Source organism: Ranitomeya variabilis, chromosome 6 (genome assembly GCF_051348905.1).
Source record: "Ranitomeya variabilis isolate aRanVar5 chromosome 6, aRanVar5.hap1, whole genome shotgun sequence".
NCBI lineage: Eukaryota > Metazoa > Chordata > Amphibia > Anura > Dendrobatidae > Ranitomeya > Ranitomeya variabilis.
In genome coordinates, this window is record NC_135237.1 from 453562087 (window position 1) to 453634175 (window position 72089).

At 46.4% G+C, this 72089-nt stretch overlaps 1 protein-coding gene across 1 annotated transcript; it reads left to right on the forward strand.

Moving 5' to 3' along the window:
• Positions 1-29095: 29095 nt before the first annotated feature.
• Positions 29096-41367, forward strand: MRPL15 (mitochondrial ribosomal protein L15). The gene is made up of 5 exons (XM_077270502.1): positions 29096-29249; positions 30887-31044; positions 32664-32829; positions 38665-38788; positions 40835-41367. The coding sequence occupies exons 1-5, from the start codon at positions 29145-29147 to the stop codon at positions 41170-41172; spliced, it is 891 nt and encodes a 296-aa protein (XP_077126617.1). The 5' UTR covers positions 29096-29144; the 3' UTR covers positions 41173-41367.
• Positions 41368-72089: the final 30722 nt, after the last annotated feature.

Genomic DNA, 72089 nt, shown 5'->3' on the forward strand with positions numbered 1-72089 from the left:
AGCCTACCCGTCATACGGGTGGGTCCTAGCCATATCATCTGGGGGGACGAAGAAGAAGAACATCAGAATCGAGTTGTGAGGGAACACGAGAAACAGGCACAACAGTTGTGGGGACTATCCCGTAAGCGCAGCAGGGGAGGACCACAACACACAAGAGCTAGAAGGTAGGCACAGATTTCCACATGCAAAGGGAACTCTGGAGGTGCCATCGGTCCGGCCGGACTTGCGTAGCCTGGTTAACCGTACTTCGGACTGAGGACTGTGAGACCTTCAGTAAAGAGGTAAAGAGACTGCAACCTGGTGTCCTCGTTATTTACTGCGACCTGCACTGCACAGCACGATAACACCCTCCTACACCTCTACCTTCATTGTACGCCCCTCAGCAGGGTCACGGACCGGGTCTAGCCACCGTGACAACCCCAGAACAGAGACTCAGAGGCCCGGTACCGGGTACCCCTCCGCCCTGCGGCAGTGGGGGCGCTACACTAGCGATTTAAAAATTGGTCCGATTTTGATGCAGGAGAGTCGGACGAGTGCATTGCAATTGTCATGCGAGTGCCATGCGTTTTTTGTGTGATTACAATCCGATTTTTCACACCTAGCATCCAATTTACATCAATGCAGTACGATTGCTATCAGACTGCAATGCGATTTTTAACATGAGCTTTTACATAGAGAAATTCTTTAAATCATTTACACATCATTTTAAAACGAAATATTCATCAAAACATATATATACAATACAGACCAAAAGTTTGGACACACTCATTTAAAGATTTTTCTGTATTTTCATGACTATGAAAATTGTACATTCACACTGAAGGCATCAAAACTATGAATTAACACATGTGGAATTATATACTTAACAAAAAAGTGTGAAACAACTGAAATTATGTCTTATATTCTAGGTTCTTCAAAGTAGCCACCTTTTGCTTTGATGACTGCTTTGCACACTCTTGGCATTCTCTTGATGAGCTTCAAGAAGTAGTCACCGGGAATGGTCTTCCAACAATCTTGAAAGAGTTCCCAGAGATGCTCAGCACTTGTTGGCCCTTTTGCCTTCACTCAGCTCACCCCAAACCATCTCGATTGGGTTCAGGTCTGGTGACTGTGGAGGCCAGGTCATCTGGCGTAGCACCCCATCACTCTCATTCTTGGTCAAATAGCTCGTACACAGCCCAGAGGTGTGTTTGGGGTCATTGTCCTGTTGAAAAATATATGATGGTCCAACTAAATGCAAACCGGATGGAATAGCATGCTGCTGCAAGGTGCTGTGGTAGCCATGCTGGTTCAGTATACCTTCAATTTTGAATAAATCCCCAACAGTGTCACCAGAAAAGCACCCCCACACCATCACACCTCCTCCATGCTTCACAGTGGGAACCAGGCATTTAGATTCCATCCATTCATCTTTTCTGCGTCGCACAAAGACACGGTGGTTGGAACCAAAGATCTCAAATTTGGACTCATCAGACCAAAGCACAGATTTCCACTGGTCTAATGTCCATTCCCTGTGTTCTTTAGCCCAAACAAGTCTCTTCTGCTTGTTGCCTGTCCTTAGCAGTGGTTTCCTGGCAGCTATTTTACCGTGAAGGCCTGCTGCACAAAGTCTCCTCTTAACAGTTGTTGTAGAGATGTGTCTGCTGCTAGAACTCTGTGTGGCATTGACCTGGTCTCTAATCTGAGCTGCTGCTAACCTGCGATTTCTGAGGCTGGTGACTCAGATAAACTTATCCTTAGAAGCAGAGGTGACTCTTGGTCTTCCTTTCCTGGGGCGGTCCTCATGTGAGCAGGTTTCTTTGTAGCACTTGATGGTTTTTGCCACTGCACTTGGTGACACTTTCAAAGTTTGCCCAATTTTTCGGACTGACCTTCATTTCTTAAAGTAATGATGGCCACTCGTTTTTCTTAGCTGCTTTTTTCTTGCCATAATACAAATTCTAACAGTCTATTCAGTAGGACTATCAGCTGTGTATCCACCAGACTTCTGCACAACACAACTGATGGTCCCAACCACATTTATAAGGCAAGATATCCCACTTATTAAACCTGACAGGGCACAAGTGTGAATTGAAAACCATTCCCGGTGACTACCTCTTGAAGCTCATCAAGAGTGTGCAAAGCAGTCATTATAGTTTTGATGCCTTCAGTTTGAATGTACAATTTTCATAGTCATGAAAATACAGAAAAAATTTTAAAGGAGAAGGTGTGTCCAAACTTTTGGTCTGTACTGTACACTGTAAATATAATCCATATCTGGGGTATATACAGTTTACAAGCAGGAGCGCTGCTAATGCGACCGCTCCCGGCTGTAAACTACTGGGGAATGAATGAAATGCTGGGAATCGGATTGAATTTGTCCGATTTCATTGCAAGTGGGCATGAGCCCTTTTAGACTGAGTATTAGAAGAACAATCTGAGTGTATACTTAGTATATGCAATACTTATTGTCATGGTTGCCGCACCTCCATCTCTTTCGCAGCATACTTACCCGTCCCGGCGTGCTTCTTCCTCTGCCGCCGCTTCGGCTTGGTCCTCCTCCGGCTCCCGGCATGTCCATCTGCTCCTGCGCGCTCCTGGTCTGTCTGCTTGCGGCTGGGACTCCTCACTTCCGGTCTTCTCGCTGGCTCTTGGTTCCCGGATGCGGCGCATGCGCACTCCTTCCTCCTTTTCTTAATGTCGGTGACTTCCTGACCCAGAAGTTCTAGGTATGCTTCCTTTATTAGCTTGCCTCTCCCTCTGACCAATTTTCTGCTTGTCTTTTGTACTTCACGTTAGACTCGGGTCCCTCTCCTCTCTGAGCTTGTTAGGTTTTCCGCCAGTCTATTCTGTATACTTCCTGACTCCCTGCCCAGTGCTCTCCTTCCCAGTTTTCCTCTCCTTGGTCCCTTTTATTGCCCACGGTCCTTCCGTGTCTATTCCCACTTTATTCCATTTCTCCCAGCCTCTCCTTTGTGTTCTCCCTCCGTCTCCTCTTCCTGTGCCAGTTCAGTCTCCCCTGGTACCTCCTGCTTCCTCCACCTTTCTCCTCACCTTCCTCTTGTGCTTCTCCTTCACCCTGTCCCTGGGTATCAGCATCCACGGCGATAGTCTCCTTTGGGCCTGCCCCTGACACTCCCTGTATAGGGGGTGGTCTACCAGGTCAGCTCACCCTGAGGAGGTTCGTTGCCATGGTCTACCGGGTTCACCCTAGGAGTTCCGCTAATCCTTACACTTATCTTCACAGATCCAAATAACAACATTACAGCAATTGTTTGTCCAAAGCACCTTCATAAAATTCACCAATCCCATGAACCCATATGGTCCTGGCTACACGGCAATATGTCGCATTTCTGCATCGAACCCAATCATTTCCTATCATGACACAATGCAACCTCCAATATGTTGGATTTTCTGTTGGTGGCTGCAAGTCACACGTGACTCACTTGCTGTAGACTTTCACAGCTTTAAGGTTTAAAGAAAAACAAGTTTATCAAGTTCAACCTATAAACTAACATGTTCATCTAAAGGAAGGCAAAACCCCATGGGGCAGAGGCTAATTGCCCCATATTAGCGGAAAAATTTCTTCCAGACTTAACATATAACAATCAGACTAGTTCCCTGGTTCAGCGTCCTATCACATAATCTCATCTCCTTGACCTGTGATATTATAATTATCAAGTAAGCCATCCAGGCCCTCCTCGTACTTTTGTAGTGAATCAAATACTATAACATCTTACGGCAGAGAGTTCCATAGTCTCACTGCTCTTACAGTAAAGAATCTGCATCTCTGATTATGATTAAGCATTCTTTCCTCTAGATGTAGAGGATGCCCCCTTGTCTCTGTTGCAAATCTCTGTTCTGTTCCTTCATATATTTGTACTTTGTGATATCACCCCTAAGCCTTCATTTTTCCAAACTAAATAACCCCAAGTTTAATAACCTGTCTTAGTATTTCCAGGGTATAGCAGTCTACAAAAAAGCTGTCCTCGGGGAAAAAGGTACTGTTTCTTTACTCTCCACAGTACATATTCATATCCTGTCATACAGGTATTTACTGCTCTCTCCTGGTTCTTTTTTATAACGCTCCCTTGTGTTTAACTTTCACTATTGTTGACCTCAGCCTTAGATTCTTTCTTTTGTTCCAAATGTTATTATGGTATGACATTATTTTCTATTGGCCTTATATTGAGATTATTTGTATTTTCACAGTTTCCATATTTTCTTGGTATATGATGAAGATTCCACTTGATCTTGTCAAGTGGTATGTGATGTCTCATTTGTTTTTTTCTAGGATTAATTTTCCACAATTCTTATTTGACCAGTTGTTGATTAATTTGTGATGATATTTGTCATATATTTGGCATTTCTTATTTTATCTGCTATATTTTGTAGATAATTACCTTGACAAAGGCCATATGGCCAAAACGTTGGTACTGTTTGACTGGTCATATGAATAAACTTTTTTGGCATTGATATCTGTTTTATTGCCTCGGGTTCTTCTATATTACTGTCTTAGTATTTGTCACGCTGTGATGGTCTTCGGTAAAGAAGGGGGGCCTCAAACTGCCCTTAGAACTGGGACCCCAACTATCTGTCCAAGGGATACTCTTGCAGGTAGAGAGGCCTGAGTCTTCGACCTTGCTATGCTCCTGTTAAAGGGACTCTGTCACCCCCTCCAGCCGTTATAAACTAAAAGAGCCACCTTGTGCAGCAGTAATGCTGCATTCTAACAAGGTGGCTCTTTTAGTTTGTGGTGCAGTTATAGCCAAAATAAAGAGTTTTATAATTTCGCCCAAATACCTATCTTTAGCCCTGGAGGCAGGTCTTAACCCCTCTGCTGCAACCGCCACACTTCAGTCACTCAAATCTTCTTCGGCGCCGGGCGCCGCCTCCTCCGCGCTATTTTCCACTCAAATCCAGGATTAAGACCTGCCTCCAGGGCTAAAGAGAGGTATTTTGGCGAAATTATAAAACGCTTTATTTTGGCTATAACTGCACCACAAACTAAAAGAGCCACCTTGTTAGAATGCAGCATTACTGCTGCACAAGGTGGCTCTTTTAGTTTATAATGGCTGGAGGGGGTGACAGAGTCCCTTTAAACTCTGATCTGTCCTCTCCCCCACCCCACGAGGCCTGATACAGAAATATAAAGCAAACAAGACAAAAGACAAAACGGGGATAACCGAAAGCAACAAACATACAAACACTCACCACAGGTAAAGAGGTACAGGTGCTTCTCACAAAATTAGGATATCATCAAAAAGTTCATTTATTTCAGTTCTTCAATACAAAAAGTGAAACTTCTATATTATATAGAGTCATTACAAACAGAGTGATCTATTTCAAGTGTTTATTTCTGTTAATGTTGATGATTATGGCATACAGCCAATGAAAACCCAAAAGTCATTATCTCAGTAAATTAGAATACTTTATAACACCATCTTGAAAAAGGATTTTAAAATCCGAAATGTTGGCCCACTGAAATGTATTTTCAGTAAATGCTCTCGATACTTGGTTAGGGCTCCTTTTGCATCAATTACTGCATCAATGCGGCATGGCATGGAGGCGATCAGCCTGTGGAGCTGCTGAGGTGTTATGGAAGCCCAGGTTGCTTTCATAGCAGCCTGTAACAACTCTGCTGGCATCACGGCACGGCCTCTCATCTCTCACACTATCTTACCCACTGCTCCATGCCATGATGTGGTTTCTGTTTCTCGCCAGCTTCATATTCCGTGTCTCTGCTCTCTGCATGCTTCCTGGCTGTGTGCATAGGGGGGCGGCGCCTGAACTCTCTGGTTCTTATAGGAATCAGGTACATCTGTCTAATTTGTTCCTGACCAATTGCCAGGAGGCCTCCAGTATTTAGTGCAGCTCCACCCAGTGGACTGGGCCTGTGCAATGTGTTAGCTCAGTTTGTATTTTGCTTCTGAGTTTGCCAGGCCTTGCTCTGAGTTACTCCCTCTCTGGAGGCTTTTCTCTGTCTTATTGCCTTGATCTTGTTGTCAGCCCTCCAGGAGGCAATATATCCTGGTCCCTGTGTCTTTGTCCTTGTTTCTTGTCTTGTTCCATTTGCTTGTCTGAACTTAGTCTTATCTCGGTCTCCTTGTCTGTGGCTTCCTTCCCTGCTGTGTCTTTCCTCGTGTTCTCAGTCTGCTTACACTCCGCACTCTTGCGGCTCTGCCTGTTCTGTACCTTTCTGGCTTTACTTCTGCTCCGCACTCCTGCGGTTCTGCTCCTTTCTACTCTGCTTATCTTCTGCTGCTGCAGTAGGGTCTTGCTGCAGCTCCTCTCTGCATTCCTTGTGGCTCTGCTCTGCTTAGCTTCTGCAGTAATTTCTTGCTGCAGCTCCTCTCCACATTCCTTGTGGCTCCGCTCTGCTTAGCTTCTGCTGCTGCAGTACTCTTGCTGCAGCTCCTCTCCATATTCCTTGTGGTTCTGCTCTGCTTAGCTTTTATTGCTGCGCTATCTCTTGCTGCTCTACCGCTCCTATCCGCAGCCTTGCGGTTCTCTTCCTGTGTGAACAGGTCCCAATCTGTTCCTTCATTCTCCTTTTCTTCTGGCTTGTTTCCGTTCCTGCACCTCCTGTGTGAACAGGTCCCTACCTGTTCCGCCTTACTTCATATCCGTTCCTGCACCTCCTGTGTGAACAGGTCCCTACCTGTTCCTCCATACTACAGATCCGTACCTACACCTCCAGTGTGAACAGGTCCCTACCTGTTCCTTCATACACCACATCAACCAGCCTTGTGTTCTCTGTCGTGCCCGCCAGCCTTGTATTCTCTGCCGTGTCTCTGCCAGCCCTGTGTCTCAGCTGTGCCAACCTACTCGTCTGAGTTTCAGCTGTGCTCTTCTGCCAGTCCTGCCTGATGCCTCAACCAATCCTGGTGTTCCTGTCTCCCAAGTGGGATCAGCAGCCACAGCCAGACACCACCCTGGAGTAGCACCTGGCAGCTGCCTGCTGCACAAGCCTGACCTCACCAACAGAGGCTCCAGTGAAAACCCAGGCAGCTGTCATAGTCACGCCCCTTCCAGGGTAGTCTGGTTTATGGCTCAGTGGGGCCGCAAACCCCCCGAAGCTCATGCCCACCAGTCAGGGCATGAGCGTGACAGTTTGCACAGGCCATGGCCTCCGCTGTATCCCATGTCTTACCGCTCGCAGAGCATGATGAACTTTTTTCCTGCCCGTATGAGCAACCTGAAAAATTTGTTCCACCAAGGGTGGTTCACATTGAAGAGACTTCTGACCCAATTAGTCTCTAATGCTCTATTCAAGCAACTTCTGGCCTATGAGGAGGAGCACGACCCAGCAGACCCACCTAGGTTCTATGGGAATCCAGAAGAATGCCAAAGCTTCCTGGAACAGTGCTTGCGCTGCATCCTGCTGAATGCAGCTTGTTTCCCCTCTGACTGGGTTAAGGTGGGTTACATTATGTCCTACCTAGCAGGAGATGCTTTATTATGGATTTGTCCCCTCTGGGAAGCAGGGGATCCTATCGTCATGAACCTTGGGGCCTTCCGTAGAGTCTTTGACAAGCCTCGTCCTGCTGCTCCTGTGAAGTCTTCCCCATCTAGTTCCGAGAGGCGCTCCAGACGGGCGAAACCCGTGAAGAAACCCCCATGTCAAGCCATGACCGTCTGTGACCCTCCAGTTCCTCTACCCATTAAAGCAGCTACTCAAATAGAACCCAAAATAACTGTCAAGAGTGTACTGGCAAAGCACCAGTCTAAGACCAGTCGTAAAAAGGGCTTACTGTATTGCTGCGGTTGTGAGGAACACCTGGACTGTCTCTGTCCAAAGGATCTAAAGCTTCAGAACCTTGGGCCAGTAGGAGAGACTGCCCTCGGTGAGATTAACTCCCTTCCGTTAAAGTCTGTGTCTGTTCCGGTGCCTAGTGGGAGCTTTGGTCCTGCAGATGTATTCAAGCTGCTAACCAGACGAAGTCTAAGTGTGGTTCCTATTCCACTGCTCCAGAATCCTGTGAAGGTGTTTGTTGATGGTCGAGCCCTACTTATGAACAGTCCAGTGTCGAAGGGACAACTACAGCTCCAAATCGGAGCATTATATGCAAAGAAATTTGTTTTCCACTTGTTGACCAGTCCGCCCGTCGGTCGTTCTGAGCCGGATACTCTGCTGCCCGTTCTGGTCCGAAGACCCAGTGTGGTTCTGCATTTGGAACTGTCAAGTCTCCAGAGTTTTCTTGTTCCTGAACTGCAAGGTCAATCTACAGTGTTGACATTCTCTCCACCTGATCAGCTGGCTATTGAGTCACAGTGTGCTGACCTTACTGAAGTAAAGGAAGCAGTGGCACCCTCTCCGCACACCTCCAGAGACCAGTTCCCAGGAAAATCCCTGTTGCTTAAAAAATTTGCTCTGAACTTTGGGAAGAAGATGCTTCCTGTAATGATGCCTTCGGATTCCATGTGGCAGGTGGATGAAGAAGTTGAAGCTGAAGCTCTTGCATCTCTGTTCTTCACCAATCCGGAGGAAGAAATTGTCCAGTTTTGTCAGAGTAACTGGCTGATGGGGCTTCCTAAATGTATGTCTTCTGTTTCCAAGTGGCTACTTGCTGATAATACTAAGACAGAGACTTAAGGTACCTTCACACTAAACAATATCGCTAGCGATCCGTGACGTTGCAGCGTCCTGGCTAGCGATATCGTTGAGTTTGACAGACAGCAGCGATCAGGATCCTACTGTGATATCGCTGGTCGTTGGTTAAAGTTCAGAACTTTATTTGGTCGTCAGATCGCCGTGTATCGTTGTGTTTGACAGCAAAAGCAATGATACCAGCGATGTTTTACAATGGTAACCAGGGTAAATATCGGGTTACTAAGCGCAGGGCCGCGCTTAGTAACCCGATGTTTACCCTGGTTACCATCGTAAAAGTAAAAAAAACAAAGTACATACTCACATTCGCGTCCCCCGGCGTCCGCTTCCTGCACTGACTGAGTGCCGGCCGTAAAGTAAAAGCACAGCACAGCGGTGACGTCACCGCTCTGCTGTTAGGGCCGGCACTCACAGTCAGTGCAGGGAAGTGGACGCTGGGCACCGGAATGTGAGTATGTACTGTTTGTTTTTTTACATTTTACACTGGTAACCAGGGTAAACATCGGGTTACTAAGCGCGGCCCTGCGCTTAGCAACCCGATGTTTACCCTGGTTACCCGGGGACCTCGGCATCGTTGGTCGCTGGAGAGCTGTCTGTATGACAGCTCTCCAGCGACCACAGAGCGACGCTGCAGCGATCGGCATCGTTGTCTGTATCGCTGCAGCGTCGCTTAGTGTGAAGGTACCTTTACTCATTCTCTAATCTAGAAGAGGAGGTCCAGTTTTTTTCAGGGTACTAGGCTGAAGATGTTTCCTGTATGTATGCCTCCAGCTTCCATCTGGCTATTGGGTGAAGATCCCAAGATAGAAGTGATCTCATCTCTGCTTTCCACCAGTTAAAGGAGGAGGTTCAATTTTCTTGTGATGATGGGCTTAAGTTGGATCCAGTGAAGGTGTCTTCAGTTTCCAAAGAATCGGATTATGTTGAGGTCAAATCAGAAGCTTCCAAGTCCCTGCTTTCAGTCAACCAGGTGAAAGACGTCCTGTCCCTTGTATCTTCTGTGTGGGAAGCTGATCTTATTGGACTCAAAGAGACTGGGCAACCTGAGATCTCTAATGTCTCATCTACCTCATTCTACCAGAGGAATGTTGTGATGGTTCTGACTGTGTGCTCCTATCTTTCTTCTACAAGTTATTCTGGCGGGCTTGAAGAAGAGGGGCCGTAAAAGGGGGGGTACTGTAACAACTCTGCTGGCATCACGGCATGGCCTCTCATCTCTCACACTATCTTACCCACTGCTCCATGCCATAATGTGGTTTCTGTTTCTCGCCAGCTCCATATTCCGTGTCTCTGCTCTCTGCATGCTTCCTGGCTGTGTACATAGGGGGCGGCGCCTGAACTCTCTGGTTCTTATAGGAATCAGGTGCATCTGTCTAATCTGTTCCTGACCAATTGCCAGGAGGCCTCCAGTATTTAGTGCAGCTCCACCCAGTGGACAGGGCCTGTGCAATGTGTTAGCTCAGTTTGTGTTTTGCTTCTGAGTTTGCCAGGCCTTGCTCTGAGTTACTCCCTCTCTGGAGGCTTTTCTCTGTCTTATTGCCTTGATCTTGTCCGCCCTCCAGGAGGCAGTATATCCTGGTCCCTGTGTCTTTGTCCTTGTTTCTTGTCTTGTTCCATTTGCTTGTCTGAACTTAGTCTTATCTCGGTCTCCTTGTCTGTGGCTTCCCTCCCTGCTGTGTCTTTCCTCGTGTTCTCAGTCTGCTTACACTCCGTACTCTTGCGGCTCTGCCTGTTCTGTACCTTTGTGGCTTTACTTCTGCTCCGCACTCCTGCGGTTCTGCTCCTGTCTACTCTGCTTATCTTCTGCTGCTGCAGTAATGTCTTGCTGCAGCTCCTCTCCACATTCCTTGTGGCTCCGCTCTGCTTAGCTTCTGCTGCTGCAGTACTGCTGCAGCTCCTCTCCATATTCCTTGTGGTTCTCTGCTTAGCTTTTATTGCTGCGCTATCTCTTGCTGCTCTACCACTCCTATCCGCAGCCTTGCGGTTCTCTTCCTGTGTGAACAGGTCCCAATCTGTTCCTTCATTCTCCTTTTCTTCTGGCTTGTTTCCGTACCTGCATCTCCTGTGTGAACAGGTCCCAACCTGTTCCTTCATACCTCATTCCTTTCTGCTTGTTTCCTTTCCTGCACCTCCTGTGTGAACAGGTCCCTACCTGTTCCTTCTTACTTCATATCCGTTCCTGCACCTCCTGTGTGAACAGGTCCCTACCTGTTCCTCCATACTACAGATCCATACCTACACCTCCAGTGTGAACAGGTCCCTACCTGTTCCTTCATACACCACATCAACCAGCCTTGTGTTCTCTGTTGTGCCCGCCAGCCCTGTGTTCTCTGCCGTGTCTCTGCCAGCCCTGTGTCTCAGCCGTGCCAGCCTACTCGTCTGAGTTTCAGCCGTGCTCTTCTGCCAGTCCTGCCTGATGCCTCAACCAATCCTGGTGTTCCTGTCTCCCAAGTGGGATCAGCAGCCACAGCCAGACACCACCCTGGAGTAGCACCTGGCAGCTGCCTGCTGCACAAGCCTGACCTCACCAACAGAGGCTCCAGTGAAAACCCAGGCAGCTGTCATAGTAACGCCCCTTCCAGGGTAGTCTGGTTTGTGGCACAGTGGGGCCACAAACCCCCCAGAGCTCACGCCCACCAGTCAGGGCGTGAGCGTGACACAGCCTTCACCTCATCTGCATTGTTGGGTCTGGTGTCTCTCATCTTCTTCTTCACAATACCCCATAACGGTTAAGGTCAGGCGAGTTTGCTGGTCAATCAAGCACAGTGATACTGTTGTTTTTAAACCAGGTATTGGTACTTTTGGCAGTGTGGACAGGTGCCAAATCCTACTGGAGAATGAAATTTCCATCTCCAAAAAGCTTGTGGGCAGAGGGAAGCATGAAGTGCTCAAAAATTTCCTGGTAGACGGCTGCGCTGACTTTGGTCTTGATAAAACACCGTGGACCTACACCAGCAGTTGATACGGCTCCCCAAACCATCACTGATTGTGAAAACTTCACATGAGACCTCAAGCAGCTTGGATTGTGTGCCTCTCCACTCTTCCTCCAGACTCTGGGAACTTGATTTCAAAATGAAATGCAACATTTACTTTAATCTGAAAACAACACCTTGGACCACTGAGTAATAGTCCAGGTCTTTTTCTCCTCAGCTCAAGTAAGACACTTCTGGCGTTATCTTTTGGTCATGAGTGGCTTAACACAAGGAATGCAACACTTGTAGCCCATGTCCTGGATACATCTGTTTGTGGTGGCTCTTGAAGCAATGACTCCAGGAGCAGTCCACACCTTGTGAATCTCCTCCAAATTTTTGAATGGCCTTTCTTAACATTCCTTTCAAAGCTGCAGTTATCCCAGTTTCTTGTGCATCTTTTTCTACCACACTTTTTCCTTCCACTCAACTTTCCATTAATATGCTTGGATACAGCACTCTGTGAACAGCCAGCTTCTTTAGCAATTACCTTTTGTGGCTTACCCTCCTTGTGGAGTGTGTCAATGGCTTCTTTCTGGACATCTGTCAAGTCAGGAGTCTTCCCTATTATTGTGGAACCTACTGAAACAGACTAAGGGACCTTTTAAAATGCTTAGGAAGCCTTTGCAGGAATTTATTGTTAATTATTCTAATCTAATGAGATAATGACCTGGGTTTTCATTGGCTGTAAGTCATAATCATCAACATTAGCAGAAATAAACACTTGAAATAGATCACTCTGTTTGTAATGACTCTATATGAGTTTGACTTTTTGTATTGAAGAACTGAAATAAATTAACTTTTTCATGATATTCTAATTTTGTGAGAAGCACCTGTATATAGGGAAGAATTGGAATGTAACAACCAAATGGGAATAAGACAATGAGGAGAGCATACACCCAAAACCAGCACGCAACAATCTCTAGTAACAACAACGATCTCCAATTCAGAACAGTGTCTCCAAGGAGCTAGGAATCAAAGCTTTCACTGGCCAAAAAGAGAAGGTCTGGCCAGGTTTTATAGTGAGAGGTAATGACCAGATCAGAAGCAGCTGAAAATGGAGCTGCAAGTTTCTGACCAGCATGAAAGGAAACCAAATCTATTTAATATGGGACATAAACACACAGGTTAAATGAAAGATCTTTGATTCAGAATATGTATCTTCTAAGCCCAGATCTCCCAGGAGGACATGACACACTTGTGACAGTATTGCAGTTCCCCCATTCCCCTAATAACCTTAGTCACTCTTTTCTGCAACTGCTCTAGTTCAGTTATGTCCTTGTTATGCACTGGAGACCAAAATTGTACATAGTCTTCTAAGTACGGCCGAACTTTTCTCGTCTTTTAACTCATCCAATTATTTTTATTTGCCTTTGCAGCAGCTGCCTGGCTCTGGTCATTAAAGTTCAGTTTACTGTCCATCCATATGCTTTTGTCTTTTTCAGTGATAGTTTTACCCATTGTTTTATGATTTAGTACTTAATTACCATATTTTCCGGCGTATAAGATGACTTTTTAACCCCTGAAAATCTTCTTAAAAGTCGGGTGTCATCTTGTACGCCGGGTGCAGACCAATGTGTATATGGTGGGTGGGGGGGGGAGTAGTCCCGATGATGGAGAGGGGGCGTCTCACAGGAAAGTGTGAGTGGAGTATCCCCCTATTACCTCATTGTGGCAGCGTGAGGTTTCTGTGCTGGTGAGCGGCGGCTCCTCTTTGTGCAGCGTCAGGGCTCTGTGCTGTGGGGCGGCGGTGGCGTATCTTAGTGCAGAGTCGGGGCTCCTCCGGCATCTCCTCAAAGCCCGGAGGCACCGGCAGCTCCATTGCTGCGATGCGGTGGCCTCCGGGAAAATGGCCGCTGGGGGCGGCGCATGCTCAGATTCAGATCTCGTCCGAGACAGTGTCCTGTCTTCCCGCTCAGACTGCTATTTGTTGGAGATCCCCCCATCAGTCAGGTGCCCTGAACTGCTCCGGTCAGAAACCTCTTCCCCCTGAAACAATGGTGAGAGCCGTGACAGTTCCGGCCCAGACATGCAAGGGGGGACCGTGAGCTTGGTTCTCCTCCCTACAGGTGTACAACAAACTGCAATTGCCATTCCTCAGCCCAAGCCTCCAGATTACATAAATTCTCTGTCATATTAAAGGGAACCTGTCACCCCCCAAAATAGACAGTGAGCTAAGCCCACCGGCATCAGGGGCTTATCTACAGCATTCTGTAAGAATTCGTAAGAAGATGGGAGGCGCTGGACCGGACCGCGACACCCATCGGACTGGACTGCAGCGGGAACACCCCTGGGTGAGCATACCTCCCAACTTTTGAAGATGGGAAAGAGGGACAAAGTTTGAGGCGCGCCGCGGTAAATTTTAGGCCACGCCTCTGACCAACACCCATTCATAATTAGTCACACCCATATCCACGTCCCAACCACACCCATTTAGCACTGCTGATCACACTGTTTCATATACAATAATTATAAACAAAAAAATATGGCCACACAGTGCTCCATACTGTATAATGGCCACACATGATGCCCCATACTGTATAATGGCCACACATGATGCTCAATACTGTATAATGGCCACACATGATGCTCCATACTGTATAATGAACACACATGACGCTCCATACTGTATAATGAACACACATGAAGCTCCATACTGTATAATAGCCGCACATGATGCTCCATACTGTATAATGGCCACACATGATGCTCCATACTGTATAATGACCGCACATGATGCTCCATACTGTATAATGGCCCCACATGATGCTCCATACTGTATAATGACTGCACATGATGCTCCATACTGTATAATGACCGCACATGATGCTCCATAATGCTAGGGCGGGAGGTGACCCAACTTTTATAAAAAAAAAATTAAAAAAACAGCCACAAACCTTGCTCAGGTGCCGCCCCCTGCATTGTCCCCGCCCTAGGCACGTAGTGCGGGACAATTAATGTCCCGCCCGGGATCACGGGGCTGACTGTCAAAATCAGGACAGTCCCGCGGGATCCGGGACGGTTGGGAGGTATGGGTGAGTATAATCTAACCTCTTTTTCTCATCTTTCAGGATACATCGGTACCAACCGCACATGATCCGCTTACTTCCCGCATGGTGGGCATAGCCCCATGCGGAAAGTAAGCGGATCAATGCATTCCTATGTGTGTGGAATTGCCACGATTCTGCAAAATTAATGAACATGCTGCATTTTTTTCCAAAATGCGTTTCCACCGTGGAAAAAAAACGCAGCATGTGCACAAAAATTTTGGATTGCATTCTAATGTATGCTTTTTTTAGTGGTTTTATTGTATTTTTATAGCGGAAAACCGCCGAAAAAACGTGAAAAATCCTGAACGTGTGCACACAGCCTAAATTAGCCTCCTCTGTGTTGATTACCTTGCAGAGTTTAGTTTCATTTGCAAATACTGACATTCTACAGACTTCAATACAAGTCACACGTGACTGTGACCTGCATGCGACTTATCTGCGATTTGGCCATTTTGTAACAGCAAAATCACAGCTCTAAAAAAAGTCATGAAACCGCAGGGTGAAAAGATGTTTGTGGTCGTTCGGCTTGTTAGGGAATTGCTGTTGCATGATACATGTTGTGTTTCCTCAGCTTATAGGTCACTTACATGCAAAACTAAAAAGTTATGACAGCATCCAGAGGTTCTTCAAAAAGTGGAACAATGTAATCTATCGGCAGCTTACAAACTGTGTGATGCTTTGACCAAATTTGTGTTCTACTTCTTTGTCAAGCCCAAATACCGTATATACTCTAGTATACAGTAAGTCGAGAATTTCAGCCCATTTTTTTAGGCTGAAATTGCCCCTCTCAGCTTATACTCGAGTCATTCCCAGGGGTCGGCAGGGGAGGGGGAGCGGCAGCTGTCTAATCATACTCACCTGCTCCTGGCACGGTCCCTGCAGTTCCCTGGTTCTCCGGGCGCTGACAGCTTCTTCCTGTATTGAGCGGTCACATGGTACCACTCATTACAGTAATGAATATGGACCCGACTCCACTCCCATAGGGGTGGAGCCGCATATTCATTACTGTAATGAGCGGTACCATGTGACCGCTCAATACAGGAAGAAGCTGCCAGGGATGTGCAGGGACCGCAACAGGAGCAGGTGAGTATGACTGGGGGCAGTGTGCGATAGTCACCTGTCCGCGTTCCACCGTCGGCGCCGCTGTGTCTTCTGCGTCCCCTGCAGTGACGCTCAGGTCAGAGGGCAGAAGCATCTCACTCAGGGCCCTCATCATCGTCTTCTTTGTCTTTTTTAGAGAAGAGGGGGGCCTTGGGATCGGATCCCCCGAAAGGGAAGGAGGACAACAAAAGCAAGAAGTAATAGAAAAGAATAAGATTATTAATCTCTCCTCTTATCCCCTAAATAATCTGGAAATGTCAGACTTGTCCAGGGGTCTCTCGTTTGTTCCTACAAATCAGTTTGACGAGTTTGGTTGGGTTAAGGATGTTAATTTGTTTGTCAGAAAAATTAGATGGAAAAAGTTCTTTAAAACCCATGATCGAGCTGATTGTGAATCCTTGGGGGTTAGTGAGGAAGACCTACCAAGTGTGAGGAACCTGACTGATTTTTTGAGGGAAAATGAGAGACCGCTGGACTTGGGCCCGTTCACTGATCTTAAACCTAAAAGCAAAAGGATGCCCCCTCAGGAAGGTCATGATAGTATTGAGATATTCCTAAGATTAGTGGTAGAAGATTTGGAGAGGATTGGCACTATGGGTGGCAAATACCATTCTAACTTAACAAAAGCATAAAGGGAGGTGCTGGATGGTCTGGCCACCAATAAGGACTGTGTGTTTAAACTGTCTGACAAAGGGGGGAATTTGGTGGTTTTGGATCTCAACCAATATCAGGTAATGTGTGAGAACATTCTTAAGGATACATCAACATATAAACCATTGAAAAAGGACCCTACGGGGGAGTTTATGGATGCACTTAAGGTATTATTGACTGAGGCAAAAAATGCTGGTCTAATTTAAAAAAAATGAGTACGATTTTATGTTTCCTGGCTTTCCAGTGGTGGCTGTATTTTATTCATTACCGAAGGTGCACAAAGGCCTAAAGGTGCCTTCACACTAAGCGACGCTGCAGCGATACAGACAACGATGCCGATCGCTGCAGCGTCGCTGTTTGGTCGCTGGAGAGCTGTCACACAGACCGCTCTCCAGCGACCAACGATGCCGAGGTCCCCGGGTAACCAGGGTAAACATCGGGTTGCTAAGCGCAGGGCCGCGCTTAGTAACCCGATGTTTACCCTGGTTACCAGTGTAAAATGTAAAAAAACAAACAGTACATACTCACCTTCGCGTCCCCCGGCGTCCGCTTCCTGCACTGACTGTGAGTGCCGGCCCTAACAGCAGAGCGGTGACGTCACCGCTGTGCTTTCACTTTACGGCCGGCGCTCAGTCAGTGCAGGAAGCGGACGGCGGGGGACGCGAAGGTGAGTATGTACTGTTTGTTTTTTTACATTTTACACTGGTAACCAGGGTAAACATCGGGTTACTAAGCGCGGCCCTGCGCTTAGTAACCCGATATTTACCCTGGTTACCATTGTAAAACATCGCTGGTATCATTGCTTTTGCTGTCAAACACAACGATACACGCCGGTCTGACAACCAAATAAAGTTCTGAACTTTAACCAACGACCAGCGATATCACAGCGGGATCCTGATCGCTGCTGCCTGTCATACTCAACGATATCGCTAGCCAGGACGCTGCAACGTCACGGATCGCTATCGTTATCGTTTAGTGTGAAGGTACCTTTAGTCCGTTAAAAGGTCACCCAATAGTGGCCGGAATTGATTCAATTACTCAGAAAGTAAGTGTTTATGTCGATGCAAACTTATTACTGGGCTGGTGGGAGGACCAGTCAGTCTTTGAAGAGGATGATGCCTACTGGTGGAAACCCCAGATATTATTCTGGGGTACGTACATAGACGATGTACTAATTCTATGGTCAGGTGATGTGGCATCATTGTAAATATCCAGAAGGACTTGTGTTCCATCTTCTTCTTCTTTCTTCTCCCCTCTACTTGATTATTTCTTCCTCTTTTTTCCTTTCTTTCCACCCAATGGAGTCATCCTAGGGAACTTGTGAATAAGAGTTCTTCATTAAGCCCGGTAGGTGAAAGACTCCGCAGATTGAAGATCCACCGAGATTCGATTTGAAGCAACACTACTCCAACAGGCTTATCTCTCTACCGCAGTGGTAGCTTTGCCTTTCCATAGGAGCTGTTTCTGGTATAAAACTCCATTTTTTTTTCTTTTTGAGGGATTTATGCTTATTTCCTTTGCTGCAATTTAGTAGGCTTATCGGGGCCCCCTAGCTAGCATTAGCCCCTTTACTTATATAGGGGCACTCTCGCACTATATGGTACTCTGGGGACGCCCAGAGTTTACCTGCTGCCTTGCTCTGTGTATATAAGCTATTGTGTACACAAGCCATTGTTCGTGCATATGTGTGGTGCTATTTGTGATACATCATTGTACCCTAGGTCGTCCTTCTATATATTTCATGATAGTACCAATAGTGTGTTGGTGGCGTGATTTACGATATACTATTGTACCTTAAGCTGTCTCTATATATTGACTTATTATAGGACCAGTGGTGTGTTGGTTGTATTTTAATATATGTTTTTACTTGTGTTTTCTGTCTTCCCTAATAAAAAATGTTGTATTTTTGGTATTTAATTGTATTTTGGGAGTGCGCCCTATATGCATAGTCTCTTTTCTTGTTTGTCTGATATATGCTGCTGCTGCTATGCATTGAGTTGCACCCCTCACTATACTTACCCTATAGGTTGTGATTGGCTCCTTGCCAATTGGTAGTGCTCCCTAGCTTTCCCCCTTTTTTGCCTGATGTGGCATCATTCTCCAGTTTTGTGGATGAACTAAAGGATGAGATTGGCCTTAGGCTTACTTATGAATTCCAATATGAATGTATTAATTTCTTGGACTTATAAATCTCTAGGAGCAGTACAGGTCGGATTGTTACTGAAACTTTCTATAAGGCCGGGATCACACACAGTGAGATACGGCCGAGTGTCTCAGGTTAAAACCAAGCTCTGGCACCGGCACTCCAGAGCGGAGCGTGTGGCCGCATAGCAATACATGGAGCCACACGCTCCGCTCCGGAGTGCCGGTGCCAGAGCTTTTTTTTAACCTGCGAGACTCGGCCGTATCTCGCTGTAGTGTGACTCCGGCCTTCGCCTACGGCTACTAATAATTTGTTACGCTGGGAGAGGCACCACCCGGAAAGCTTGAGGAGGGGTATACCGAGAGGCCAATACTTACGTATAAGAAGAAATTGTTCCACTGATTCTGTTTTTTTCCGTCAGGCGAGAGACTTAAGAGATAAATTTGTGGATGTGGATACCCACTAGGGGTCCTTAATGAGGGCTTCATATTTTCAGGTACTAAGGAGAGAACCTCATTACTTGTCAAAAAAACAAGAGAGGAAGATGTTAATGATCTCAGAATAATAGATACATTCGATGACCAAGCACACAAGGTTAAAAATGTGATTCAGAAATATTGGGGTATCCTTAAGATGGATCCAGACTTATGCGATATAATCCCTGATGTTCCATCGATCACATATAGGAGAGGGAGACCGATCCGTGACCAATTGGTTCATAGTGCCTTCTTTCCTCAGAAAAAGTCTCCTACTTGGTTGGAGAAAAGACAGAATGGCAGTTTCAAATGTGGAAAGTGCAAATTTTGGAAATATGTCTCCAGAAGTCGTACCTTTGTTAGCTCTTGCACAAAAAAGGTGTATGAGATGAGACATTTTGCCAACTGCAAGACAGAGGGAGTTGTTTACCTCTTCCAGTGCAGCTGCCCTATGGATTATGTGGGTAAAACAAAACGTGAACTGCGCAGAAGGGTAGGCAAACATATAGGGGACATATTAAATGGACGTGATACCCCCATTTCCAATCATGTTAGGGGTGTACATGGAGGGGACTTGAACTGTTGTAGTTTTTCCGTGATGGAAGTGGTGACACCATCAGTGATAGGTGGGGATTGGGATCGACTAATTCTTCAAAAAGAAGTGAAATGGATTTTTCGCATGAAAAGTATTGAACCACAGGGCCTGAATGATCAATTGCAATTTGGCTGCTTTGTGTGAGTGGTCTTTAGCTCATTACCCAGGAAAGTCTCTTATGGATGTAAATCCCTTGACCCATTGTCCCAAAATAGGGTTTGGTCATTATCATATATTGTCATTGTTATTATATGTTTACATTATGTTTATTTTCAGAATCTAAGTTCTATAAGGGGATGTGTGTGGTGTACTGGCGGTATGATGTACTGGCGGAGGTCTTTGCGCATTAATGTGCCTCATAGAATAAGTTATTTTGTAATTTCTAAGTGAATTGCCTCTAAGCGCCTGTGCATTGTGGAACTACACTGTGTTCCAAATTATTATGCAAATAACATTTCCTCATATTTTCTCTAAATTACCTATCTGAATTGCAGTCATTGTTATTTTCCAGTCATCTACTATTCTAGTATAATTGCAACTCTCTCGTCCATTGAATTTGTCCGTTTTTGGATGGTTTCTGCTTCAATTGTTTTGCATGTGGACAGAATACCCTCCCAGAGCTGTTGCTTAGATGTGAACTGCCTCCCGCCATCATAGACACTCCTTTTGATGATGCTCCAGAGGTTCTCAAAGGGGTTGAGGCCAGGGGAAGATGGTGGCCACACCATAAGTTTGTCCTCTTTTATGCCCATAGCAGCCAGAGATGCAGATATGTTTTTTGCAGCATGAGACGGTGCATTATCATGCATGAAAATGGTCTTGCTGCGGAAAGCACGGTTCTTCCTCTTGAACCATGGTAGGAAGTATTTTTAGAAACTCCACATAGATTATGGAGTTCATCTTTACCCCTTCAGGGATCATAAAGGGACCGACAATCTCCCCATGATTCCAGCCCAAAACATTACTCCACCTCCTCCTTGTTCGCGCCTTAGCCGTGTTTTCATGGGGTGTCCATCAACCAGCCATCCTCCACTCCATCCATGTGGACCATCGAGCATTGCACGGCACTCATCGGTGAACAAAACAGTTTGGAAGTCAGTCTTCATGTATTTTTTGGCCCACTGGAGCCGTTTCTGCTTCTGTGCAGTGGATAGAGGTGGTCGACAGGATGGCTTACGCACAGCTGCAAACCTCTGAAGGACCCTGCATCGTTGTTCTGGGGACGTTGGAGGCACCAGCTGCTTCAAAAACTTGTCTGCTGCTATGACAAGGCATTTTTGCAGCTGCTCTTTTAACCTTACGCAATTGCCTGTTGGAAAGAGTCCTCAATTTTTCCTTATCAGCACGCACACGTGTGTATTGGGAATCAGCTACATACTTCTTGATTGTGCGATGATCACGATGAAGTGTCTTGGCAATGTTGATTGTAGTCATACCTTGACCTAAATACTCCACAATTTGTTGCTTCTCAGCAGCCGACACATCCTTTTTCTTTCCCATTTTGGCAAAAAATGTAGGCTGCTTAATAATGTGGAACAGCCTTCTTAAGTAGTCTTGCCTTTATTTGGACACACCTGCCAAACTAATGTGCACAGGTATCTGCAATTGCTTTCAGTGATATAAAGAGCCCTGACACACATCACCATCTATGAGTTTAAATGACAAACCAAAAAATTCTATCCTTATCACTCCTGAACTCTATGTGCATAATAATTTGGAACACAGTGCACAGTGTAGACATGGGTATCTACTGTGGAGCATATTAGCGTTCCACAGACTAAAAGATCTCAATGATGCATAGCGGCGACTAGTGGAAAAGTATTATTCTGAAGGTGCGTGCGCGCTGTACAAATTACTCTGGTTGATCTAAATGATATGTGTTGAGGGCGCCTGCATACGGTGGAGCGCATTTGCGATCCACAAACTGGAAGTTGTCATCACGCAATATGAGGCGGTCATGTGACTCTGATCCGGAAGGAGTACGAGCCGGCGTGGGTCGCAATGCGCCGTCAGGGACCACGAGGAGGTTAGTGTGAGGATATATAAGGTCCAGAGAGGATAGTGAGTGCAAGGCTGATAGCAACCTGCGGATTTAGGATGGACATTGCTCCCCACTGCGGTCTAGAGCACACTACTCCAGTGTGATTCATCCCCTGATATTCTATTCAGATAAGTGGGGTATGAATTCTTATTTAAGTATGTCTCCTGATGAACCGATCTCGGGGAAACGCATCGAGATGAATATACTTAGTATTTAAGTATACTGGAGAGATGTTACTAAGAACATGCTTAATGTGGAATTGTATTGAATCGTCACTAATGTGTTTACTGTTTTTGCACTGGTTGCCTGGTACCCATATTTATACATATATGTATCTGTTTGTTAGGGTGTACTAGGGCCAGACGATGAGAGCGAGGGCGCCATTTGCGCATGATTGTAGGGTGCCAACCCCCGCAGGCAGGTAGGGTGTATCTAGGTACAGTGTATATTTCCCAACAATTATATGGAGTATGTGCAATAATCAATGAGAGTGCGATAACATTGATATTAATAAGCGCACTCGTTTGCACGGGCCATTGGGAATATGCGCAATAATCAATAAGTGTGCGAATTTTCAACATTAATAAGCACGCTATTTTGCATGGGCCAATGTGCAATATACAGGCACATTATCTATCGTGATGATTCTATGTATTTGTTTGAATTGTATGGTCTGCTGTTTGATCTTTTTTTCTGCACGACAGGGCCTACTAGGGTCAGTCAGGGAGAAACTACGTTGAGCGGGGGCGCCATTGCGCAGGACTTAGGGTGCCAACCTCTGCAGCAAGGTAGGGCACAGACAGTTGGTGTATCAGGGATTTCGTGCACCCTGTATCTTTGCAGCCAAAGGACGTCTTTTAGGTCGTGTGTGTGCTGTATTTTTATCTTAAATATTAGTAAATGGTAAGTTTTATTGTGGTCACCTGTCTGCGTTCCACCGTCGGCGCCGCTGTGTCTTCTGTGTCTTCTGCGTCCTCTGCAGTGACGCTCAGGTCAGAGAGCGCAATGATGCGATTAGTGTGCGCGCTGCCCTCTGCCTGAACAGTCAGTGCAGAGGACGCAGAAAACATAGCGGCGGCGACGGTGGAACGCGGACAGGTGATTATAGCAAGAGCCAGGGGCCTGAGCGACGAGAGGTGAGTATGTCATTATTATTATTATTTATTTTTTTTAATCGCAGCAACAGCATATGGGGCAACATAGTCTATGGAGCATCTTATGGGGCCATAATCAACATTTGTGGAGCATTATAGGAGGCAAATGTGTCTATGGAGCATCTTATGGGGCCATAATCACCATTTGTGCAGCATTATATGGGGCAAATATCTCTATGGAGCATCTTATGGAGCCATAATCAGCATTTGTGCAGCATTATACGGGGCAAAAATTTCTATGGAGCATCTTATGGGGCCATAATCAGCATTTGTGCAGCATTATACGGGGCAAAAATTTCTATGGAGCATCTTATGGGGCCATAATCACCATTTGTGCAGCACTATATGGGGCAAATATCTCTATGGAGCATCTTATGGAGCCCGTCATGAACTGTATGGAGCATTACATGGGGCTCCTGATTCAATATGGATATTCAAAAACACTTAGCCTACTGATGTTTCAATTAATTTTACTTTTATTGGTATCTATTTTTATTTTTGACATTTACCCGTAGCTGCTGCATTTTCCACCCTAGGCTTATACTCGAGTCATTAAGTTTTCCCCGTTTTTTGTGGCAAAATTAGGGGTCTCGGCTTATACTCGGGTCGGCTTATACTCGAGTATATACGGTAATACTGTAACTTTGTTAGCACCACACCAAATCTCTACTCTGACAGGCAGGGTCTCCGGCGTGTCACTTCACTCACCCGTGCTGTGGTCGGTTCCTTCCCCATGCTCCGCATGCTTCTAGCCGGGCTCCCAGCCATGTCATTGGGGCACGCGTGCTCCTGCCCTCTTAAAGGGCCAGCACGTGCACTTGCTATTTCCTCCCCAGCCAATAGCTGTGGTGCATTATGTATATATTGCTTCTGCCTCACTGGGGAGGTGCCTGAGCAACCTTCATTTTCTGCAGTCTAAGTTGCGTAAGGTTGCATACCAATTCCTGCTGCACTCTGGTGCAGATCCTGCCTGCTGCAGTCTGGTGCAGATCCTGCCTGCTGCAGTCTGGTGCAGATCCTGCCTGCTGCAGTCTGGTGCAGATCCTGCCTGCTGCACTCTTGTGCAGATGCTGTCTGCTGCACTCTGATGCAGATCCTGCTGCACTCTGGTGCAGATCCTTCCTGCTTCACTCTGATAGAACTCTGCCTGCTGCACTCTGATACCAACTCTGCCTGCTGCTCCATCCAGTCTGTCCTACTGGGTCCAGTTGCTGCACGTCCATTGGTCTGTCCTGGAGAGGCACCTGGCTTTCATCGGGAGCCAAGTCTATACTCACCATCAGAGGCTCTAGTGAACAGTCAGGTGTTAGCTTAGTCACATCCCTCCAGGCTCTCTGCAGTCCGAGGCACAGTGGTTCCACAAACCAAGTCCATGACAGACTTACAGGTTAGGATGGTCTACGTGGGAAGGAGGTGGGGGGTGCATGTACTTGGTCAGGCGCATTCCGGGTGGCCATCTTCCCTATTATTTTGCCTAATTCTCCCATAGAGTGAATGCAGTCTGGGATGAGAGAATATCCGGTCGTGTGACCCCAGCCTAATGGAACTAACGGTTCATTATTTAGCCCTGTATCTAATATCCTATGAGCTGATCGGAGCACACGTCTATTTATCTCTGTCACTTTGTGTTTTGAACGTGACATATTTGGTTAAAGCGTTGTATACTTTGGAAGCTGCTCATGGAATAAATTATTACTCTACATAACAATACGTTTTAGTTTTACAAATAAAATCATCCATTAAATAACATTTTTTTTTGTATTTCTTAAAGTGCATTTCCAGTTCATCTTGTGGTTTGAATGGTAAAGACCACGTGGAACATTGCACCCATTGTTTGCTAATGAGTCACATTGTGAACTGCAAGCATGACTGTTGTAGGAAAAAATACGACACTGATACATTTTTAATCCTCCGCACGGATGCGCCTCGTATGCCATCTGTTTCCACACGGACGCGTCTCATATGCCATCTGTTTCCACACGGATGCGCCTCGTATGCCATCTATTTCCACACGGACGCGTCTCGTATGCCATCTGTTTCCACACGGACGCGCCTCGTATGCCATCTGTTTCCACACGGTCGCATCTCATATGCCATCTGTTTCCACACGGACGCGCCTCGTATGCCATCTGTTTCCACAAGGACGCGCCTCGTATGCCTTGTTTCCACACGGACGCGCCTCGTATGCCATCTGTTTCCACACGGTCGCGTCTCGTATGCCATCTGTTTCCACACGGTCACGTCTTGTATGCCATTTGTTTCCACACGGACGCATCTCGTATGCCATCTGTTTCCACACGGTCACGTCTCGTATGCCATCTGTTTCCACATGGTTGCGTCTCGTATGCCATCTGTTTCCACGCGGACGCAACTCGTATGCCATCTGTTTCCACATGGTTACGTCTCGTATGCCATCTGTTTCCACACGGTCGCGTCTCGTATGCCATCTGTTTCCACACGGACGCGTCTCGTATGCCATCTGTTTCCACACGGACGCGTCTCGTATGCCATCTGTTTCCACACGGACGCGTCTCGTATGCCATCTGTTTCCACATGGACGCGTCTCGTATGCCATCTGTTTCCACACGGAAGCGTCTCGTATGCCGTTTCCACATGGTTACGTCTCGTATGCCATCTGTTTCCACACGGACGCGTCTCGTATGCCATCTGTTTCCACACGGACGCGTCTCATATGCCATCTGTTTCCACACGGACGCGTCTCATATGCCATCTGTTTCCACACGGATGCGCCTCGTATGCCATCTGTTTCCACGCGGACGCAACTCGTATGCCATCTGTTTCCACATGGTTACGTCTCGTATGCCATCTGTTTCCACACGGTCGCGTCTCGTATGCCATCTGTTTCCACACGGACGCGTCTCGTATGCCATCTGTTTCCACACGGACGCGTCTCGTATGCCATCTGTTTCCACATGGACGCGTCTCGTATGCCATCTGTTTCCACACGGAAGCGTCTCGTATGCCGTTTCCACATGGTTACGTCTCGTATGCCATCTGTTTCCACACGGACGCGTCTCGTATGCCATCTGTTTCCACACGGACGCGTCTCATATGCCATCTGTTTCCACACGGACGCGCCTCGTATGCCATCTATTTCCACACGGACGCGTCTCGTATGCCATCTGTTTCCACACGGACGCGCCTCGTATGCCATCTGTTTCCACACGGTCGCATCTCATATGCCATCTGTTTCCACACGGACGCGCCTCGTATGCCATCTGTTTCCACAAGGACGCGCCTCGTATGCCTTCTGTTTCCTCACGGACGCGCCTCGTATGCCATCTGTTTCCACACGGAGGCGCCTCGTATGCCTTCTGTTTCCACACGGACGCGCCTCGTATGCCATCTGTTTCCACACGGTCGCGTCTCGTATGCCATCTGTTTCCACACGGTCACGTCTTGTATGCCATTTGTTTCCACACGGACGCATCTCGTATGCCATCTGTTTCCACACGGTCACGTCTCGTATGCCATCTGTTTCCACATGGTTGCGTCTCGTATGCCATCTGTTTCCACGCGGACGCAACTCGTATGCCATCTGTTTCCACATGGTTACGTCTCGTATGCCATCTGTTTCCACACGGTCGCGTCTCGTATGCCATCTGTTTCCACACGGACGCGTCTCGTATGCCATCTGTTTCCACACGGACGCGTCTCGTATGCCATCTGTTTCCACACGGACGCGTCTCGTATGCCATCTGTTTCCACACGGACGCGTCTCGTATGCCATCTGTTTCCACACGGAAGCGTCTCGTATGCCGTTTCCACATGGTTACGTCTCGTATGCCATCTGTTTCCACACGGACGCGTCTCGTATGCCATCTGTTTCCACACGGTCGCGTCTCGTATGCCATCTGTTTCCACACGGTCACGTCTTGTATGCCATTTGTTTCCACACGGACGCGTCTCGTATGCCATCTGTTTCCACACGGTCATGTCTCGTATGCCATCTGTTTCCACACGGTTGCGTCTCGTATGCCATCTGTTTCCACACGGTTGCGTCTCGTATGCCATCTGTTTACACACGGACGCGTCTCGTATGCCATCTGTTTCCACACGGTCACGTCTCGTATGCCATCTGTTTCCACACGGTTGCGTCTCGTATGCCATCTGTTTCCACACGGACGCAACTCGTATGCCATCTGTTTCCACATGGTTACATCTCGTATGCCATCTGTTTCCACACGGTCGCGTCTCGTATGCCATCTGTTTCCACACGGAAGCATCTCGTATGCCGTTTCCACATGTTTACGTCTCGTATGCCATCTGTTTCCACACGGTCGCGTCTCGTATGCCATCTGTTTCCACACGGTCACGTCTTGTATGCCATTTGTTTCCACACGGACCCGTCTCGTATGCCATCTTTTTCCACACGGTCACGTCTCGTATGCCATCTGTTTCCACACGGTTGCGTCTCGTATGCCATCTGTTTCCACACGGACGCGTCTCGTATGCCATCTGTTTCCACACGGTCACGTCTCGTATGCCATCTGTTTCCACACGGTTGCGTCTCGTATGCCATCTGTTTCCACACGGACGCAACTCGTATGCCATCTGTTTCCACATGGTTACGTCTCGTATGCCATCTGTTTCCACACGGACACGCCTCGTATGCCATCTGTTTCCACACGGACGCGTCTCGTATGCCATCTGTTTCCACACGGACGCGCCTCGTATGCCATCTGTTTCCACACGGTCGCATCTCATATGCCATCTGTTTCCACACAGATGCGCCTCGTATGCCTTCTGTTTCCACACGGTCGCGTCTCGTATGCCATCTGTTTCCACACGGTCGCGTCTTGTATGCCATCTGTTTCCACACGGTCGCGTCTTGTATGCCATCTGTTTCCACACGGTCGCGTCTCGTATGCCATCTGTTTCCACACGGTCACGTCTTGTATGCCATTTGTTTCCACACGGACGCATCTCGTATGCCATCTGTTTCCACACGGTCACGTCTCCTATGCCATCTGTTTCCACACGGTCACGTCTCGTATGCCATCTGTTTCCACACGGTTGCGTCTCGTATGCCATCTGTTTCCACGCGGACGCAACTCGTATGCCATCTGTTTCCACATGGTTACGTCTTGTATGCCATCTGTTTCCACACGGTCGCGTCTCGTATGCCATCTGTTTCCACACGGTCGCGTCTCGTATGCCATCTGTTTCCACACGGACGCGTCTTGTATGCCATCTGTTTCCACACGGACGCGTCTCGTATGCCATCTGTTTCCACACGGAAGCGTCTCGTATGCCGTTTCCACATGGTTACGTCTCGTATGCCATCTGTTTCCACACGGACGCGTCTCGTATGCCATCTGTTTCCACACGGTCGCGTCTCTTTGCCATCTGTTTCCACACGGTCACGTCTTGTATGCCATTTGTTTCCACACGGACGCGTCTCGTATGCCATCTGTTTCCACACGGTCGCGTCTCGTATGCCATCTGTTTTCACACGGTTGCGTCTCGTATGCCATCTGTTTCCACACGGACGCAACTCGTATGCCATCTGTTTCCACACGGCCGCGTCTCGTATGCCATCTGTTTCCACACGGAAGCGTCTCGTATGCCGTTTCCACATGGTTACGTCTCGTATGCCATCTGTTTCCACACGGACGCGTCTCGTATGCCATCTGTTTCCACACGGTCGCGTCTCGTATGCCATCTGTTTCCACACGGTCACGTCTTGTATGCCATTTGTTTCCACACGGACGCGTCTCGTCTGCCGTTTGCTTTTTCTTTCCCGCAGATGACACGTGATGGCTGCCCTCCCTGCACCTTTTTTTTCATAGAGCCATTGACTTAAAGGGAACGGAGGACAGAGAATGATCTTCAATCCAATATTGCGGCCAGCATGCAGCCAGCGGGTAAGGAAAGGGTGAATCAAACACCCGAAAACCCCGCCCCTATGACCCAAAACTGGTCCTGCCAAATTCAGGTGACAGGTTCCCTTTAAATGGGCAGTTTTGATATGGTAATCTGCTCAATATTGTTCCTGAGACGCTATGAATCATATGTGGGTTGCATTATAGGGGTCCCAGAGCCTGGTCCCTGGAACAATCAGCTGCACGGAGCAGTGTGTGACGCTTCTATAACCACAGTTCTGTGTAAAACATGTTACTATGCTCATAGAATCACCGTCACCTCCTCTGATGTGGTGATTTTGTCCCACAATTGTAATACAGAAGTGACTCCAGGACAGCGGAGCGGGACTGCTGCCCTAAACAAACATGGCGGATTCCCAACGCGTCATTTTCACGTCAATGCAGTAAAGCGTTGACTACAAACAGCCTCATTCATAGGTCAGTGGACGTCACGTGGTTCTAACCTCCCCTGTCCTTCAGCATGTTGACATGGCGGCCTCCGGCAGCAGCGGCAAGAAAGCGGGGGAGCTGCTGAAAAGCCTCCCGCGGGTATCACTGGCCAATCTGAGGCCAAATCCTGGGGCCAGGCAGCGGGTAAGAGGGGTGCGGGTGTCAGAGGTGCGCGGCCGCCATTGTCGTGCTGCGGAGGGACTGTCACTGACACGTGTAAGCGCCGTGCTGGGATCCGGCGCCTGCTGCCTCCATAGCGATCACTGCTGATCAGCACATGTATGTAGTGAGGCGCAGAAGTATGTGACCCCCGAGCACACGTGACTGCATGGGGTCCTGAGCCATAGGGCAGTGAATAAGCCAGAAGTGTAACTGCCCTTTAAAGTCTGTCGTAGAGTCCAGGGGGCGGAGACTAAAACAAGGGCTGAGTGCTTCTCCTCATACTTGGCGCTCGCACCCTCGCTGATCAGTTCTGGTCTTTATGACCACAGAGACTTTGGGTTCATTGGGATCTGGGTGTCACTGTTGTTAACGGCAGCAGGTGTAGGCTGATGGGAGTAGTAGTCCCTTCAGCCGCTGCCTGCTGTCGCTGATATCATTTTGATATAACGCTTTATCATTCTCCCGCTGATCGCTGGCAGAGCAGGGGAGAATGATGAGAGCCAGGGAACAGCGCTCACTGTACCGCTGCTTCTCAGGTGCCGGTGCGTGTGGTACTGATGCCGCCACGGTTGCCACACGTATTACTCACATGGACGCTGACATCACCTCTTACACCCTTCACATGAAGGTCTTTAGACACAGACCGATGGTCCGCATGTAACAAATCTCAGCATCAGCTGCTCTGATCTGTATCACGGTGCAGTCAGTGGGTGCTCAGCCCCGCTCCAGAGGGTGTTTTTCTATTTCAGCACTGGAATGGGGCCAATAATCCAAGTCCCCGGCCCCAGTGTTAGGCTATGTGCACACGTTGTGGATTTGGCCCTGCGGATCTGCAGCAGTTTTCCATGCATTGTACAATGTAAACCTATGGAAAACCAAATCCACAGTGCACATGCTGCGGAAAACACCGCATGTGAATTCTTTGTGTGGATTCCGCAGCATTTTACACCTGCTCCATAATTGGAATCTGCAGGTGAAACCCACGGTAAATCCGCAGGTAAAACGCAGGGTGTTTTATCTGCGGATTTTTCAGAATCTGCGTGGAAAAACCCGCGGACCAATCCGCAGCGTGTGCACATAGCCTTACACTCTCCAGCCGCCATCTTCAGCTCTGATCTGCAGCTCCTGACGTCGGAGGTAACGGGCACAAGCTCCGTGTCGGTCTGAGACCCCGCTTCTGGCTCCCATACACTTCCATAGAGTTGTGGTTTCCAGATTGTCCGGCAAACACTGCTGCGCCAGAGACCGGGGGCGGGGAACTTGGTGACATCACTCCAGCACCGGCGTGGCACTTCACAAGCCTGTTACCATCAATATGCCAGGTGTATTTCATGGACTCCTTACAATGGAAACAGATGCTATAGTGATGTATAAACTGCCACGCGGCCGGCATATGGATGACAGCACGGCGCTCGCTCGTGTGAACCCGGCCTCGGTGTGCGCCTCAGGGGCTACTTCTCCGCGTTCCTGGGCTACATAGTGGCCGCTGTGCTGCGACGCTCCATCACATTGGATGAGACCCTGTACACCTGATACTGTGCACAATCTGCTGCAACCAAGTGCCCGCTGACTAGACAATAATGTCAGGGTTTTTTTTTTTTCATTTTATTCTATTGTAGGAAAAAAAACGAGGACGTGGCCAACATGGTGGAAACAGAAGTGGCAGAGGCCATAAGGGCGAGACACAGAGGGGTAACCGTCCGCGCTTAGGATTTGAAGGAGGTCAGACACCCTTTTACTTGGTCATCCCTAAGTATGGATTCAATGAGGGACACAGGTCAGTACAATCCTACAAGGTGCCACAATTGGGCATCCTTACAGCCTGTGCACATGTATGTATACACCTGACTGTGTGGTACTTGGGAGAGGCCGTATATTGGGGCTTCCTAGTGCCTATGGTGGGTTGTTTGCTGTTCCTCAAGGGGAAGGTTCCCCACCGGGAATGCCAGGAATATCCTCGATCTATAAGATTACAGCATAGCAGTTAACATCGCCGGGATGACTTGTACATCATGCTGTATCTCAGAATAGACCTTAGTGTCAGTGTCTCCTTAGGCGAGAACCCTTGAGTAACGTCGGCCATGTTTGCTGAATATCTTCTTTTTTTTTCTAGCAGTTAGGTTTGTTATAGAGTAAAAAACATGTTACTTTTTAATTTCTCCCACTTTCAAATGGTCTGTTCTTACTTTGTCTCTGCGATCATGTGTTACACATTCTGACCCGTGGCCTTGTGCCGTTTGTATATGTATCACCACTGAGGCCAGTGATTGGCTGCAGCGGTCTCATGGATGTGCAACACATGATTGAAACAGGTACACGTAGGACCAGGTGAAATCCTTTGGTGCGTAGACGATAAGACAGCCGACTATTTATATATTCCCTTCTCTAAAAGTAAATAGCTCCTGAACAACCTCTTTAAAGGGCTGTTCTGAAACTAATATAGACTATTTTTTTCTAATATGGTTTAGTGAAAAAGTCCATAAACTTTCTTCTCTATTTTACTATTTAAAAAGAAAAAAAAATTTATTACCCATTTCCGTTTTGATGATTCTTTCTTTGAGAATCCCTAGTGTATGTTGGAACACTCAAACAGGACGTCATCAGGTGGCAAAGGTTACGGTCACTTCCACAACTTCTGCCCCCTCTCTGAAATGAAGTATCATCAATAACATCTGTTTTCGGGGCTGAGCTAGTCCCTGCTCTACTTATCATGTGCCAGTATTTAATTCTCACATATGCTCAGTATGACCTCCTTATTGTGCAATATTCTTCTCTGTGCACAGTGACAGTGCGCTCACTTGCTGATTGGAAGTGAGGAGACGGCAACAGAGTGCACTGTCAGTGTGCATTGTAAGGAGCTAGCCTGGTGAACAGAGGGTAATCTTACAATGTGCACACTTGAGCCGACGAGAGAGCACACTTTGACTGTGCACTGAGAAGAATAGTGCACAGTAAGAATGGATCACGTAGTGAGCATACATCGGAATTGACGCATGCTCAAGTAGAGCAGCCCCTAAAATTTGCATCACTGATGATGCTTCGTTTCAGGGTGGCGACAGTCTGTGGCAGGGATTGCAGCCTCTGCATCCTGATGGCGACCCGTTTGAGAATCCCAGCATGCACTGGGGATTTTCAAACAAAGCGTCATCAAAACAGAAGAAACAGGTAAAAAAAATATATAAAACCGTTAGGTGAAAGAGGGAAGGATAGGGAATTTTTAATGACACTATATTAGAAAAACTATAATTATTTTTAAAATATAGAGACATTTAGGATGAAAGTCAATATTATTTTTGGACCACCCCTTTTTAAGGATGACCTTTTTTTGAGTGTGTCTTGGCAGGTTTATGTTATATTTTTTTTATATATATATATATATATATTTTTTTTTTTAAGTTTTCGGCGCCAGTATCAACCACTGAGTTTGAAGAGGTTACAGTACCTGATTGATCTCGGGAGGGTCGATCCTTCACATCCGATTGACGTGACCCAACTGGTGAATGCCCGAGGAGTTACCATCCAGCCACTAAAGAGGGATTACGGCGTCCAGCTTGTAGAGGAGGTAAAGTGAAATAGTATTGTACTTTCTAAATAAAAGAATTCTAGGATCTTGTGTTTGGCTGTAAGTGCGCTTGACCCCTACATCCCCAAGACTGAGGGCACCTGTGGTCTGCACAGTGTCAGCCATGAGCTGTAATGTCTGTGCTACTGTGTAATACAAAGTCTGATGTCGGACTCTGCGGGATTGTCAGAACAAAATGGCCGCCAAGATCCAGCACAATGGCGACCTGTGCAGCAGCCTCAGCACACGCCAGCCCGCTCCGACATGGGACTGTCCCCCTATATAGATTAGGCCCTACCTGATGATGGCCGCTTCACCTTCAACAACCAACGACCAACAAGCAGCTGTTGCCGCCTCCCCTCATGACATGTGGGTCCTCCAAAGCCACACTAGTTAACCCCTAAAGGACCGGACTTCCTTTTGTCTTTATGCTTTAGTTTGTTCATCCACTTCTCTAAAAGTCTGAACTTTTTTATTTTTCCATCGACACTATTTTTATTCTTTTTTGCGGTACACGTTGTACTTTTGAATGACACCATTAATGATATAAAAATGTACTGAAAGATATTGGGATGGGGAAGAACCAAGTGGGATGTAAAAAATGCAGCTATGTGATTGTTTTTTGGGTTTTGTTTTTACACTGGTCACTGTATGGTAAATTGTCCTGTCCCCATGATTCTCCGGGGGGAAACTTACGTAGTGTTTTGACTTCTACAAAATTCAGGGTTTTTTAAAGGCAATAAAATAGTAAAAAAAAAAAAAAAAAACATATAAATGTGTTTGGGATCCCCATAATCGCACTGACCTGCAGAATCCTAGTTTCATTTTACTGCACTCATAATCTCTTCACCGCCTTGGTATTTTCCATTTTTGGCTATTTTTATTTTTAAGTCAATATGGCCGTATGAGGGCTTGGTTTTTTTTTGCGGGATGCGTTGTACTTTTGAATGACACCATTGATTTTACCGCACCGGGCACTTGGAAACAGGGAAAATAATCCAATTGCAGTGAAATTGCAAAAAAAAGTGCAATTCCACAACTGTTTTTTTTATTTATTTATTTTTTTACTTTTTATACCATGCTTACTAAATGCAAAATCTGACCTGCCTTTGAGTCCCCAGGTCATTATGAACCCGCAGACACCAAACATTTTTAGCTTTGTTTTTTTTTTGTTTGTTTTTTATCAAAATGGTGACAAAAAATCCAAAGTTTGTATTTAAAAAAAAAAAAAAAAAAAAGCGCTGTTTTCCGAGACTTGTCGTTTTTCCATTTTTCATGATCTGTGGCTGAGTGAAGGTTTATTTTTTCTGCCCTGAGCTGACATTATCGATACCAATATTGGGGTAGATACAACCCATTATTGCATTTTATTACACTTCTTCGGCAAACAAAAAAATGTAATTTTGAGGTTTTGATTTTTTTGTTAGGGCGTTTCTGAATGCAGTCATACCAAATATGTGTAGATTTGGTTATTTTTTTATTCTCATGCCAAACCATCGGCACCCCGCGATCATGTGACGGGTGCCGACAGGTGGGGTTTGTGACTCACTTCCGTTGCCCGCTTGTGCCAGAGCTTGACAACGGCAATTGACATGTTAACAGCCGTGGGTGGATCTCTGATAACGGCACATGACAGCTGATCAGATCGGCTGTCATGTGCTGGGAAAGATGCGCTAAGCGCTGAATCCCGCATCAAAGGGGGAGGTGGCCTATGACAGATATGTAAGTCATAGGTCGTAAAGGGGTTAATGCTGTAAAAATAGAGCCCATAGATCAGTGGTGGAATTGCTCTCTTTTTTTTCCTTCACCATTTCTCTGCACTTGGAATTTTTTCAGCTATTTTCCCTTTACTCTATATGGTGAAATGAATGATTTCATTCAAGCCCACAAGCCCTCGCACGCCTGCCAGTGCAAAGACAATAAAACCCAAAACATTATGGCTATTTGGAAAAGGAGAGAGAAACTGAAAACACAAAAATTGGCTGCGTCCCTAAGGAGTTACTGGTTCTTGTGGTTAAGACGCTGTCTCCTCTGGATAATGAACCGGTCTTTATCCAAATGGAGGGAGCGCCCCCTGTGTCTTTTGAGGGGATTTTACACAAAATGGCTTTTGACCATAGAAAAATAAATACTGCCACTAGGTGGAGACATTTGCCAAGTGTATTTTGTACATTTATTTTTTTGTACAAGCCACGTGGGTCCTTCTGGTAAAATGTCATGTGCTGGTGCAGGATTGATCTGGCTGCCTTAGTATTATTATTATTAATAATTTATATAGCACCATTAATTCCATGGTGCTGTACATGAGAAGGGGTTACGTCAAAATACAAATATCACTTACAGTAAACAAAACTAACAATGACAGACTGGTACAGAGGGGCGAGGAGCCTGCCCCTGCGGGCTTACATTCTACAGGATTAAGGAGACAGTAGGTTGAGGGTTGCAGTAGTTCCGATGGTGTTGAGGTGGCTGTGTGGTCTTTACAGGCTGTAAGCTTCTTTGAAGAGACGGGTTTTCAGGTTTCTTTTGAAGGATCCAAAAGTAGTGGATAACCGGATGTGTTGGGGCACAGAATTCCAGAGGATGGGTGATATTCGGGAGAAGTCTTGGAGGCGATTCGGTGAGGAGCGAATAAGTGTGGAGGAGAGGAGGAGGTCTTGGGAGGACCGGAGATTACGTGAGGGAAGATATTGAGAGATTAGTGTGGAAATATACAGAGGAGAAAGGTGATGGATGGCTTTGTAGGTCAGTGTTAGTAATTTAAACTGGATACGCTGGGAAATTGGGAGCCAGTGAAGGGATTTACAAAGAGGGAAAGCAGGAGTCTAGCGAGAAGAGAGATTAATTAGTCGGGCAGCAGAGTTAAGGATGGACTGGAGGAGTGCGAGAGTGTTAGAAGGTAGGCCACAGAGGAGTATGCTGCAGTAGTCGAGGCGGGAGATGATTAGGGCATGCACGAGCATTTTGGTAGAGTGAGGGTTGAGGAAAGGACGGATTCTGGAAATATTTTTGAGCTGGAGGCGAAAGGAGGTGGCGAGAGCTTGGATGTGCGGTTTGAAGGACAGGGCAGAGTCAAGGGTTACTCCGAGGCAGCGGATTTTGGGGACAGGGGAAAGTGATTTCATTTATTTTGATAGATAGATCAGGTAGGGAAGATATGCGTGATGGAGGAAAGATAATGAGTTCAGATTTGTCCACATTGAGCTTGAGGAAGCAAGAGGAGAAGGAGGATATGGCTGATAGACACTCCAGGATTCTGGAGAGCAGAGAGGTGACATCTGGGCCCGAGAGGTAGATCTGAGTGTCATTGGCATATAGATGGTACTGGAAGCCATAGGACCTTATGAGTTGTCCTAGGCCGAGTGCATAGATTGAGAAGAGTAAGGGCCCAAGGACAGAGCCTTGGGGGACTCCAACAGAGAGGGGGTGAGATGAAGAGGTAGTATGGGAGTAGGAAACACTAAATGTGCGGTTGGCAAGGTATGAGGAGATCCAAGATAGGGCAAGATCTGTAGTAGGAGGCAGTGGTCAACTGTGTCGAAGGCAGAGGACAGGTCTAAGAGGAGGAGAGAATTGTCTGTTAGCTTTGGCTGTAAGTAAGTCGTTAGTAATTTTGGTCAGGGCAGTCTCAGTGGAATGGTGGGGACGGAAGCCAGATTGTAGGTTGTCAAAGAGAGAGTTAGAGGCAAAGTGAGAGGAAAGTTCAGCATGGACGTGCTGCTCAAGGAGTTTGGAAGCACATGGGAGCAAAGATATGGGGCGATAGGTTGACATAGCGCTTGGGTCAAGGGATGGCTTTTTGAGCATAGGTGTGATTGTGGCATGTTTGAAGGCAGAGGGGAAGGTACCAGAAGTTAGTGAAAGGTTGAAGAGATGGGTTAGGGATGGGATTAGTGTGGTGGTGAGGTTGGGGAGGAGGTGGGGTGGGGTGGGATGGGGTCAAGTGCACAAGTGGTGAGGTGTGATTTGGAGAGAAGATGAGCAAGCTCCCCTTCAGAGATTTTGGAGAGTGAAGTTATGGGGTTTGGGCATTGGTCTCTCATACAAAGGGGGTGTGGTGGTTGGACAACAAAGACTTGCCTTGTTTGGTCTATATTATTTTTGAAATGCGTGGCAAAGTCCTCGGCAACGATTAGGGAACTCGGAGGGGGCAGCGGTGGGCGGAGGAGGGAGTTAAAAGTGATGAACAACTGTTTGGGGTTGTGGGATAAGGAAGATACGAGGGTTGTGAAGTAGGCCTGTTTAGCAGAGGTGAGAGCTGATTTGAATGCCAGTGTTGCTTGTTTGAGTGCAGTGAAATCATCTTGTGAATGCGTTTTGTTCCAACGCCGTTCTGCAATTCTGGACACTTGCTGAAGCTTTTTAGTGATGTTATTGTGCCAGGGTTGTCTATTGGTTCGTCGCACTCTGCTATGCATGACAGGGGTGACCGTGTCAATAGCTGATGCGAGAGTGGCATTGTAGAAAGCAGTGTCTGTGTCGTGGAGTGAGGATATGGATGCTAGTGGTAGGATAGAGGCAGAGAGTGTGTGGGTGTCTAGGTGTGCGAGGTTCCTGCGTGGGTGCACATGGTGCTGGACATGGGTGGCAGGAGAGGAGGACAGGGATGAGAAAGTGAGTAGATGGTGGTCAGAGGGAGAGGGGAGGTTGTGAAGTTAGATAGGGAGCATAAACGGGTGAAGAACAGGTCTAATGTGTGTCCGTCTGTGTGGGTGGCTGAGGAGGACCACTGAGTAAGTCCAAAGGATGAAGTAAGGGACAGGAGTTTGGAGGCTGCTGACTGGTGGGTGTCAATGGGGATGTTGAAGTCACCCATGATGATGGTGGGAATGTCAGCAGACAGAAAGTGAAGGAGCCAGGTGGAGAATTGGTCAATAAAGGCAGTGGTCGGGCCCGGAGGGCGGTATATGACGGCCATTTGGAGGTTGTAGGGGGAGTAGATACGGACAGGGTGGACTTCAAAAGAGGGGAGGGTAGAGGTGGGATTGGGTTAAAGGTACAGTTGGAAGAATGGAGAAGGCCCACTCCTCCACCATGTTTGTTGCCAGGGCGAGGAGTGTGGGTTAAGTGGAGGCCACCGTAACATAGTGCAGTAGGGGAGGCTGTGTCAGAGGGTGTCAGCCATGTTTCGGTGATGCCCAGAAAGAAAAGATTACGAGAGGTAAAGAGGTCGTGAATCACGTGGCGTTTATTGCAGATGGAGCGGGCATTCCATAGTGATCCAGAGAGAGGGTGCAGGGGGGTGGGCATCATGGGCACGGATTTGATGTGGGCAAGATTTCGGGTGTTTATATTGGGTTGGGAGCGATAGGAGGGGGTAGTAATAGGGGGTATGAGCTGTGGGGGCCCAGGGTTGGGAGATATGTCGCCAGCAGTGAGGGGAAGCAGAGAGAGACGGAGAAGCAGAGAGAGACAGAGCAGGTGGGAGAAGGAGAGTTGGCGGCTTGTTTTGTGTTTTATTAGTACAATCACATCTACTGCCTGTTCGCCCTCTTTACCGGCAGCTAGACATAATTTGAGGAGATCTCTGCTTCTAAGGGGTTTTCCAAGCTGCTGATATCCCCCAGACAGGTAATTGTATCAGATGAGCTGGGGGTGCCGGCTGTTTTTAGCTCTGGTAGTGGTCGGATGTGAAGAACAGTGATGAGAGCCAGAGCGGCACCACTCCATTCATTGTAGTGTCTGTTCTCGGCTCCATTCTTTTCCAGTGACCCAACATCGCTAGGATGTAGAGTCGCAGCCCCTTCGTTTTCCATCCTACCCATGGAAATGTCCTTGTAATGAGCAAACTGTGCAAATGGGTTAGTGACTAAACCTTCATGTATTACTTTCCAGGGGGCGAACTTGTTTAGCGCTAAGATAAACATTGAAGTCCAGTGGGCATCAGAGCTGGCAATTGCAGCTGTAGAAAAGAACGGCGGAGTTATAACAACTGGATTTTATGATCCGCGAAGCCTTGGTAAGTAGATCATGTATTGGCGTTCCCTCTTGGGAGAAAAGAAAATTCCACCATTTTACACCCAAGTTATGTTCAAGATGCTTGGTCACTATTAGGCTACTTTCACACTAGCGTCGTACGACGCACGACGAATTGCGTCGTTGCGACGTACCGATGCAAGCAGTGAAAGCGCCGCACAACGGGGGCAGCGGATGCTGTTTTTCAACGCATCCGCTGCCCCATTGTGAGGTGCGGGGAGGAGGGGGCGGAGTTCCGGTCGCACATGCGCGGTCGGAAATGGCGGACACGAAGCACCAAAAAACGTTACATGCAACGTTTTTTGGTGCCGACGGTCCGACGCAACCGTCGCACGACGGTTGCGACGTGTGGCAATGTGTCGCTAATGTTAGTCTATGGACAAAAAACGCATCCTGCAACAATTTTGCAGGATGCGTTTTTTAGCCACAATGACGCATTGCGACGTGCAGTGCACGACGTAAGTGTGAAAGTAGCCTTACTTACAACATTAATATCCACTTGGTAACAATTTAATTTAAAGGGAACTTGTCGCCTTATCCGTGGCGCTCACCAGATCCATGGCACCTGTTGACGGTATGAAGCAGGGCCTGTCCTCACCATTGCAATCACATATATTTTTCTCTGAAATGCTCTCTCTGACCCCGCCGGCTTCTCCCAGCACTGCTAGAAATGATTGACAGGTCTCTCTCATAGTGAGCAACCTATCAATCTAGAGTGAGAAAAGCCGGCCATGGGTAGTGCTGGACTAGTCTCATCTTTGGCTGCAGATCTTTATATTCATTTTCAGAAATGCTGGAGCCTTTAGAGAAAAACCAACATGGCTGCAGTGGTTCAGGCAGGCTGTGGTTCCTGCTGCCAGCGGATGGTCAGCATGAATCAGGCGACATGTTCCCTTTCAGTGGAGTTTGTCCACGGTAACTAAAAAGCTGCACACTAACATCACTACAGCTAAAATAAGTGACTGTGTATTGGCCTCTTTCATAGCGCCGCTATGTACCTTGTTCTCCATGTTGGTCTTTTTTACATTGGCTGCAGTAGTTACAGCCTGTACAGCCAAAATGTGCAGTCCAGGCCAGTGATTGGCTGCAGTGGTCACAGACTGTACGAACTGTAACAAATGTAAACAGAAGGCCTGACCACTACCTTTTTTATATATATTAACAATGGGTACATGTGGGTATTAAAACAAGATAACTTATTCTCCCCTCCCTATCGCCTTTATTGCGCTGCGCCGGTGTTCTGTCGCTCTCCCAACTTCCTCATCTGACAGGGAACCTCACGTACCCGCTGTGCCCACTGATCTGCTGCAGGTTTCACATTTCTTTCTGAACTGAAAGCAAAATTGTTTGTTCTGTCTCAGACGGTGTGTGAAGGCTGCAACAAACAAGTGGCGGTCCCGTGCCATAAGAGGAATCCATGAGGTCGGCGAGCAGTGCTGCTCTAACATAGGGGGTCTGGTAGGTGAGCATTTTTATACCCACATGGGTCTATTGTTAATTTCAAATAAACATAATGGACAACTTCTCTAATTCAATGTATTTTACTTGTGTGTATAGCACCATTGATTCCACAGCACCTTACACATCATCACCGTCCCCATTGGGGCTCACAATCTGAACTCCCTATCAGGATGTCTCTGGAGTGTGGGAGGAAAGCGGAGAAAACCCACCCAACGCAGGGAGAACATGCAAACTCCTTGTAGATGTTGTTCTTGGTGGGATTTGAACCCAGGACCCCAGCATTGCAAAGTACCATGCTGCCATATTTTAGCTGTATAGTAGATTTTTCATTAGTCTGCCTTTACATGGAAATTGTAGCTACTGTCATTTTATGGTTGGACAGTAGTTATGTGCTGACGTGTAGCTGCACGGCCAATTCGGCGTCACAGTACCCGGGCTTTCCGTTGCCTTCTATGATAAGTTTGGATAGGCTCTGATGATGCCTCACCCCAGTACTCCATATCATCCCAGTTTATTGCAATGTTAATATGCATTCTTTTTTTTTTTTTCTCCCATTTTCTATTTCTAGAGGTTCTGTGTAAACCAATTCCGTTTTTTATGCGCGGAAAGCCAATTCCCAAACGGATGCTCCCACCAGAAGACTTGGTAAAATATTACACTGCTGCAGAAAATCGCGGCTACTTGGCAGATCCAGCTGAAGTGGTTGAGGCCAGGAGAAATCTCGCTAAGAAATATGGCTATCTGCCCCCTGACATTACCAAAGATGAACTGTATGAAATGCTGTGCACACGTAAGGACCCCCGGCAGATCTTTTTTGGTCTTGCTCCTGGTTGGGTGGTGAACATGAAGGAAAAGAAGATCTTGAAGCCCACAGATGAGCGCTTACTGACTTACTACAGCTCCTAGGCGTTCTAAGATATTGTGCCATAATGGAGACTTGGCATCTAATAAAGGGGTGACGAGCACTGTATGTATAGAGGGGGCACAGGTCTATAACAGACACTTACCACTCTGATATTTTTTTTTTTTCTTTTTTTACATTGTGAATACAATATTTCAATTAGAAATAAATATTTTGGAACCTCATGGTTTCCACTAAAAGACACTCGCATGTATGCTGTTTTCTACAGTTTCTCTAAAATGAAATGTTTGTTCTTTGTGTCCGTTTACTTACTATATATAATGAAATGCGGAAATATTTAAGTATAGTAAGTGTATAATAAATATACATATATATATACATACACACACACACACACACACACACACACACACACACACACACACACACACACACACACACACACACACACACACACACACACACACACACACTCTGCATTGGTGGGGTACACTGGGGCTAGAGCGCAGCGGGAGGTAAGTATAATGTGTCTATACGTTATTATATACCCATTGGCCTCCTGGACCGGTGCCCCTATGTCCCCCAACCAGGCACCTGATCTAATCCCTGTGAAGGTAAAGCAGCCACCATGCTAGTCAGGAGTCTCTGTTTGTTTCTTAGTGGCTTGCTGTCTACTACAGGTCCTTCTCAAAAAATTAGCATATAGTGTTAAATTTCATTATTTACCATAATGTAATGATTACAATTAAACTTTCATATATTATAGATTCATTATCCACCAACTGAAATTTGTCAGGTCTTTTATTGTTTTAATACTGATGATTTTGGCATACAACTCCTGATAACCCAAAAAACCTGTCTCAATAAATTAGCATATTTCACCCGTCCAATCAAATAAAAGTGTTTTTTAATAACAAACAAAAAAACCATCAAATAATAATGTTCAGTTATGCACTCAATACTTGGTCGGGAATCCTTTGGCAGAAATGACTGCTTCAATGCGGCGTGGCATGGAGGCAATCAGCCTGTGACACTGCTGAGATGTTATGGAGGCCCAGGATGCTTCAATAGCGGCCTTAAGCTCATCCAGAGTGTTGGGTCTTGCGTCTCTCAACTTTCTCTTCACAATATCCCACAGATTCTCTATGGGGTTCAGGTCAGGAGAGTTGGCAGGCCAATTGAGCACAGTAATACCATGGTCAGTAAACCATTTACCAGTGGTTTTGGCACTGTGAGCAGGTGCCAGGTCGTGCTGAAAAATGAAATCTTCATCTCCATAAAGCATTTCAGCCGATGGAAGCATGAAGTGCTCCAAAATCTCCTGATAGCTAGCTGCATTGACCCTGCCCTTGATGAAACACAGTGGACCAACACCAGCAGCTGACATGGCACCCCACACCATCACTGACTGTGGGTACTTGACACTGGACTTCAGGCATTTTGGCATTTCCTTCTCCCCAGTCTTCCTCCAGACTCTGGCACCTTGATTTCCGAATGACATGCAAAATTTGCTTTCATCAGAAAAAAGAACTTGGGACCACTTAGCAACAGTCCAGTGCTGCTTCTCTGTAGCCCAGGTCAGGCGCTTCTGCCGCTGTTTATGGTTCAAAAGTGGCTTTACCTGGGGAATGCGGCACCTGTAGCCCATTTCCTGTGCACGGTGGCTCTGGATGTTTCCACACCAGACTCAGTCCACTGCTTCCTCAGGTTCCCCAAGGTCTGGAATCGGTCCTTCTCCACAATCTTCCTCAGGGTCCGGTCACCTCTTCTCGTTGTACAGCGTTTTCTGCCACATTGTTTCCTTCCAACAGACTTACCATTGAGGTGCCTTGATACAGCACTCTGGGAACAGCCTATTTGTTGAGAAATTTCTTTTTGGGTCTTACCCTCTTGCTTGAGGGTGTCAATGATGGCCTTCTTGACATCTGTCAGGTCGCTAGTCTTACCCATGATGGGGGTTTTGAGTAATGAACCAGGCAGGGAGTTTTTAAAAGCCTCAGGTATCTTTTGCATGTGTTTAGAGTTAATTAGTTGATTCAGAAGATTAGGGTAATAGGTCGTTTAGAGGACCTTTTCTTCATATGCTAATTTATTGAGACAGGTTTTTTGGGTTATCAGGAGTTGTATGCCAAAATCATCAGTATTAAAACAATAAAAGACCTGACAAATTTCAGTTGGTGGATAATGAATCTATAATATATGAAAGTTTAATTGTAATCATTACATTATGGTAAATAATGAAATTTAACACTATATGCTAATTTTTTGAGAAGGACCTGTATAGTTGAGCGAATATGTTCGGAAACGATCGCCGAATATGAATTTGCCATATTTGTGCCATATTGGTACCCTATACGTGCCGAATTTATGTTTGACGATTGTTTCCAAACATATTTGCTCATTTCTACTCCCATTGACTCCAATGACGTTTGGCTATGTTCTGGGAATATTGCAAAAACCATATTCGCCGGCAAATGTAATCCAAACTGAATATTGAAAAATTCGCTCAACTTTACTGTCTACTTGAGTTACCTAAAATATCATGCACAAAGAAAGCAGAGACCGAATGTCCCCTTTGTGCAAACGCCAAATGCATGCATTAGCAGTCTAGTATGCAACGTTTTGGCAATATCGCTTCCTTTTTTGAGTATGCTTCAAAGAGACTGTTGAGGGCACTTTTTTTTTAATCCCTAAGGACACTTTGAGATGGCTGGACACTCATGAACGCCAGGTTCGACAAGAGGCCGTGTAAGCGAATAGGCCATAACCTTTGTGAGCAACACCGGCTCTGTCGTTCGAACACTGAGTGCTTTAAATATATCAGTTTATAACCTTCTCTGCTGACAGGTACAATGTGGACTTTTTTTTTTGTTCTGTTCAGTATGTGATTTGCATAACTCAGGTTGTGTGCAAGCGATCTGTTCTGACTTTTAGTGCAGTGGGAGCTGAAATGGAGTCATCAAAATGTAGATATGTGTAATATTAAACTGACAGATACTTATGGGAAACGGTTATGCCTTGAGTGTATTGCCAAGGTGGTTAAAGATGAACACACCTCAATTATGACCGATATACGGACCATAATAAGAGAGGAGGTTCAGAATTCCGTCACAGAGTTAGTTACCCTACAATCCTCCCGGATGGCTCCCAGGCAAAAAAAAAAAGAAAACACTATGGGAGATGGAATCCAGTTCAGAAGGGGAGAAGTTACCAAATTACACTGATCCTGAACGAGAGGAAAGGTAAGAATTTGTTGCAGTTTCCCCGAAAGAAAAATTACTTTTCTCTTGGGAAGATACTGACGCACTATGATCCACCATCAGGAACAATATAAACGTGGAGGATACCCACCAGGCCCCCTCATCAATACATGATGAAATGTTCGGAGCTTTAAGGAGCCGTATGAACAGTGTTCCTTGTCAATAACCATATTAAAGCCATGATCTTGGAGGAGTGAGAAGACATGGAAAAGAGACTGAGAAACTCAAGAAGTTTCAGATCACATATACCTTTTGAGTCTGAGAACATAAAATTATGGGAAGAAATCCCTAAGGTAGATATCCCTAAAGCGAGGGTAGCAAAGAAAACGGCTATCTACAGTATTTGAAGACTCGTTATACCTAAAAGATCCTATGGACAGAAAGGCAGAGAGTCTTCTCAAAAAAACATGTGCGACCTCTGCAGCCCTAATTAAGGCTAATATACCATCTTCCTCTGTGGCAAGATTCATGAATATATGGATGGAAGAGTTGGAGACTCATCTATGGAAGAAGACATCCAGAGAGGAAATCTTCGAATCTATGCCGTTAATCAAAATGGCAACGGGTCATGGCGGAAGCCTCGGCAGAATGCATTAGATTTGCCACAAGGAATGGGGCACTATCCAATATGGCTAGGTGAGCAATATAGCTGAAAACATGGTCAGGGGATTGTCACTCTAAAAATAAATTGTGCTCCATCCCCTTCTCTGGCCTTCGAATGTTTGTTCCTGTACTGGACGACATGTTGGAAAAGGTGTCGGATAATAAAATAGTCATTTTATATTTTTTCCATTTTCTTACTATTGCATCAACAGTTGTCTCCTTCTCATCCAGCATCTTACTTATGGTTTTGTAGCCCATTCCAGCTTTGTGCAGGTCAATGATCTTGTCCCTGACATCCTTCTAATCTCTTTGGTCCTGCCCATGTTGTAGAGGTTACAGTCTGACTGATTAATTGAGTGTGTGGATAGGAGTCTTTTATAAAGGTGACTATGTAAAGGTACCGTCACATTTAGCGACGCTGCAGCGATCTAGACAACGATGCCGATCGCTGCAGCGTCGCTGTGTGGTCGCTGGAGAGCTGTCACACAGACAGCTCTCCAGCGACCAACGATGCGGAAGTCCCTGGGAAGTCCCCGATGTTTACCCTGGTTACCAGTTTAAATGTAAAAAAAAAAAACTACATACTTACATTCCGGTGTCTGCTGCGTTCCCCGGCGTTCTGCTTCCCTGCACTGTAAGCGCCGGCCCTAAAGCAGAGCGGTGACGTCACCGCTGTGCCCTGCTTTACGGCCGGCTGGCGCTGACACAGTGCAGGGAAGCGGACGCCGGGGGACGCGACAGACACCGGAATGTAAGTATGTAGTGTTTGGTTTTTTTTACATTTATAATGGTAACCAGGGTAAACATCGGGGACTTCCCAGGGACTTCCGCATCGTTGGTCAGCTGTTTTGAACAGCTGACATGTGCCCGCAATAGCCGTGGGTGGAATCAAGATCCACCCGCAGCTATTAACTAGTTAAATGCATTTGACAGCGGAATTTAACAAGAGTTTCCCGCAATCGTGCCGGAAATACGCCCACATGATCGCGGGTCACCGGTGTGTTGGCATGACAACCGGAGGTCTCCTGGAGACCACTATGGTTGTCAGTGCCAGCTTGCTGTGAGCGCCACCCAGTGATCGGCGCTCATAGCAAGTTAATAATTCTGCTATATAGAGGCGATCGGGTTGTGGCAGCTTCTAGTCTCCCATGGAGACTATTGAAGCATGCTAAAAGTTAAAAAAAAAAAAAAAAAAAAAAGTTTTTAAAAATAAAAAAAAATTATAAAAGTTCAAATCACCCCCATTAGCCCCTTTCAAAATAAAACATTAAAAAAAAAAACATTTCTCCTACGCCTCATTGGGGGACACAGGACCATGGGTGTTATGCTGCTTTCCACTAGGAGGACACTAAGTAAACATGAAGAGTTAACTCCTCCTCTGCAGTATACACCCCTTGTCTGGCCAGTAACGACCCAGTTCTTGCTTAGTGTCTGTAGGAGGCACTTGGGTCTGTTCCAGACCCCACCGTTTTTTGTTTTATTTTTATTTTCTGTAAATTTTTATTTTTTACTTAACAGAGTGAAGGGGGCGACGGATTCCTCTTTAGGGTCCTTTCTCCCCCGAACCATCAACAGGCGAGCACGGTGAGTATACCTCCCCGTACCTCTCCTGCGACGACTGGGGCACGCCTAAGCTACACCAGGGCAACGGTTCCTATATGGTCCCGATCTCCCCCCTGTAAGAGGGCGAGCACAGAGTATATCTCTTATGTGCATCTCCCGGGCTCATCCGAAATTATGCCCTCACCTCGGCGTCCCGTAGACCCCACAGTAGCCGTAAGTCCCCTGCGGCAGGCATTTCCGTAAGTCCCCTGCGGCAGGCATTTCCGTAAGTCCCCTGTGGCAGGCATTTCCGTAAGTCCCCTGCGGCAGGCACAGCCGTAAGTCCCTTGCGGCAGGCACATCTGAAGACGCAGACGCTCTCCATCCCCCGCCATAGGGAGGATCGATCGAGCTGCAGGCACCTCTCCTCGGCGAGTAATACCCTTTCTCACGCCGCCTGCGTGGGAAGGTGCGGTCCGGGTCCCTGGGGAGAGATACCGCTGGCTAGATGCCAGCGGTGGTCATCAGTCGTGGCCGCCGGTGTGTTCCGCCGGCCGGCTCCATAAATTTAGTCCCCGGCTTCTACTGCCGGACTAGGCCGCAACTTAAAATTCCCGCCCACCGTCCAAGCCCCGCCCACTACTCAGGCGCTTCTCACTCTGAACGAGAAGTGCCCTGCAAATCTTGGGCGCCATCTTGGGACTCCAGCAGGGAAAATTCAGCCGAAAACGCCTTCCGTCTCTCCTCCCCGGGGACACCAGCACAGGACCGTGGGTAAGCTGCTCCACTCCATAGGGAAAAGCTTAACCCCTTCTCTGCTCCCATAACCCTGCTTTCGCAGTTTACTCGGAGTATAGACATACACTATGTCTCAATCTCAGGACGCAAAAAGGGGCAATAAAAAGCACACTGTTTTTTACTTCATGTGCCACTTGCAATTCTGCGTTGCCACGTGCCCACAATACCCCTTTGTGCCAGAACTGTGACCTGGCCTGTGCGCAGCCGCCTTCTGCCGCCACATCCAATGTCTCCACCGACCCCGCCGAGCCTAACCCTCCTGAGTGGGCCGCGTCCTTGTCACATTCAATGGAGTCCGTGGTCAAGGCACTGGACTCTTTCCGTCGGCCCTCCTTAAGCCAGAACTCTCCTCCATCGGCTACGACGGAATCTGGCGAAGGTGCGGGGCCGTCCGACCACAGGGGGTGTACCGTTTCTTCGGGACTCTCAGGGTTCCAGAAAAATAACCCTTTCCTCATCTCCCGTCTATGCTCGAGCTTCAGCATCTGTGAGCTCATCTTCTCGCTCCACCTCCCCTGAGGGTCGCAGCGTACATGACTCAGTATATGAGTTGGAGGAATCTTTGACCCAAGACTCCTCTGTCGGTCAGGAGACACTTGACTCCCTTATTGAGGCAGTCAACAAAACACTAATGCTGGACGACGAATCTGTTTCCTCTCAGGAACACGTTGTATCTTTCAAAAAGACTAAACGCGTCCAAAAGATATTTGCTAATCACCCTGAGTTTCAGGACCTTATCCAAAAACACACGGAACACCCAGAGAAGCGTTTTACGGCTCAAATACACTGTGTTCCAAATTATTATGCAAATAATATTTCCTCATATTTTCCCTAAATTACCTATCTGAATTGCAGTCATTGTTATTTTCCAGTCATCTACTATTCTAGTATAATTGCAATGTTTTGGAACAAACTGCCTATGAAAACAGTATCTTTTTAAAAAAAAAATAAACACTCAGAATGCATGTTCCAAATTATTATGCACAGCAGAGTTTTCAACCTTTTTTTTTTTTATTTTGAACAAAAAAATGGTCAATTGTGAAGTTATAAGCATTATCAGCTTATTACAAAATGAAATCAAACAGTTTTCAAGTGAAAACTTTATTCTAGGTGATGTTACATTTGCACATAGGACCCCTTGTTCGAAAGAAGCTTCTGAACTCTCTCGTCCATTGAATTTGTCAGTTTTTGGATGGTTTCTGCTTCAATTGTTTTGCATGTGCACAGAATACCCTCCCAGAGCTGTTGCTTAGGCTACTTTCACACTAGCGTTGGGCTCGGCCCATCGCAGTGCGTCGGGCCGAGGTTACCGACGCTAGCGTTGTATACGCCGCACAACGGGGGCAGCGGATGCATTTGTCCAGCGCATCCGCTGCCCCATTGTGAGGTGCGGGGAGGTGGGGGCGGAGTTCCGGCTGTGCATGCGCGGTCGGAAAAAGCGGACCGTCGGCAAAAAACGTTACATGTAGCGTTTTTTTTGTGCCGACGGTCCGCCACAACACGGCGCAACCATCGCACGACGGTTGCGACGTGTGTCAATCCGTCGCTTAATGTTAGTCTATGGGGAAAAAACGCATCCTGCAAGCACTTTTGCAGGATGCGTTTTTTCGGCCAAACAACGCATTGCGACGGATTGCAAAAAACGCTAGTGTGAAAGTAGCCTTAGATGTGAACTGCCTCCCGCCATCATAGATACTCCTTTTGATGATGCTCCAGAGGTTCTCAATGGGGTTGAGGTCAGGGGAAGATGGTGGCCACACCATAAGTTTGTCCTCTTTTATGCCCATATGCAGCCAGAGATGCAGATGTGTTTTTTGCAGCATGAGATGGTGCATTATCATGCATGAAAATGATCTTGCTGCGGAAAGCATGGTTCTTCCTCTTGAACCATGGCAGGAAGTGTTGTTTTAGAGACTCCACATAGATTATAGAGTTCATCTTTACCCCTTCAGGGATCATAAAGGGGCCGACAATCTCTCTCCCCATGATTCCAGCCCAAAACATTACTCCACCTCCTCCTTGTTGGCGCCTTAGCCGTGTTTTCATGAGTGTCCATCAACCAGCCATCCTCCACTCCATTCATCTGGACCATCGAGCGTTGCACGACACTCATCGGTGAACAAAACAGTTTGGAAGTCAGTCTTCATGTATTGTTTGGCCCACTGGAGCTATTTCTGCTTGTGTGCAGTGGATAGAGGTGGTTGACAGAATGGCTCACGCACAGCTGCAAACCTCTGAAGGACCCTGCATCTTGTTGTTCTGGGGACGTTGGAGGCACCAGCAGCTTCAAAAACTTGTGTGCTGCTATGACAAGGCATTTTTGCAGCTGCTCTTTTAACCTTACGCAATTGCCTGTTGGAAAGAGTCCTCAATTTTTCCTTATCAGCATGCACACGGAATCAGCTACATACTTCTTGATTGTGCGATGATCACGATGAAGTGTCTTGGCAATGTTGATTGTAGTCATGCCTTGACCTAAATACTCCACAATTTGTTGCTTCTCAGCAGCCGACACATCCTTTTTCTTTCCCATTTTGGCAAAAAATGTAGGCTGCTTAATAATGTGGAACAGCCTTCTTAAGTAGTCTTGCCTTTATTTGGACACACCTGCCAAACTAATGTGCACAGGTATCTGCAATTGCTTTCAGTGATATAAAGAGCCCTGACACACATCACCATCAATGAGTTTAAATGACAAACAAAAAAATTCTAACCTTATCACTCCTAAACTCTTTGTGCATAATAATTTGGAACACAGTGTAGTTACGGAAGCTAAATATCCTTTCTCCGAGGACCTGGTGAAGGAGTTGCTTCTTTCTCCTGTGGATCCTGCCGTATTGCTACTCGTATCCAAAACAATCTTAACCTTGTCCGACGGTTCATCAGTCAAAAATCCTTCTGACCGTCAAATTGACTATCTGGCTCGCTCTGTCTTTGAGGCCTCAGGAGCAGCTCTCCTTCCATCTTTTGCATCTACCTGGGTGGCTAAGGCAATGGTGGCCTGGGCAGAGGTGTTAACCTCTACCATCCATGGCAGTAATCTTCCCCCAGAGGTGGCCAGACTAGCTAACCAGTTAGCTGAGGCCGGAGATTTTGTGGTTAACGCTTCCATAGATGCGGCTAATTGCGCAGCGCAAGCGGCTGCAAATGTAATTTCTATCAGGAGGGCCTTATGGCTTTGCGATTGGTGAGCAGATTCTGCTTCTAAGAAGTCGCTGACTTCTCTACCTTACCAAGCTGGCCGTTTATTTGGGGAGAAACTAGACCAAATCATTTCTGACGCCACCGGAGGGAAGAGTAAATTTCTTCCCCAGCAAAAACCTGCCCGGCCTTTTCGGAATCAACAGCAGTTTCGATTCCGGTCCTTTCATAACAACTCCAGTTGGTCCTCCTCCCCCTGGTTCGGGACGGAGGGAAAACTGAAATCCTCAGGTCTCATACAGACCAAACCGTTCCTGGAAACCCAGACCGAGACCTTCTGCCTCTAAGCCATCCGCATCTCTTAAGCCTTCTACACAATGACTCGTCGACGTGTCCGGCGGACACCAACAAAGTAGGCGGACGCCTCCTTTCGTTCCGTCAAAATTGGCTCTCGGTCGTTCACGACGAGTGGGTCAGAGAGCTCGTGTCTTTCGAGTACAAAATAGAGTTTTCTTCCATCCCCCCTCCGCGCTTCTTCCAGTCTTCTCCCCCAAATCAAGGGCATCACATCTTCAGGCCATACAGGTGCTTCAAAGGGATGGTGTCATCGCTCCGGTCCCTCGAGACCAAAGGTTCAAGGGGTTTTACTCCAACCTTTTTGTGGTCCCAAAGAAGGACGGGACTCTACGGACCATACTGGACCTCAAACTGCTGAACAAGTTCCTACGGATCCGACACTTCAGGATGGACTCGCTCCGTTCCGTTGTCGCGTCCCTCAAAAAAGGGGAGTTCCTTGCATCCATAGACATCAAGGATGCTTATCTACATATTCCAATTTTTCCCTCTCATCAGCAGTTCCTGCACTTCGCAGTCCAAGAAGAACACTTCCAGTTTGTAGCCTTGCCCTTCGGACTCGCCACCGCCCCCAGAGTCTTCACCAAGGTCATGGCGGCCGTCATGGCCATTCTTCACGCTCGGGGAGTGGTAGTTCTGCCCTATCTGGACGACCTATTAATCAAGGGTCCATCCCATTCTGCCTGCGAGGAGTCTGTAAATATCACCGTGGATTCTCCTCGCCTGGGTTGGAAAATCAACTTCAAGAAATCATCTCCAGTGCCGGCTCAGCAAATCTGCTTCCTAGGCATGATTTTGGACTCTTCCCGCGGGTTGGTCATTCTCCCTCCAGAGAAGGTTTTGTCCTTACAACAGGGAGCGCGCAACCTCTCCCTCCCAGTCCCTCACTCCATTCGCTTCGCAATGCGCATCCTCGGGAAAATGGTTGCGGCAATGGAAGCCGTTCCGTTTGCGCAGTTCCATCTCCGTCCCCTACAACAGGTGCTTCTGTTAGCCTGGGACAGGAGCCCATTTTCCCTCGACCGTCGTTTTCGCCTGCCCCCACAGGTCAGGCAGACCCTCTGGTGGTGGACGCTACAGTCCTCCATGAACCAAGGGAAGTCCTTTCTCCCAGTGCACTGGTTAGTGGTGACCACCGATGCCAGCCTTTTGGGCTGGGGTGCAGTTTTCAATCACCACACGGCACAGGGTCGTTGGTCCACAAGAGTCGCGTCTTCCAATCAATATCTTGGAGATTCGAGCAATCACTCTTGCCTTACACAACTTTCACCACCTTCTCGCAGGCCATCCTATCAGAATCCAATCCGACAACGCCACAGCCGTGGCGTATATCATCCGGCAAGGGGGAACCCGCAGCAGGGCAGCCATGCTCGAAGTCTCTCACATCCTGCGCTGGGCCGAGACCAATCACTCGCTCATCTCGGCGATCCACATACCGGGTGTGGAGAATTGGGAAGCGGACTTCCTCAGTTGCCAAGGTCTTGCCTCGGGCGAGTGGTCCCTCCATCCGGAAGTCTTCCAGCAGATTTGTCTTCGCTGGGGGATGCCGGATATGGATCTCATGGCCTCGAGGCTCAACAACCAGGTTCCCCAGTTCATTGCGCGGTCCCGCGATCCTTGCGCCATTGGGGCAGATGCTCTGGTCCTGTTGTGGCATCGGTTCCAGCTACCATACATATTTCCGCCTCTTCCTCTGTTCCCGAGAGTCATCAAGAAGATCAGGGCAGAGGGGAGACCGGTGATTCTCGTCGCACCGGACTGGCCGCGCTGAGCATGGTACACAGAACTCGTCCAAATCGTCGCCGACGTCCCCTGGCGGCTTCCAGATTGCACGGATCTTCTCTCACAGGGCCCGATTTGCCACCAGAACTCCGGGGCCCTGTCTTTGATGGCGTGGCCGTTGAATCCTTGATTTTAGCCCAAGCCGGATTCTCTCCAGGGGTTTCTTCTACCATGATTCGCGCTAGGAAACCCGTATCCATGTGCACTTATCATCGTACCTAGTGCACCTTCTTCTCATGGTGCAAGGCGCATGGACGTTCTCCCCTGGTATTATCCATTCCGTCCATTCTGGAGTTCCTCCAATCAGGTCTAGTCAGGTCTTGCCCTAAGCTCGCTCAAGGGACAAGTGTCCGCATTGTCTGTTCTATTCCAACGAAAGATCGCTTCCAGACTGCCGGTTAAGACGTTGATCCAAGGAGTCTCCCGGGTGGTCCCCCCCTATAGAATGCCTTTGGCTTCATGGGATCTTAACTTGGTTCTCGGAGTTCTTCAGGAGGCCCCTTTCGAACCATTGCAGGACATCTCTCACCCTCCTTTCATGGAAGGTGGTCTTTCTCGTGGTGATTACGTCAATCAGGAGAGTTTCTGAGTTGGCGGCTCTCTCTTGCCGACCCCCTTTCCTGATTTTTCACCCAGACAAGGTAGTTTTGAGAACCTCTCCCTCTTTCCTACCGAAAGTCGTCTCCTCCTTTCATCTAAATGAGGACATTGTCTTGCCATCATTCTGTCCGGCACCAACCCATCGTATTGAGAAAGCTCTCCATGCTCTGGATGTGGTTAGAGCTCTTCGGCGGTACATATCTCGCACTTCTGCCTTCCGTAAGTCGGATGTCCTGTTCATGCTTCCGGAGGGACATAGGAAAGGTCTACCCGCCTCAAAGGCCAAGTGGATTCGCTCCACTATTCAGGAATCTTATCGCGTCAGGAACACCCCTGTCCCAGCAGGGATTAAGGCGCATTCCACTTGGTCAGTCGGTGCTTCTTGGGCCATTCGGCACCAAGCTTCCGCACAACAGCTTTGTAAAGCTGCGACTTGGTCCAGTCTGCATACCTTCACGAAGCACTATCACGTCCATACCAAGGCTTCGGCAGACGCTGCCCTTGGCAGGCGCATTCTGCAGACAGTCGTACCTCATTAAGCCAGTGGTACATGGAGTTTTAGCAGTGCAATTGCTCCCCACCCAGGGACTGCTTTAGGACTTCCCATGGTCCTGTGTCCCCCAATGAGACGTAGGAGAAAAGGAGATTTTTGTGTACTCACCGTAAAATCTTTTTCTCCGAGCCAATCATTGGGGGACACAGCACCCACCCTGTTAGCCTATTGGATGTTTGTTGTTGTATTTTGTTCCTCAGTTTTGGACATAGTTTACTTGTCTTGGTTTTCTTATACTCCTACTGCTTTACTACCGAACTGAGTCGTTACTGGCCAGTCAAGGGGTGTATACTGCAGAGGAGGAGTTAACTCTTCGTGTTTACTTAGTGTCCTCCTAGTGGCAAGCAGCATAACACCCATGGTCCTGTGTCCCCCAATGATTGGCTCGGAGAAAAAGATTTTACGGTGAGTACACAAAAATCTCCTTATTTGGTATCGCCGCATTCAGAATCGCCCGATTTATCAAAAAAAATGATTATCCTGATCACTAAATGGGGTAGCGAGGGGGGAAAAAAAAAAGTAAAAACTCCAGAATTACGTATTTTTGGTCGCCATGACCTTGCATTAAAATGCAATAACGGGCAATCAAAAGATCGTATCTGCACCACAATGCTATCACTAAAAACATCAGATCGGCAAGAAAAAAATAAGCCTTCACTCAACCCGAGATCACAAAAAATGGAGACTCTACAGGTATTGGAAAATGGCACAATTTTTTTTTTTAACTAAGTTAGGAATTTTTTTCACCACTTAAATAAAAAAGAACATAGACCTGTTTTGGTGTCTACGAACTCGTAATGACCTGGAGAATCATAATGACAGGTCAGATTTAGCATTTAGTGAACCTAGTAAAAAAGACAAACAAAAAACAAGTGTGGGATTGCACTTTCTTGCAATTTCACCGCACTTGGAATTTTTTTCTCATTTTCCAGTACACGACATGGTAGAACCAATGGTGTCGCTGGAAAGTACAACTTGTCCTGCCAAAAACACAAGCCCTTTATATGGCAATATTGATGGAAAAAATAAAAAGTTATGGCTCTGAGAAGGGGACAAAAAAACGAAAATGCAAAACCGAAAAAAGCTACGGGGGTTAAGGGGTTTACATTATAGACTGTTCATGTCTTTGTTAGTGGCCAAACGTACAAAATCAGCAAGGGATCAAGTACTTATTTCCCCCACTGTATAAAATCTCTCCCTTAAAACTGCATTCCTGATTGCCAAAACAACAGCCAGATGGATTGGGGAAATGCAGGCGTTTTCCATAAAACGCCCATACCTAAGGATCGTAGATGACTGCATTATTCTTAGGTTAGACCCTGCGTTCCTACCAAAAGTAGTAAAAATCTTTCATATGAGTCAAGAGGTAGTCTTGCCTTCCTTCTGCCAGGACCATAAAAATAGTCAGGAACGATGGACCTTTCATTCCCTAGACGTCAGAAGAGTAGTCCTCCGGTACTTAGAAGTCACAAAGGACTGGCGAATAGAACCCAATCTGTTCATACAGTTTTGCGGGAAAAATAAGGGGAAAAAGATGTCAAAAGCGACATTGACATGATGGGTCAGATCAGTGATCAGCCTGACCTACACATCAGAAGAGAAGTCTCCAGTGAATATCGGAGCCCATTTAACAAGAGCAGTAAGCATATCTTGGGCCTCAGTGGACCAAATCTGCAGTGCTGCAACATGGACGAATCTTAATACCTTTTGCAGACACTATAAACTTGACTTTTTATCTGACCAAAAGATGGCCTTTGCAATAAAGGTCCTCCAAGCAGTGGACCCGCTCTCAATGTATCCTCTGGCATTCTCCTGATGGTGCTGTCAGGAGGGACATCCTGGAAAGTAGGCAATAGACCTACCGGTAATATGTTTTCCAAGAGTCAATCATGACAGCACCTATTATATTCCCTCCCTTAAATTCCTATCATACATCTGATGGTAACGTATGTAGAAGGAAAACTAAATAAAATAGAGTTGCATCCATCCTGGCGTGGTACTTGAGATATCACTGAAGGGTGGTGGAGGGAAGGACCTTTTAACCTCTTGTGTGTTCCTGTCCCGATCAAGGATAAGAAGGACTACCTCCTGATGGTGCTGTCATGATGGACTACTAGAAAACCTATTACCAGTAGGTCTAATGCCTACTCTTATGAGTTGGGTGAGACCTCTGGTCGGTTACTAGAAAAGAAGGTGCTGGGTTATCTGTCTCACTACAATCAAAGCAAATCCATAGACATTTCAGCCTATCCCATTATTGATAAAAGCCGGGGATGGGCTGTAACGTCTATGGATTTGCTTTGATTGCAATAAAACAGCTACTACTCAATACGTGAATGCCGAAATTCTTTGCCCTTCGATTTATACTTCCTCAATGAGCACCACACCAAAACACTGAGTGCCGACCACTTCTTGCTTTTTCCCTTGCTGGGTTATTTGTGTGGGATAACCATCAAGGATAAAGACAGGGATTATTTTTTAGACTAGATGGTGGCCCGATTCTAAAACATTGGGTATTCTAGAATATGTATGTATGTATGTATGTATGTATATAGAAGCCACATAGTATATAGCACAGGCCACGTAGTATATAGGAGCCATGTAGTATATAGCAGATAAACAGTACGTGGCCTGTGCTATATACTATTTGGCTGTTATATACATACCTACATACATATTGTAGAATACCCGATGCGTTAATACAGGCCACTCAATATATAACAGTGGCCACGCAGTATATAACACAGCCCAAACAGTATATAACACAGCCCACGCAGTATATAGCAGCTACGCAGTATATAACACTGCCCACGTAATATATAGCACTGGCCACGTAGTATATAGCAGCCACGCAGTATATAACACAACCTACGTAGTATACAGCAGTGTGAGCGCCATATCCCTGTTAAAAAAAAAAAAAAATGTAAATAAAAAATAGTTATATACTCACCCGCCGGGATTCAGCGAAGCTCTGGCAATGCGCGCTCGGCTGCCGCCATCTTCCGTTCCCAGGATGCATTGCGAAATTACACAGATGACTTAGCGGTCTCGCAAGACCACTAAGTCTTCTGGGTAATTTCGCAATGCATCTCTGGGAGCGGAAGCTGGCGGCAGCCGCGTGCGCCTCGACGGAAGGTGAGAATAGAAGGTTTTTTGTTTTTTTATTATTTTTAACATTACATCATTTTACTATTGATGCTGCATAGGCAGCATCAATAGTAAAAAGTTGGGGACACACAGGGTTAATTGCAGCGATAACAGAGTACGTTACCCGTGGCATAACGCGGTCCATTACCGCTGTCATTAACCATGTGTGAGCGGTGACTGGAGGGGAGTATGCGGGCGCCTGGCACTGACTGCAGGGGGAGTAGGGAGGGACAAATCGGACTGTGCCCGTAGCTGATTGGTCGCGGCAGCCATGACAGGCAGCTGGCGAGACCAATCAGCGACGCGGGATTTCCATTACGGAAGTTGCAGACAGAAAGAAGGAAGTACCCCTTAGACAATTATATATATAGATCAGCCAATTTCCCTGAAAGAATTTCTAATGTCTAATTATAAGGCTCCTGGGGCTGATGGCCTTACAATAGAAATATATTGAAATATTTTGAGAGAGAATTATTTCCACATTAGTTGGAAATGATTAATAATACCTTTCATCTAGGATGCTCAAACTTCCTTTATGAGGCGGTAATTGTTGTTCTGTCCAAAGAAGGGAAAGATAAAGAGTTATGTGATTAGTACAGGCCGATATTAATATTGACATCAGATGTTAAAATCCTGGCCAAAACCCTTGCTTCCCATCTGAACACAGTGATGGAATCAGTCATTCCTTCTGACCAGGCAGGTTATGCCCTCTAGCTTAGCTGCTATAAACTTGTGTAGGTTATTTTTGAATCTGCAGATGGATCCTAATCGAAAAGCTATTTTATCCTTTTGATAGCGTGGAGTGGGGTTACATTTTGGAGGTGCTAAGGAAAATGGGGTTTGGCCCTAATTTCATCAAATAGGTTATGCTACGATACAGAGCTCCAACTGTTGAGATAAGAGTGAATGGAGATATCTCTTGAGAATATAGAGCTATACAGGGGAACGAATAAAACTAGGAGGAAAAAGACCACGCAATAGGATTTTATCTCCAAGGGAGATAAAGGTGTTTAACCCCTTAGTGACAGAGCCAATTTGGTACTTAATGACCGAGCCAATTTTTACAATTCTGACCACTGTCACTTTAAGAGGTTATAACTCTGGAACGCTTTATCGGATCCCGCTGATTCTGAGATTGTTTTTTCGTGACATGTTGTACTTCAAGTTAGTGGTAACATTTCTTCGATATTACTTGCAATTATTTATGAAAAAAATGGAAATATGGCGAAAATTTTTAAAATTTTGCAATTTTCAAACTTTGTATTTTTATGCCCTTAAATCAGAGAGATATGTCACAAAAAATAGTAAATAAATAACATTTCTCACATGTCTACTTTACATCAGCACAATTTTGGAAACAATTTTTTTTTTTGTTAGGGAGTTATAAGGGTTAAAAGTTGACCAGCAATTTCTCATTTTTACAACACCATGTTTTTTTTAGGGACCACATCACCTTTGAAGTGATTTTGAGGGGTCTATATAATAGAAAATAACCAAGTGTGACACCATTCTAAAAACTGCACCCCTCAAGCTGCTCAAAACCACATTCAAGAAGTTTATTAACCCTTTACGTACTTCACAGGAACTAAAACAATGTGGAAGAAAAAAATGAACATTTAACTTTTTTTTGCAAACATTTTACTTCAGAACCATTTTTTTTAATTTTCACAAGTGTAAAAACAGAAATTTAACCACAAATTTTGTTGTGCAATTTTTCCTGAGTACGCCGATACCCCATATGTGGAGGTAAACCACTGTTTGGGCGCACCGCAGAGCTTGGAAGTGAAGGAGCACCGTTTGACTGTTTCAATGCAGAATTGGCTGGAATTGAGATCGGACGCCATGTCGCGTTTGGAGAGCCCCTAATGTGCCTAAACAGTGGAAAACCCCCACAAGTGACACCATTTTGGAAACTAGACCCCCCAAGGAACTTATCTAGATGTGTGGTGAGCACTTTGAACCCCCAAGTGCTTCACAGAAGTTTATAACGTAGAGCCGTGAAAATAAAAAATCGCATTTGTTTTCACAAAAATGATTTTTTTGCCCACAAATTCTTATTTTCACAAGGGTAACAGGAGAAATTAGACCACAAAAGTTGTTGTGCAATTTCTCCTGAGTACGTCGATACCCCATATGTGGAGGTAAACCACTGTTTGGGCGCACCGCAGAGCTTGGAAGTGAAGGAGCACCGTTTGACTTTTTCAATGCAGAATTGGCTGGAATTGAGATCGGATGCCATGTCGCGTTTGGAGAGTCCCTGATGTGCCTAAACAGTGGAAACCCCCCACAAGTGATACCATTTTGGAAACTAGACCCCTTAAGGAACTTATCTAGATGTGTGGTGAGCACTTTGAACCCCCAAGTGCTTCACAGAAGTTTATAACGTAGAGCCGTGAAAATAAAAAATCTCATTTTTTCTACAAAAATGATCTTTTTGCCCCCAAATTTTTATTTTCACAAGGGTAGCAGGAGAAATTAGACCACAAAAGTTGTTGTGCAATTTCTCCTGAGTACGTCGATACCCCATATATGGGGGTAAACCACTGTTTGGGCGCATGGCTGAGCTCGGAAGCAAAGGAGCGCCATTTGACTTTTCAATGCAAAATTGACTGGAATTGAGATCGGACGCCATGTCGCGTTTGGAGAGCCCCTGATGTGCCTAAACAGTAGAAACCCCCCAAAAGTGACCCCATTTTGGAAACTAGACCCCCCATGGAACTTATCTAGATGTGTAGTGAGAACTTTGAATGCCCAAGTGCATCACAGAAGTTTATAATGCAGAGTCGTGAAAATAAAAAATATATATTTTTTAACAATAAAGATTTTTTAGCCCCCAAGTTTTTATTTTCACAAGGGTAACAAGAGAAATTGGACCCCAAAAGTTGTTGTCCAATTTGTCCTGAGTATGCTGGTACCCCATATGTGGGGGTAAACCACCGTTTGGGCGCACGGCAGAGCTCGGAAGGGAAGGAGCGCCATTTTGGAATGCAGACTTTGATAGAATTGTCTGCGGGCGTTATGTTGCGTTTGCAGACCCCTAATGTACCTAAACAGTAGAAACCCCCAACAAGTGACCCCATTTTGGAAAATAGACCCCCTAAGGAACTTATCTAGATATGTGGTGAGAACTTTGAATGCCCAAGTGCTTCACAGAAGTTTATAATGCAGAGTAGTGAAAATAAAAAATATTTTTTTTCCCACAAAAAAGATTTTTTTAGCCCCCAAATTTTTATTTTCACAAGGGTAACAAGAGAAATTGGACCCCAAAAGTTGTTGTCCAATTTATCCCAAGTATGCTGATGCCCCATATGTGGGGGTAAACCACTGTTTGGGCGCACGGCAGAGCTCAGAAGGGAGGGAGTACCATTTGACTTTTTTAGCGCAAAATTGGCTGTCGTGTTTGGAGACCCCCTGATGTACCTAAACAGTGGAAACCCCCAAATTATAACTCCAACCCTAACTCCAACACACCCCTAACCCTAATCTCAACCCGATCCATAATCCTAATCACAACCCTAACGATAATCACAACCATAACCCCAAAACAGCCCTAATCTCAACCCTAACCATAACCCTAATCAAAACCCTAAATCCAACACACCCCTAACCCTAATCCCAACCCTAACCCTAATCCCAACCCTAATCCCAAACGTAACGCTAATCCCAACCCTAATCCAAACCCTAACCCTAATCCCAACTCTAACCCTAACTTTAGCCCCAACCCTAACTTTAGCCCCAACCCTAACCATAACTTTAGCCCCCGTCGTCACAAAAAAAGTTCAATGTAACCTTTTTTTTGTACGTCGCGTCCGCCATTTCCGCGCATGCGTGGCCGTAACTCTGCCCCCTCCTCCCCAGGACATAGACTGGGCAGCGGATGCGTTGAAAAACTGCATCCGCTGCCCACGTTGTGCACAATTTTCACAATGTGCGTCGGTACGTCGGGCCGACGCATTGCGACCGTCCCGTACCGACGCAAGTGTGAAAGAAGCCTAAGGCTACTTTCACACTAGCGTCGTACTCGGCCCATCGCAGTGTGTCGGGCCGACGTACCGACGCTAGCGTTGTAAGCGCCGCACAACGGGTGCAGCGGATGCTGTTTTTTCAACGCATCCGCTGCCCCATTGTGAGGTGCGGGGAGGCGGGGGCGGAGTTCCGGCCACGCATGCGCGGTCGGAAATGGCGGACACGTCGCACAAAAAAGTTACATGTAGTTTTTTTTGTGTCGACGGTCCGCCAAAGCACGACGCATCCGTCGCATGACGCATCCGTCGCACGACGGATGCGACATGTGGCAATCCGTCGCAATGCGTCGCTAATGCAAGCCAATGGAGAAAAAACGCATCCTGCAAGCACTTTTGCAGGATGCGTTTTTTCTCCAACGACGCATTGCGACGGAAGCCAAAAAACGCTAGTGTGAAAGTAGCCTAACCCTAACCCTAGCCCTAACCCTAAATTTAGCCCCAACCCTAACCCTAACCCTAACCCTAACTCTAACCCTAACCCTAACTCTAACCCTAACCCTAACCCTAATTTTAGCCCCAACTCGTCTTCTCCTGCCGGCCGGCAGATGGCAGCAGATGGCGGGCGCACTGCGCATGCGCCCGCCATGATGAAAAAGCCGGCTGGCAGGAGAAGACAGAAGAGGACCCAGGGACACCGGGTGAGTATGTTAGGGTCCCCGAATCCCCCTATTTCTCTGTCCTCTGATGTGCGATCACATCAGAGGACAGAGAAATAACTGAATTTTTTTTTTTTTTTTTTGCGGTCGCCGGTAAACTGTTAATTATCGGCGATCGCAAAGCAGGGGTCGGTGCAAACCGACCCCGATCATGTTCTTTGGGGTCTCGGCTACCCCCGGCAGCCGAGACCCCAAAGATCTTCCGGGTGCCGGGCGGTGGGCGTACTGCGCGTGCGCCCGCCATTTTTTCCCGGAAACAAGATGGCGGCGCCCATCGGGAGCCACGAGGAGCACCGGGGGAGGTAGGTAAGTATCAGGGGGCTATTGGGGGCCATCGGGGACCACATTTCTCTGTCCTCCGATGTGCGATCACATCGGAGGACAGAGAAATTAAACGGCAAATCGCGTTTTGGTTTTTTTTGTTGCGACCGCCGGTAAACGGTTAATTACCGGCGATCGCAACTCGGGGGTCGGTAACCGAGACCCCAGGGAAAATCTGACTCTGGGGGGCGCTATTCACTTTTTCCACAGCGCCGTTAATTAACGGCGCTGTGGTTTAAGTACCCTTAGCGGCCGCCGTTAAAAGGCGTATCGGCGGTCGTTAAGGAGTTAAGGTTATACTAACCTGATTTACTTGTGTATATTGTACACAGCATTTCAATCACTTATAAATCCAGCTGCTGCAGGTCCTATGGGGCATCAAACCGGGAAAAACACAAATAAGGAAGATTATAGATAAGGATAATCTGCGCTGCTGGTATTCCATATAATAAATCCAAATCTAGACGGAAAGTACATGCATTTTTTCTTCGGTCAACGCGTTTCAAAGTACTACAAACTTCATCAGGACAATGAAAGCATCTTTCGATTTGGATTTATTGTATTTGATACCAGCAGCGCAGATTATCCACAAATCCTCCTTATCTGTATACAGGGGAATGAGACCGGGTTGCCCATTATCTCCTCTACTTTTTACCCTGGTAATTGAGCCCCTAGCCTGAAGGATTAGACAACACACTGGGCTAGAGTGTTTTAAATATTAAAATAGAGATGAAAAGGTCGCTCTCTATGCAGATAACCTTTTATTATTTGTTAACAAGATGACCAATTCACTTCCAATTATAATGGAAATTATGAAGACTTTTGGGAGTTCCTCAGGATTGACTATAAATTAGTCAAAGTTTGCTTTGCTGCTTTTGGCGAAGATCGATACCCTGGGACAGAGTTTCTTAAATATTCCAACAGTTTCAAAATTTAAATAGCGCTTGGGGAAGACAAACCTTGTTAAAATGTGCCTTATGCCTTGTATTCTTTGTGTACTACATAATTCACCTACTTGGATTCCTAAATACTGGTTTTAAAAAAATGCACAATATTTTAAGAGATTCGGTCTGGAGGAGAGGAATACACAGTATAAAGCTGGAAAAGTTGCAGATACCTAAAAACTTGGGAATACTAGCCTCTCAGTTCTAACATTTTAGAGGGTGGGCTTTGGATGGGATGGAAGGGGCAAAGGTCCGAGTACAAAATTTCTAGGTGGTGGTGATAATCTGATATTTTACAGATAGGTAAGTTTAAGGTCAGTTCTAGGGGTTTTGTGACTAACTGATTCAAAAAATGTGGTGGTCCTGTGAGAAATGGATGGGAAGGGAGAATATTCTAAATATACTCCTATCTGGAATAACCTGTTTGGAGTAGGGTTGAGCGAAACGGGTCGATCATTTTCAAAAGTCGCCGACTTTTGGCTAAGTCGGCGTCTCATGAAACCCGATCCGACCCCTGTGCTTGTCGGCCATGCGGTACGCGACTTTCGCGCCAAAGTCGCGTTTCAATGACGCGAAAAGCGCCATTTCTCAGCCAATGAAGGTGAACGCAGAGTGTGGGCAGCGTGATGACATAGATCCTGGTCCCCACCATCTTAGAGAAGGGCATTGCAGTGATTGGCTTGCTGTCTGCGGCGTCACAGGGGCTATAAAGGGGCGTTCCCGCCGACCGCCATCTTACTGCTGCTGCTCTGAGCTTAGGGACAGGTTGCTGCCGCTTCGTCAGAAGCAGGGAGAGCGTTAGGCAGGGTCCACTAACCACCAAACCGCTTGTGCTGCAGCGATTTCCACTGTCCAACACCACCTTCGGTGTGCAGGGACTGTGGAAGCTATTTTTTTTTTTTTTTCCCCTCAGCGCTGTAGCTCATTGGGCTGCCCTAGAAGGCTCCGTGATAGCTGTATTGCTGTGTGTACGCCACTGTGGAAACCAACTGCTTTTTTCAAAGCACATATCCTCTTGTTCCTTCCTTTCTGCACAGCTATCTTTTTTGTTTGTCCACACTTTTTATTTAATTTGTGCATCAGTCCACTCCTATTGCTGCCTGCCATACCTGGCTTACATTACTGCAGGGAGATAGTAATTGTAGGACAGTCCCTGTTTTTTTTTTTTTTGTTTTTTTTGTGGGAGATTAAGATTGGCATTTCTGCTACAGTGCCATCCCTGTGTGTGCCATCTCTCACTGAGTGGGCCATAGAAAGCCTATTTATTTTTTCCGTGATTTGTGTTCTAAATTCTACCTCAACACAAAAACACTACATCAATCAGTGGGAGAAAAATATTGGCCTCAGTCAGGGCTTGTGTGCCACTGCTGTGTGTGCTATCTCTCATTCAGTGGGCTATAGCAAGCCTATTTTTTTTTTTTTTTTTTTTTAATATTATTTGGTTTCTAAAGTCTCCCTGAAAAAAAAAAAATACCTAAAAAAACAGTGGGAGAGTAATATTGCCCTTTCAGCTTGTGTGCCAGTCTTGACTCCTGGGTGTGCCACCTCTCTCCCTCTCATTCAGTGGGCCATAGAAAGCCTATTTATTTTTTTTTTAAAATATTATTGGGTTTCTAAAGTCTCCCTTAAAAAACAAAAAATACATAAAAAAACAGTGGGAGAGTAATATTGCCCTTTCAGCTTGTGTGCCAAGCTTGACTCCTGGGTGTGCCACCTCTCTCCCTCTCATTCAGTGGGCCATAGAAAGCCTATTTATTTTTTTTTTTAAATATTATTGGGTTTCTAAAGTCTCCCTTAAAAAACAAAAAATACATAAAAAAACAGTGGGAGAGTAATATTGCCCTTTCAGCTTGTGTGCCAGGCTTGACTCCTGGGTATGCCACCTCTCTCCCTCTCATTCAGTGGGCCATAGAAAGCCTATTTATTTTTTTTTTAAATATTATTGGGTTTCTAAAGTCTCCCTTAAAAAACAAAAAATACATAAAAAAACAGTGGGAGAGTAATATTGCCCTTTCAGCTTGTGTGCCAGGCTTGACTCCTGGGTGTGCCACCTCTCTCCCTCTCATTCAGTGGGCCATAGAAAGCCTATTTATTTTTTTTTTTAAATATTATTGGGTTTCTAAAGTCTCCCTTAAAAAACAAAAAATACATAAAAAAACAGTGGGAGAGTAATATTGCCCTTTCAGCTTGTGTGCCAGTCTTGACTCCTGGGTGTGCCACCTCTCTCCCTCTCATTCAGTGGGCCATAGAAAGCCTATTTATTTTTTTAAAAAAATATTATTGGGTTTCTAAAGTCTCCCTTAAAAAACAAAAAATACATAAAAAAACAGTGGGAGAGTAATATTGCCCTTTCAGCTTGTGTGCCAGGCTTGACTCCTGGGTGTGCCACCTCTCTCCCTCTCATTCAGTGGGCCATAGAAAGCCTATTTATTTATTTTATTAAATATTATTGGGTTTCTAAAGTCTCCCTTAAAAAAAAAAAAAAACATAAAAAAACAGTGGGAGAGTAATATTGCCCTTTCAGCTTGTGTGCCAGTCTTGACTCCTGGGTGTGCCACCTCTCTCTCATTCAGTGGGCCATACAAAGCATTTTTTTTTTTTTTCCTTGATTTGTGTTCTAAAATCTACCTCAACACAAAAACACTACATCAATCAGTGGGAGAAAAATATTGGCCTCAGTCAGGGCTTGTGTGCCACTGCTGTGTGTGCTATCTCTCATTCAGTGGGCTATAGAAAGCCTATTTATTTATTTATTTTTTTTCTTATTATTTGGTTTCTAAAGTCTCCCTGAAAAAAAAAAAAAAAAACATAAAAAAACAGTGGGAGAGTAATATTGCCCTTTCAGCTTGTGTGCCAGTCTTGACTCCTGGGTGTGCCACCTCTCTCCCTCTCATTCAGTGGGCCATAGAAAGCCTATTTATTTTTTTTTTAAAATATTATTGGGTTTCTAAAGTCTCCCTTAAAAAACAAAAAATACATAAAAAAACAGTGGGAGAGTAATATTGCCCTTTCAGCTTGTGTGCCAGTCTTGACTCCTGGGTGTGCCACCTCTCTCTCTCATTCAGTGGGCCATAGAAAGGCTATTTTTTTTTTGGTTTTTTTAATATTATTTGGTTTCTAAAGTCTCCCTAAAAAAAAAAAAAAAAACATAAAAAAACAGTGGGAGAGTAATATTGCCCTTTCAGCTTGTGTGCCAGTCTTGACTCCTGGGTGTGCCACCTCTCTCCCTTTCATTCAGTGGGCCATAAAAAGCCTATTTATTTTTTTTTTTAAATATTATTGGGTTTCTATAGTCTCCCTTAAAAAACAAAAAATACATAAAAAAACAGTGGGAGAGTAATATTGCCCTTTCAGCTTGTGTGCCAGTCTTGACTCCTGGGTGTGCCACCTCTCTCCCTCTCATTCAGTGGGCCATAGAAAGCCTATTTATTTTTTTTTTTAAATATTATTGGGTTTCTAAAGTCTCCCTTAAAAAACAAAAAATACATAAAAAAACAGTGGGAGAGTAATATTGCCCTTTCAGCTTGTGTGCCAGGCTTGACTCCTGGGTGTGCCACCTCTCTCCCTCTCATTCAGTGGGCCATAGAAAGCCTATTTATTTTTTTTTTAAAATATTATTGGGTTTCTAAAGTCTCCCTTAAAAAAAAAAAAAAACATAAAAAAACAGTGGGAGAGTAATATTGCCCTTTCAGCTTGTGTGCCAGTCTTGACTCCTGGGTGTGCCACCTCTCTCTCATTCAGTGGGCCATAGAAAGCATTTTTTTTTTCCTTGATTTGTGTTCTAAAATCTACCTCAACACAAAAACACTACATCAATCAGTGGGAGAAAAATATTGGCCTCAGTCAGGGCTTGTGTGCCACTGCTGTGTGTGCTATCTCTCATTCAGTGGGCTATAGAAAGCCTATTTATTTATTTATTTTTTTTCTTATTATTTGGTTTCTAAAGTCTCCCTGAAAAAAAAAAAAAAAAACATAAAAAAACAGTGGGAGAGTAATATTGCCCTTTCAGCTTGTGTGCCAGTCTTGACTTCTGGGTGTGCCACCTCTCTCCCTCTCATTCAGTGGGCCATAGAAAGCCTATTTATTTTTTTTTTTAAATATTATTGGGTTTCTAAAGTCTCCCTTAAAAAACAAAAAATACATAAAAAAACAGTGGGAGAGTAATATTGCCCTTTCAGCTTGTGTGCCAGTCTTGACTCCTGGGTGTGCCACCTCTCTCTCTCATTCAGTGGGCCATAGAAAGGCTATTTTTTTTTTTGTTTTTTTAATATTATTTGGTTTCTAAAGTCTCCCTGAAAAAAAAAAAAAAAACATAAAAAAACAGTGGGAGAGTAATATTGCCCTTTCAGCTTGTGTGCCAGTCTTGACTCCTGGGTGTGCCACCTCTCTCCCTTTCATTCAGTGGGCCATAAAAAGCCTATTTATTTTTTTTTTTAAATATTATTGGGTTTCTATAGTCTCCCTTAAAAAACAAAAAATACATAAAAAAACAGTGGGAGAGTAATATTGCCCTTTCAGCTTGTGTGCCAGTCTTGACTCCTGGGTGTGCCACCTCTCTCCCTCTCATTCAGTGGGCCATAGAAAGCCTATTTATTTTTTTGTTTTTTTTAATATTATTTGGTTTCTAAAGTCTCCCTGAAATAAAAAAAAAACTTAAAAAAACAGTGGGAGAGTAATATTGCCCTTTCAGCTTGTGCGCCAGTCTTGACTCCTGGGTGTGCCACCTCTCTCTCTCTAATTGTGGGCCATAGAAAGCCTTTTTTTTTTTTTTTTTTTTTAATATTATTTGGTTTCTAAAGTCTCCCTGAGAAAAAAAAAAAAATAAATTAGGTGGGAGATTAATATTGACATTAGTGCTTGAGTGACAGTCCTGCGTGTGTGTCATCTCTGTGATTTTGTGCCACAGAAAACAGAGTGTGTAACATTGTGCCTGATTTTCCTTGTGGTCTCACCAACCTGTTAAGGGATATTGAAATCATACTGAAGTTATAGCTCACCGTGTAAGTTGTTTGACAGCAACAAATAAAGTTACTTTGGTTAAGATTTTAAAACAATGAGGAAGTCTGGTGCAAGAGGTCGTTGTGGGCGTTCATTGTCAGCTGGTAATGATGGTAGTGGTAGTGGAGCATCAGGTGGTCGTGGGGATAAAAATATTCCACCTAAGTCTGGAGCTGTGGAGCCAGTTTCGTCGTCAGGCTACACAAGGCCTCGAACGCTCTCTTTTCTGGGAGTAGGAAAACCGCTTTTAAAGGCGGAGCAGCAACAGCAAGTTTTGGCTTACATTGCAGACTCAGCCTCTAGCTCTTTTGCCTCCTCTTCCGAAACTGGTAAATGTAAAAGCAGCGCGTCGCTTGTGGATGTTCACGGTCAGGGACAAGTCGCTTCCTTGTCCTCCTCAGCAAAAACTACAACAAGAGAGAAGGATGCAGCAGGCGACACAACGGGTCACTCCATGGAGCTCTTTACACATACCGTCCCTGGCTTAGAAAGTGAAACATTTAACAGGCCATGCCCATTACAAGTATATTCTGACATGGAGTGCACTGATGCACAGCCACAGCCAGAGTACTATGCTGCTCCTTTGACTCAGACCACCACATTGCCCTCTCAGGGTACAGATCCACAATCAGACCCTGATGAGACTATGTTGCCCCGCCACGAACGCTATACCACCGACCGACACAGTGACACAGACGAAGTTGCACACGAGCTCGAAGAGGAGGTAATAGATGACCCAGTTATTGACCCCGATTGGCAGCCATTGGGGGAACAGGGTGCAGGCGGCAGTAGTTCAGAAGCGGAGGTGGAGGAGGGGCCGCAGCAGGCATCAACATCGCAACAGGTTCCATCTGCCGGGCCCGTATCTGGCCCAAAACGCGTGTCAAAGCCAAAACCTGTTGGAGCACAGCGTTGCCATCCGGTTAAAGCTCAGTCTGCAATCCCTGAAAAGGGATCCGAGTCTAGGAAGAGTGCAGTCTGGCATTTTTTTAAACAACATCCAACTGATCAGCGCAAAGTCATCTGTCAAAAATGTTCAACTAGCTTAAGCAGAGGTCAGAATCTGAAAAGTCTAAATACTAGTTGCATGCATAGACACTTAACCACCATGCATTTTCAAGCCTGGACTAACTACCAAACGTCCCTCAAGGTTGTAGCACCCTCGGCCAATGAAGCTAGTCAGCAACGCAACATCCCTTCCGTCACTGTAAGGCCACCATTTTCCGCACCACCGGCAGTATCTGTGCAGGTTTCTTTGCCAGCCAAAAGCAGTCAGGGTCAGGGAATCACCAGTTTTGTAGGAGGAAATATTGCATCTAGGGCACCGGCGGAAACAATACCGTCTCCAACCGTCTCTCAGTCTGCCATGTACACCGGCACACCCGAAAGTTCCACGATCTCCAGCTCTCCAGTCCAGCTCACCCTACATGAGACTCTGGTTAGAAAAAGGAAGTACTTATCCTCGCATCCGCGTACACAGTGTTTTAACGCCCACATAGCTAGACTAATCTCGTTAGAGATGATGCCCTACCGGTTAGTTGAAAGCGAAGCTTTCAAAGCCCTGATGGAGTACGCTGAACCACGATACGAGCTACCCAGTCGACACTTTTTTTCCAGAAAAGCCATCCCAGCCCTGCACCAGCATGTTAAACAGCGCATCGTCCATGCACTCAGGCAATCTGTGAGTACAAAGGTGCACCTGACTACAGATGCATGGACCAGTAGGCATGGCCAGGGACGTTATGTGTCCATCACGGCACACTGGGTGAATGTGGTGGATGCAGGGTCCACAGGCGACATCAATTTAGGGACAGTTGTGCCTAGCCCACGGTCTAGGAAACAGTTGGCTGTAGGCGTTCGCACCCCCTCCTCCTCCTCCTCCTCGTCCTCCTGCAGAAGCTACAGCTCTTCCACAGAACGCAGTCTGCCAACCACTCCATCGGCAGATGACACTGTTGCACACCAGTTGTCCCATTATGGGCCAGCTACTGCCAAGCGTCAGCAGGCTGTATTGGCTATGAAGTGCTTGGGCGACAACAGACACACCGCGGAAGTTCTGTCCGAGTTCTTGCAACAAGAAACGCAGTCGTGGCTGGGCACAGTAGATCTTGAGGCAGGCAAGGTAGTGAGTGATAACGGAAGGAATTTCATGGCTGCCATCTCCCTTTCCCAACTGAAACACATTCCTTGCCTGGCTCACACCTTAAACCTGGTGGTGCAGTGCTTATTGAAAACTTATCCTGGGTTCTCCGACCTGCTCCTCAAAGTGCGTGCACTTTGCTCACATATCCGACGTTCGCCTGTACACGCCAGCCGTATGCAGACCTATCAGCGGTCTTTGAACCTTCCCCAGCATCGCCTAATCATAGACGTTGCAACAAGGTGGAACTCAACACTGCACATGCTTCAGAGACTGTGCGAACAGAGGCGTGCTGTTATTTATTTGTGGGAGGATACACGGGCAGGCAGTAGGATGGCAGACATGGAGTTGTCAGGTGTGCAGTGGTCTAAGATACAAGACATGTGTCAAGTCCTTCAGTGTTTTGAGGAATGCACACGGCTGGTTAGTGCAGACAACGCCGTAATAAGCATGAGCATCCCCCTAATGCGTCTGCTGATGCAAAGTTTGACGCACATAAAGGAGCAGGCGTCTGCACCAGAGGAAGAGGAAAGCCTTGATGACAGTCAGCCATTGTCTGGTCAGGGCAGTGTACAGGACGAGGTAGCGGGCGAAGAGGAGGTGGAGGACGAGGAGGATGATGGGGATGAGTATATTTTTAATGCCGAACCTTTCCCGGGGGCACAGGAAATTGGTTGCGTGTCACGGCCGGGTTCTGGTTTTTTGAGGGACACAAGTGACGTAGATTTGCCTGCAACTGCCCCTCAACCAATCACAACCGGAGATTTGACAACTGGAACTTTGGCCCACATGGCGGATTATGCCTTACGTATCCTAAAAAGGGACACACGCATTACGAAAATGATGAACGATGACGATTACTGGTTGGCCTGCCTCCTTGATCCACGCTATAAAGGCAAATTGCAAAATATTATGCCACATGAGAACTTGGAACTAATATTAGCAACCAAACAGTCAACTCTTGTTGACCGTTTGCTTCAGGCATTCCCAGCACACAGCGCACGTGATCGTTCTCACACGAGCTCCAGGGGGCAGCAGACTAGGAGTGTTAGGGGTGCACACATCAGAAGTGGCGTTGGACAGAGGGGTTTTCTGACCAGGTTGTGGAGTGATTTTGCTATGACCGCAGACAGGACAGGTACTGCTGCATCAATTGAAAGTGACAGGAGACAACATTTGTCCAGTATGGTTACTAACTATTTTTCATCCCTTATCGATGTTCTCCCTCAACCGTCATTCCCATTTGATTACTGGGCCTCCAAATTAGACACCTGGCCAGAATTGGCAGAATATGCATTGCAGGAGCTTGCTTGCCCGGCAGCAAGTGTCCTATCAGAAAGAGTATTCAGTGCTGCAGGTTCAATATTAACCGAAAAAAGGACTCGTCTGGCTACCCAAAATGTTGACGATCTAACATTCATTAAAATGAACCACAACTGGATTTCGAAATCTTTTGCCCCACCTTGCCCGGCCGACACCTAGCTTTCCTATGAAAGGCTCTTGCCTGTGAATTACTTTTCTAATGTCTAATTTGCTGCAGCTGATTGTACAGCATACGACATGTTTACACCTCCCTAAATGGCCAAACTCCCCACACGGGGCCGTGGTATCGCGACTTGGCGCAAGCACCCGTGAGACTGCTGTTTGTCTGAAGAGGTGGGTGTGCTCGCTTTTGGTTGACGGCATTGCTACTGGGTCCCTCATAGTACAATGTAGTGTCTCTGGCGGTGGTGGTGCGCACCCAACGTCAGACACACCGTTGTAACATGAGGGGCCCTGGGGCGGTCCCGCCGGCCTCTAGAGAGTTCCCCCCTACGCCAGCTCAAAATGTGCTCTACCACATGCAAAATTATGTCGCACAGCTCCACCAATCTTTAGTCTATTCGCTGACATCATTCAATGTCTGGCACTGACAATACAAATTTGTAGACATCTACGATGCAACTTAAAGTAGTCTGTGTCTGTGTCCTATATTGGCACCATTAAATAGTTACTGCCAAATTACTATGTCAGAAACTCAGCAGATGAGCCCACCCCTGTACCTAAGTATGCCACCTTTTTTTTGTTTTGGTTGTTTTGCGAGACATTAACATCTAT

Bases quoted from the DNA above. Each gene is read 5' to 3' on its own strand.
- MRPL15 (XM_077270502.1), top strand. From the start codon at position 29,145: ATGGCGGCCTCCGGCAGCAGCGGCAAGAAAGCGGGGGAGCTGCTGAAA. The intron at 31,045-32,663 runs GTCAGTACAATC...TTTTTTTTTAAG, and splicing joins GGATTCAATGAGGGACACAG to TTTTCGGCGCCAGTATCAAC. The intron at 38,789-40,834 runs GTAAGTAGATCA...TTCTATTTCTAG, and splicing joins TTATGATCCGCGAAGCCTTG to AGGTTCTGTGTAAACCAATT.